A 72,089-nucleotide genomic window follows, 5' to 3' on the forward strand; every position below is an offset into this window, starting at 1 on the left:
ATTGGTGATGATTTTAGTTTAATCATGATTTATGATTTAATATTTTGGAAATTGATTGAGTAAAGGTATTAAGAAAATTTATTATGTTGATTTATGAGGGATATATATATATATATATATATATATATATATATATATATATTATATTATAAAATTATAATATTTTTAGTATCCATCAAGAGTAATCCGGATAGGTGGCTTTAATTAAAGTTCGTATTTAGTGAGAAATACGACCTGTGTACACAGTTAAAGACCCAATAGGGCATGACAAAGAAGTGTTGAGTAAGACCATGCAGGGTTAGGCAAATTATGAGATATCTCAATATATTGTGGGGATTGATATATACGGGGATTATCTCTCGGATGGATATGGTTTATGAAGTGTTTATTGAGATATGATTTATGAAGTATTTATTGATATACAATTATGAAGTATTTATTGATATACAGTTGATGATATATGATTTATGAAGTATTTATTGATTTGTGGGTGAGTTGAGTAAATGGTTAATTGCAAACCTATTTATTTTATATAGTTGAGATTTTAAACAAATAGATATATATAGCTATTTTCAACACAAGTTTTGTATTACGTACTTTGATACAGTGACCTTCGTTTTGGAAAATTGCGATAATTTTGAGAAATGATATTTGAGCACAAGCATATAATATTTTTATTATAAGTTTTTAGTAAAGGTAACATTTCAAGTGTTTTAATTGATAAATGGTTGAGTTTTAAGAATGTTACTTTTATATGTCAAGTTTTGGAAAATAATGATATATATATAATTAATTTGAGTATAAGTATTTTATGTAGTTGATAGTTGTTTACTGAGATTTTTGTCTCACATTTTAAAATGTTTTAATGTTTTAGGCGAGAAAGAGCAAGGTATAGGAGAAGTTACTGGTTGATAGACAAGGTTGAAGTATCAAGTCATCGGTTTTGTCTTTAATTGGGACATTTGCCTTTCATTTGGAGATTTGATTGTATTGGGTAATAATTTGGGATTTGAATGTAGTAGAAATATGGATTTATTTATAATATACGTAAGAGGAATTCTTGAAAAGTATGATATATATGATATTTGGATAATTTGGAGACTACTTAGTGTTGATTGTTATCTTTCTATTTTCACGCCCGATGCCGATTGAGGTCGGTCGGATGTGACACTATAATCAGATTTGGATTGAATGAAGCCCAACGACAGTAGAGTCGTAGAAAGTTTTGCAAACCACTGCCTAGGGGCCTGTTTAAGGCCATATATGGATTTTTTGAGTTTACAAGCAAAAGAAGTTTTGGTTTTTTGGAGAGATGTAGGGTCAGAGTGTTGTGTAATTCTGCAGCCAAAATGAGTGTATCCTGGGGGAAGCATCATATAAACAGTTTCTGATAAGTCTCCATGTAGAAAGACATTGGTGACATCCATTTGGAATGTATACCAATCCTCCACAGCTGCAACTGTAAGTAAGGTTCTTACTGTGGTCATTTTTGCCACAGGGGCAAAAGTTTCAGCATAGTCTTCTCCATACCTTTGTCTGCAACCCAATATGACAAGTCTAGATTTATGTCTCTCAATGGAACCATCTGGGTTAAATTTGGTTTTGAACAACTATTTACACCCTATTGCAACCTTTCCTGCAGGTAAAAGAATGACATCCTATGTATCATTGGACTCAAGAGCATCAAGCTCCAAGTTCATAGCTGCAACCCAATGAGCATGTTTCACTGCTTCTTTGTAATATATTGGATCAGGATTAGAAATGATAGCAGCAAGAAAACAATGAAATGCAGGTTCAGTTGTAGTATGATCTAGATTGGAGATATGAGGTGCATTGTAATCTTTAAGCCATACAGGGGGTATATGAGGTCTACTAGATTTTCTGAGAGGGATAAGAGAGGTAACTGAATCAGTTGTGGGGGAATTTGGAGCTGAAGTTTTCGTCGGTGAAGGTAAGAGCTCATTGGAGGTGGAATTGTCAATATAGATTTCATCAAAGGTTGGAACAATTGGTGTTGTAGAGGTTAAAGCAGGCACATGATGCATGTATGAAGTGGTAGATTTAGCATGGAAGGGGAAAACAAATTCATGAAAGATGACATCTCTAGACACAAAGGTTTGAGATGTAGTCAAGTTGAGAAGTCTGTAACCCTTTTGTGTGGGAGGATAGCCTAAGAAAACACAGGGTACCCCCCTTGGAGACATTTTATCAGATGGAAAAACAGGGTTATAAGCAAAGGCTAAGCACCCAAAGACCCTTAAATGAGCATATGAAGCAGGCATTTTGTGTAAGATTTCATAAGGAGTTTTGTTTTCCAGAACTGGAGTGGGCAGTCTATTGATGATGTGAACTGCATTCAAAACACAATCACCCCATTGAGAGAGAGGCAATCCTGATTGAAAACGAAGTGCCCTGCCTATTTCCAAGATGTGTCTGTGCTTCCTTTCCACTCTAGCATTCTGTTGTGGCCTTTTGACACAAGAAGTCTGGTGAACAATGCCATGTTTAGAGGAAAAAGCTATGCATTGAGTATCATCAAACTCAAGTGCATTATCAGACCTAATGTGCTTGATAGTCTTTTGAAAGGGATTTTTAATATAGTTGAGAAAGGTTTCTAGAAGATTTCCTAAGGGTCCTCGTATTATTCATGTGGTTTGGCAGCGTCCTCCGGTTGGTTAGATTAAGGTTAATACTGACGCTTCTGTTTTGGGTAGTCCGGGTGCTGTGGGTTGTGGTGGTAGTTACCGATCCTCAAATGGTACGTTTCTTGGTGCTTTTGTTTTTCCGTTTGATGTTTCTTTTGCATTTTTAGCTGAGTTGAAGGCTGCCATTCATCCCATTCATACGACTTTTGACGAGGGTTGACGTCACCTATGGTTAGAGAGTGACTCGACCTATGTGGTTCAGTTGTTGCTTAGTATGTGGTATAGTGTTCATTGGGTGGTTCAACGGAGTTGGATTGATTGTTTGTCAAAAATTGATTCAATGCAATTTGTCATTTCTCACATTTATCGTGCAGGAAATGCGGTTGTTGATTCTCTTGCCTCTTTTGGTCATATGGTTGATAATTTACATTGGTGAGATTTGATTCCAGATTTTTGTTGTTCGACTTTTTTGCATGATCTTGAGGGGCGTGGTTTTTACCGCTTCTCTTGACATGGTTTTGTTTTGAGCTTTTGTAGTTGGTTCTTTGTATCTTTTCTTTACTCTTTTAATAATATTGGTTCGGGTTTGCTGTGATTTTCAGAGGTGCCAGCATAGCTGGGATGTCTGTTTTTTTGCGCTTTCTCGTTAACCAGTCTTGAATAAAAAAAAAAACTAGAAATCCAAAGGAAATTGTTTTCTCAATCGTTGCATTTCCCGCCCACTCATTGTGATTCTTTAAAAATCAAGTTATTAGACGTATATTTTATTCGTTCTCATAAACATATTTTAAGAATTCATCTTTCTAACACGCTCGTATACATCTCATACAAACTAAAGTTGAAAACAGAATATTTCTTAAAAAAAAAAAAAATATCGCCAACAGTTTGTTAATTTAATTATCCTAAAAAGGAAAGACAAATCAAAACTCTTTTGTATGGTTTAATGATTATAGTTAAAGAGAATGAAAACAAGGGTCATCCTCATGTTTAGTGAAATTAGTACCACATTTACATGTCTTTATTTGCAATACAAAACAAAATGATATGTCCCAAATTATGAGACTATGTGCTTTATTCACTTCACCAAGTGGACAACTACCCTACCACTTCTAATTTCATGATAACCACATAAATGAATAATCATAATTTAAGAAATATAAAAGAATCAAAACTAAAAGAAATCTGAAAGCAACTTAAAGTGATGATAGACAAGTATACCAGAACATAACACATTATTATTAATTGACTATATAATATATGTTAGATATGGGTTTGGTTTAACATCACCAATCTATTCTCCATTAATCATGTCGGTTTAGTTCACTATCATCTTAAATTCCATGTATGGGTTTTATATAAAAATTATAGGTAAGTTATAAGATTTTGAGGTCTGAGTTAATTTACTCCTAACTATAAAATATTATAATTTCAGTTTCGATGCTTGTTAAATTTCGTAATTAAAAGATGCACTAATAGAAATTTATACATCATATGATTTTACTGTTATCTGCTATATAAAAGTTTAGAGTATCTTCAATGGATTCTATTTTCTAAAAATAATATAAAAATTGACTCATAGTGATTTGAGGAGTGACTAATATATATAGTCTCCAACAATACTCATCATATTCACTTTTTATTTATTATTATTTTTTTGAATAAAGGTTGGGACGATACAGACATGATTTCGACATCCCATCTATGCTGGCACCCCGAAGCATGAACTGTAAAACCCGAATATATATATATAAAAAATGAAAATAGAAAGTTAGAGAACAAATATAAAAGTAAAAGGTAAAAACAGAAAAGCTCTAAACAAACCGAGCATGACTAAGATTACAGAGATCATCAAAAATCAGCGGCTGACAGAAGTCAGGAGCCGATGGCCACCAAGTAATATCCGTCGAAGAGACGCCATGACGAGCAAGGGAGTCAGCAACACCATTACCTTCTCTATAGATATGGGTGATACAGACCTGCATCAAAGAACATTGCTCCAAACAGCGAAGCCAAGGTTGATGCACCGACCAAGGTACTAAGGTTGATTTCGTCTTCAACAGATTGACAGTGTATAGAGAATCAGATTCAAGCCATAGTTGATGCCATTCTTTTTTCTATGCAACATCAATGGCAAACATTACCGCCTTAATTTCCGCTAAATATGCATACGTGGAGGGAATTGGAAAAGCAACACAACCCCGAGGAAAGCCACGGACAGTTCTAAAGATCCCGCTAGCCCCCGCCAAACCCGGGACTTAGGCATTGTTCTTTTTTACTTAATTTCAGCATAAGTAACTACAGTTCAGTTAAGTTAAGTTCAGTTCAGTTTAACAGCATTCAGTTAAGTTCAGTTAATTTAATTTCAATAATTATCATTATTTATTATAATTGTAATTATTTATATATAATTTATTATTATTTTTTTGAAATCATATATAATTTTTTTTGACAAGATATAATTTATTATAATTTATAATTTAGTATTATTCCTATATAATTTATAATTTAGTATTATTTATATATAATTTATCATTATTTATTATAATTATAACTATTTATATATAATTTATAATTTAGTATTATAATTATATATAATTTATTATTTATATTCATCCTGATTTGTTATAATTATAATTATTTATATATAATTTATAATTTAGTATTATTTATTATAATTATAATTATTTATATATAATTTATTATAATTTATATATAATTTATAATTTAGTATTATTTATATATTCGTCATTATTTATTATAATTATAATTACTTAATATATAATTGATAATTTATTATATATATAATTTATCATTTATCATTTTTATTATAATTATAATTATAATTTTTTATATATATAATTTATCATTATATAATATAATTTACATATATTTTTTTTTATTGTAATTATAATTATTTGTATATAAAATATATCATTATATATATAATTTATTATAATTATTTGGTGCATTTAAGTTAAGTTCAGTTCAGTTTAGTAACATTCAGTTCAGTTCAATTAATTTTAGTTAAGTTAATTTAATTTCAGTCAAAAAGAAATGGGCTTTAGTGATTTGAGGAACCACTAAAAAGCTCTTGGAGTGATTTTTAACTCTCTTCTCAAATTTTAAATTTAAGAGTCAAATTAAGAGCTGTTGGAGATGTTCTAAGATACAATAATTTGATGTGTCAATTTCTACTACTACTAAACCTTTAATCATATCATTATTTGATAAATATTGAAATTAAAATTGTGTTAATTTATACATTAAGTCTAAATTAGTGTTTCCAAAAAGAAAATGTTTGAGGCTTTATGTTTGAGGCTTTATTACCTTATCTCTGTAAATTAATATTGTTCTATCATTTTCGTTTTTACAAGTGAATTCAGGTCTATATCCAATATGGATAATCCCAATTAATTATGATTACCCATATATATTATAGGGTGTGTATTGAACTATCAACATATAATTATATATATATAATAACAAATTCATCAATGTAATTGTGAAATAATTACTAGCCAATTTTGTTATATTTCATCATCTTAATTTGAAAGTTAAAAAAAAAATATGTATATTTGTATATACGAGGTTGTATAAAACTTTAGGCGCTAGTCGAGTGGATATCATCCTCAAAATTTAATCGGGTTTTTATTTTATATTTTCTTAGTTGTGAAGAGACAAATTATTATTTAAATACAATTAAAATATACATGATACTATTTAAAAATAATAATATAAAATGATTTAATATAGAAAAATATGTATATTTGTAATATATATATTTAAAAATGAGTCAAAAACAAGGTGTCCGCTATGGTTACTTTGTTTTTTACAAAGTACCGTTACTTGGTGCTCATTTTCACCATTGGATTAATTTTATACTCCATCATCCAATGGTGAAAACCACACCAAGTAACGGTACTTTGTAAAAAACAAAGTAACCATAGCGGGCACCCAGAAACAATATTTCAACGATAACATAATTGTTTTTCTAAAAATATAATAATACTATTAAAACAATTAAAAAATAATATAATTAGTTGCAAACTATAAAACAATATCCTTAAATCATATTATAAAAACAAGTAGATCACATTATAAATAAAAATATTAGAAAATAATAAATATAATTTACCAATAGTATACGATAATAATGTTGAAAAATGAATTATAATAAAACAAGCAAACAGTCGGAAACTTCCAAAACGCAGTCAAGAATCCAGAAAAGGTTCAAGAGATCTAAATGGGAAAAATCAAAACGTATTCTTTGAACATCTGAGCAAGATCTAAACGCTACATGCAACCTTATTCTTAAACATGGAGGGGGTCTCCGGCTGCCAGAACTACCATGATCACGAGTAGTTTTCGGTCCTACTGTCTCCACAAAATTTGAGGTTGTGGTGGTTCTAGCCCTCCCGTCTCCAAGAAATTTAGATGGCGTGCTGAATTAACACCTCTAAAATTGGCAGAAATCCTATCAGGCAATCTCTAAATCCAAAATTCTAATTTTTTTGGTCTATTAGACCCTCTCTAAATCCGATTTTTTCTATTAAACATAATTTTTCTTACATGTTAATTAAGAATATTAAATACAATGTAGCTTAATTTTGAGAAGTTTTACACTAGTATTTTTTTATGAAAAGTTTTACATTGGTATTTAAAAATTGGTTCTTAACTATTTAGATTATAACACTACATACGGAAAAATTTGAACAAGTTCGTATACACATGTACGTGCAAAACCCGCCCAACCAACCAATCATGTATATATATATATGTATATACATTCTTGTGTTATCAATGAATATAAACTTGTTTTTTCTTTTTGAAGAATAAACTTGTTTCTTCTTGAGTGGTAAAATTATTTTCATGTTTCTTTGTCTGAATTAAATTGGCAGCATATATCCCGGAGATGAAACCCTAAACCCTAGGACCCATGCCTCTCGACGCCGATCTCTTCCCGGAGATCTCCTCAACTGGAATTAATGGCAGCCGCCGCTCTCCCCGCCACCCACTGCACAAGCCGCCTAATCCTCCAGCCACAAAGGTTCAGAAACCATTGACATATGCAACTGCGCTCAATCAAAATACTTTTTCCAATGAAACAGTAAACCCAAACTTTACTGCACCAAAGGTCCAAGATATTGGGGGGATGAAAGCTATCAAAGTCTCACAAACAGCATATAACAACAGAGTTGAAGCTTGCCGTTTCTCGGTAATTGGACGAATCACCCTTGCTAAGGGGGAAACACCTTGAACTCAAAACTAAACTGAATCAGTTATGGGGACTGCAGTGCCAATGGAAACTAATTTCATTGGGAAAAGGATTTTTCCATATCAATCTCCCTTCCGAGACAGACCTAACATCAGTCTGGAGCAAAGGAGCGCTCACGCTAAAACCCGAATCCTACGACTCTCACCTTGGCAACCAGGTTTTGATCCGTCAAACCACAGAACTACAACAGCTCAAATATGGGTCCGAATGTATAACCTTCCATGGGAATTCTGGGATAAGGAGATAATAGCTGACATCGCTAGAGTAATGTGGGTGCGCCTACGTTTGGATAAAAACACAATTGATGGAGAGTTTGGGCATTTTGCGAGAATCTTAATTGACATCGATCTAGCAAAACCACTGCATCATGAGATTCGAGTAGACACTGATGATTTAATGGTCTGGGCCCAAATCATTTATGAGAAACTACCAGGATTCTGCTCAGAATGTAATTCGGTAGGTCATATAACAGCTAATTGCCGTAGAAATAATCCTGCAAAAGATGTCAAGAAACCTGACAAGCCTCATGGCGAGAAAGACAAAGGCAAGGGCCTTGTTACGGAGCGGCAAGCACCGCAAAAACAGTACTGGCAGCGTACGAATGGAGCTGCATTCTCCGAAAATTCTGCGCACTCTGTTGAACATGCTACGGCTGCTAATGCAAATGGGGAATCAGAGACTGCGACGGAACATGCCACTGAACTAGAGAAACCCGAAGGAAAAGTTGACAGCAGCAGCAATCATGAGGGGCAAATGGTGCTGTTTCAAGAGGTAATGCCAGTACAAACGCTACATGATACCAGCACAGACGCAGATTTACAAATGATGTCTGCAAGCCCCAAAAAAGTGTCCTGGGCAGAGGAATGTGAGATTAGCAGTGAAGATGAGAAATCCCCACAAGATAAGGATGACAGTGACTGGACCCCCGTAACATCTAAGAAGAAAAAGCTTAGGAAAAAGAGAGAGCAAACTGCTCCTCTTCGGATTTTAACCAGGGAAACCAAGATACCGCCGCGACTCAGATGATAGTGCTGTACTGGAACTGTCGTGGCATTGCCAACGCCCCCACGCAACGACGATTGAAAAACATCTGTAGGGACCACAAACCAGACGTTTTATGCATTGCAGAACCTATGGTTAGTTTCTCTTCTGTTATTCCTGCTTTTTGGATCAGTTTGGATATGGACTTAGTTTTTGTCAATAACCGCACCCCTACTTCACTTTGGGTCCTTGTCAAACGGGATCTTCCGGTGAATTTGGTTGACCGTAACGAACAACATATTACTTTCAGTTTACAGTTGGATGATGTTCAGTTCTGTTTATCTGTGGTTTATGCGGCTAACACCCCTATGGAACGTCGTATGCTTTGGGCCAGCCTCGAGTCCGTTTCAAATAGTTGCAATGGGCCTTGGGCAATGGTTGGTGATTTTAACGTCACTAGAGGCTCACATGAAAAAATGGGGCTGCCACCGCTCCGATCATCCTGTAAAGAGTTCAATGAATGTACGGATAACTGTGATATGTCAGATATTGTTACAAGGGGATCCTTCTACACATGGTCGAATGGGCGACGAGGGAAGCAGAGAGTTGAATGCAAAATTGATAGGGCTATGGGAAACCTAAATTTTTTCCAGGCTTAGAATGATATCAGCTGTCTAGCTCTCCCGAGACATTGCTCGGACCATTGCCCCCTGCTTCTAATGTGCACCACAGGCAGCCGCGCACCAGCCCGCTTCAGATTTCTGTCAATGTGGACCAGGGATCAGTCTCTTCGGGGGTTAATTGAACGGAATTGGGCAACCGATACACCTCCATTACATCCTATGCAACGTATAAGCTTTAAACTTAAGCGATTGAGATTTTCACTTAGGGATTGGAACAAAAATACTTTCGGGAATCTGAATCAAAATATAGAGCAGGCCAATTCGGTGCTTCAGACAGTGCAGAATCGGATTTCCAACGAGGGTTTCTCGGACGAGCTTCACCGAATGGAACTAAACGCTCACGAGGACCTTGAGAAATACTTACTGCAACAAGAAGTGTTTTACAAGGAGCAAAGTAGAACGAAATGGCTCAAGGAAGGGGATCGGAACACGGGTTTTTTCCATCAAAGAGTGGCTCGAAGAAAATCGAAGCTGGGAATTAAGCATATCAGAATTAACGAAGTGATCACTTCGAATACAGCTCAAATTGAGGAGCATGTGCTGAATTTCTACGAAAATCTCTTTAATACTCCAAACTTGGACAACAGAAATTTTGAGGAGGTAAGAGCTACGATTCCCAGTATGGTTTCAGAGGAAGAAAACAATGATCTAACCACAGCTCCCTCGTCAGATGAGATTCAAGCGGCTGTTTTCGACATGGATGACCAGAGCGCCCCGGGGCCTGATGGATACATGGGTATTTTCTATAAAACATTCTGGAACATTGTGGGCTCAGATGTGTGTCTTGCTGTGCGCAGCTTCTTCATCACTGGGATTATGTCGACGGGGTGGAACTCAAATCTAATGGTTTTGATCCCAAAGGTCTCGGATGCAATTACTATTGACCAATTTCATCCAATCATTCTCAGTAACTTCTGTTTCAAGATTGTCACTAAGATACTGGCTTCTCGATTAGCCATCATAACACAAAGAATCATCTCCCCGGAGCAGTTCGGCTTTATAAAAGGGCGTCTAATTTCTGACTGCATCGCAGGAGCTTCAGAGGGGGTTAATCTTTTGGCTAAAAAGGCAAGAGGTGGTAATATGGTTGTAAAGGTGGACATTAGAAAGGCCTTTGATACAGTGGACTGGCATTTTCTACTTGAAGTGTTGGGGTGCTTTGGCTTCTCAGATAAATTCAGAGATTGGGTGCACAATATTTTCACTTCGTCAAGAATCTCCATTTTGATTAACGGCAGCGCTAAAGGTTACTTCTCATGCTCTCGAGGGGTCAGGCAGGGTGATCCTCTGTCACCTTTGCTGTTCTGTATAACCGAAGATTTTCTTAGCAGACGGATCACCCAGCGTGTTGAAAATGGTGCTATTCAACCCTGTATTTACAATCGGAATGTGAATTTTCCCAGTCACTTAATGTACGCGGATGACGTGATTCTGTTCATCCGAGCTACTAAGCGCAATATCAGAGAATTCTCGGATATTTTCCATCAGTATTCGCAGCTCTCAGGTCAGCAGATTAACCTGGCTAAGTCCACTTTCTACGTAGGGCGACATGTATCGAACAGAAGGGTAGCAGATATAAAAAACTGGATGCGTATGCCTCAAGGAAACTTGCCTATTCAGTATTTGGGGGTTCCCCTGTTCATCGGTGCACCTAAAAAGGCCTGGCTTCAACCGGTAGCCGACAAGATTCTCGTCCGTTTTGCTAAGTGGAAAGGTAGCAGCCTCTCCATGGCAGGAAGATTGGTTCTTATAAACTCGGTGATTAGTAGCTCCCTCCTGCACTCTTTTGCTGTCTATCGATGGCCTAAGTCGCTTCTTGACCTCATTAATTGAGCTATGCGTAACTTTTTATGGACGGGTGATGTTAATACAAAGAAATTGGTCACTGTTTCTTGGAAAGTGGTTTGCACGCCATGCTCTGCAGGTGGTTTGGGAGTTCAAAATATTCAGAAAATGAATGCTGCTATGCTGATGAAGCTGGGGTGGAGAATTTATAACGAGAAGGGATTAATCACTAGGCTTCTCAGGACCCGGTTCGTAAAAAACAACAACTGTCCCTCCGTAATTTTTAGAAGCTCCTCATTGGGATCCATCCGAATCAGTCTGGAAATGATTCGTGCAAATACCTTTTGGATCATTGGAACCAGATCCAATCTCTGCTTCTGGACAGATAGCTGGATCTGTCCCAACACCGCAATACAAACTTTTGGTTCGGATAGAACAGACCTAACAGACAAAGTATCAATGTATATTAAGAATGGGAGCTGGGCTGATAATCTACCTGTTCCTGCGCTGGTTGAGAGTCGAATTAGAGCGGTTCAGATTGGCCCGTTTTTGGAGGACACCGGTTTCTGGAAGCCTAGTAATAAGAGTCTGTTCACAGTAAAGAATGCTCTTCAGTTGATGTCTCCGTATCGCTCAGTGAATTGGGCGAAGTTTATCTGGAAGGAATTCCTCCCACCCTCTCGGTCCTTGATCTGTTGGAAAGCGATGCTTGGCAAGCTCGCAACAACGGACAATTTAAGACGTCGAGGTTTTATTGGCCCGTCATGGTGCTCGCTTTGCGAAGCGAATGCGGAATCGATCGATCATATCTGTGTCTCTTGCAATTTCACCAAAGCAGTATGGAAAGGGGTTGGAGACGCATTTGGTATCAAAATGGATTGTAATTTGCAGTTGATACAGTTGCTTAAAGCAGCAAAAAATGCGAAGTTGAGCTTTCAAGTGTACCAACTTTGGCTGGTGGCGGTAGTATCAGTTTTTTGGGCTGTTTGGAGAGCGAGAAATGAATGTATTTTCAACGGGGTTCAACCTACTGTCAGCTCGGTTTTAAGGGTAATTTGGAAATGTATCAGAGAAGCAAGCACAAGGATAAATGGATATGCAAACAATTCAATGGAGGATAGAAATATTCTGGCAAATTTCGGTTTAAAAGGAAATACAAGACCGGTTCAGCGTCTGTTCTCTTTTCGATGGATACCCCCGCCGCCCGGATGGTTTAAAGTGAACACGGACGGTGCGGCAACTGCAACTCGCGCAGGCGCAGGAGGCGTTTTTCGCAACTGCAGAAACTTCCCCATTGGCTGCTTCGCTTACCCGCTCGGTAACAGAGAAGCGTTTTTTGCAGAAATCAAGGCAATCATCGTTGCTATTAAAAAAGCCATGGAACACAATTGGTTTCCCCTATGGCTTGAAAGTGATTCTCTTTATGCAGTGCAACTAATTAATAGAGGCTCGCACCACGTGCATTGGGAGTTGCTGGGAGAATGGTTATTTTTTTTAAACGTTTTCCGAACCAGAGAGATCAAAGTCACTCATGTTTACAGAGAGGCAAATGCGGTTGCGGATTGTCTGTCCAAACATGCCGTTTCAGCCACTACGGCCCGATGGTGGAACTCTTTTCCGGGCTTTTGCTCATTGCCAGTTTTTTTAGATGCCAATAGAACAGAACGTTTTAGATTTTGTAATCCGGCTACGGCCTAATTCTTGTATTCTTTATTCTTTTTTCCATTTTTAATAAATTCTTGGTTTCTTGGGTGCAGGCTCGGTTGCTTGGGTGGTGCCAACCTAGTTGGGATCACTCTCCCTCCGTCCCTCCCTTGAAACCCTCTTTTACTAAAAAAAAAAAAATTGGCAGCATATATTTTGTAAAATATTATTTAACTGATATTAGAGTGGGGGATATTTTTTATTTTTTAATACTATTTTGAGAGATAATCCAAAACTCTTTATATTAAGGTACATAATTAATCATATTCATTGCTGAAGTATCTAAAGAATAATATTTATTTGATTTTAATTATATAGAATCGACATTCATATTGAATTTGGAGTCCTTGAGTGTGATTGATTGATAGAGAGAAAAAAAAGTTAGATATCTATCACAAAAGAATCACAGAAACTTCTACTCAATTATTTTACTTATTTATTATATGATTTTCTTGCGTACATAATTAATTAGAAAACAATAATTGTCAATTTCTCACCACAAAAATTTCAACCAGAAACTCTCTTTTTATATAATTCATTAAATAAATAAGTAGGCCTAGTTAAAAATTATTTAATTCAATTACTCAATTCAATCTAATCCATAACTCAGTAATTTAATAATGTAGATTTTTTTTTCTTCAAAACAAAATAATTTATATTTTTATATCTTAAGCTAAATTATTCACTCGGAAATTATCCACTCCAAATTAGATAAAAATTTCGATGTAATTGTTGATAGAAACAGAACAGTGAAAGAGAGAGAGGGAAGTCGAAATGTAGAAAGAGAGAGAAGTCGGGTAGAGAGAGAGATTGTGATTGTGTAAATTCCCTTAATTAGGGTTTCTATTGATAATCAGTATTTATATGACAGGTATTGTAAACCTAATGTACTACTGATAAGGACAAGTATAATCCTAATATAGTTCTAAGAGTATGATACAAGTATAACTCTATAGGTATTAGGAGAGTAATTATCCTAAAGATAATTAGTAGATAATACAAAAGATTATATCTAACACCACCTGCAAGCCGATGCTGATCTTGAACTAATAGTCTGGAGTGAAGTCGTGCAAACCGTAGCTAGGGAGCGGCTTGGTCAGGATGTCAGCCACCTGATCATCAGTTGGAATGAAGCGAACGCTGAGAAATCCATTGGTGACTTGTTCACGAACAAAATGATAGTCAAGCTCGATATGCTTCGTACGAGCATGAAACACTGGATTGGATGTGAGATAAATAGCACCGACATTGTCGCACCATAGTTGCACAGGTTTTGGTATTTGAAAGCCCAACCCGAGTAAAAGTGATTGAATCCACAGAAGTCCGGCCGTAGCATTCGCAACTGCTTTGTATTCACTTTCAGTAGATGAGCGTGCTATCGTTGGTTGCTTGCGAGTTTGCCATGAGATGATACTCTTGCCAAGATAAATGCAGAAGGCACCCGTAGATCGTATATCATTAAGACATCCACCCCAACCGCTATCAGAATAACAATGTACATTGTCAATGTGTTTGGATGACATCGTAATGCCATAATGCAGAGTGCCTTGAAGATACCGAAGAACCCTTTTAACACTCTTCCAATGTTCGTCCGTCGGACAATGAAGAAATTGACATAATTTGTTAACAGCAAAGGCAATATCAGAGCGAGTGAGGAGGAGATACTGAAGTGCACCCACAATACTGCGATACTCATCCCCAGATGAGAGGCTAGTGCCTAGCGATTTTTGATAGCGTTGGTGTTGTCGCCATGTAGGGGCGTCTCCAGCATTTCGGAGGTCCTAGGCAAATATTGTACTTTTTCTATATCTAAATTTAATATTATTTTAGAAATAATAAATAGTAAATAGTAAAACTAATATAGGAGTATTAACTACAATTCAAATCATATAATAATAACCTAAAACTTAGAAATTCTTCTTCTTCTTACTTTTTGTATATATAAAATCAAGTTTGTTTGTATATATGTAAAATCAAGTTTCTTCTCACTAGAAAAGCAAGCAGACCACAAAATACTAATTCTTGAAAATTAATTTACGACGGTTGAACTATGACCTAATCGCAAGATTTTATGAAAAGAAAGAGAAGAATTTATCTTGGTGATTAGAGATCAGTTGAGTCGTACATTTATTATGAATTACAGGCTTAAACCTATTTGGCCATCAATTGATCCAAAATCTTGTCATCTGTCGCTCGATATTCAAAATTTTATTATTTGGCTACTGAACTATCCCAATTATTGAAATTTCACCCAATTTGAATTAAAACTTAATAGAACTATTGACATTTGACGATATTTTGACAATTATAGTTGATAAATTTTAGCTTATGGGGGTTGTTTTTCTTGTTTTAATCTAATTGATTATTTTTCTGCATAAAAAAATATGTGGTAAATAAACTTTAAAGCGTATGGCGTGTGAAGTCCATATATCAAAATATCACCATATATCAAAGGGATAACGATTTTGTCAAGACTTCATCAAAATTGAACGAAATTTTATCAATTTAGATAGTTTAGTGATCAAATGTAACCAAATAATAAATTAGTGGTCAAAAGGCAAAATTTTAAATAAATTAGAGGTGAATAACATTTTAAACCAAATGAGAAATTGTAATTTATAAATGAATTTCTTCTTATAATTTATAAAAGTTCAAGAGTTTGTAAATTACCACAGTAACAAAAGAATAGGTTCTACATTATCCTTTCCAAAGTGTTTAGTTTTTTTTTTTGTTTTTAGTACAAATGATGCATGAATACAAGTATAGGACAAATGTGAATATCAATACAAATACAAATGTGTTGTTAAAAAAAGAAAGGCAGGTTTAGAGATGAGCAAGTGTAGGAAAAAAAAAGAAGAGAAAGGCAGGTTCAGAGAATTTCTTAATTATAAAACAGTGTAAGAAAAAAAATGAAGTGAGGCCCTAGGCACCGGCCTAGGGGAACTCCCCTAGAGCCGGCCCTGTCGCCATGGGTGTGGAGATCGGTTTAGAATCAGCCATTTTGACCCTATCCAAAATGTCACATGCATATTTGGCTTGACATAGATGAATGCCTTATTTGGAATATTGGATTTTAATGCCTAGAAAGTACTCGGCCTTACCCAGATTGCGAATTGGAAACTCCTTTTCAATAGAGGCAATTATGTTAATAATGTGATCTAGAGTATTTCCTGTGATAAGAATATCATCCACATAACATAATATGTATGTTTATGATTGACCCTGCTTGTGAACAAAGAGAGAGTTATCTGCTAGAGACATTTTGAAGCCAAGAGAGACCAGGAAATTCCGTAAACGTGTCAACCACTCACGAGATGCTTGTTTCAGCCCATACAAGCTCTTACGGAGAAGGCACACAAAGTTAGGTTGTTCAGGATCCCTAAAACATTGATGTTGTTCCATGAAAATTGTTTCTGATAGGTTCCCATGAAGAAACACATTAGATACATCAAGTTGATTAATGAACCATCCATTTGCTGCAGCTATAGTAAAGACGGTTCGAATGGTGGTTGCTTTAACCACAGGTCTGAAAGTTTCTTTGTAATCAATTCCATATTTTTGAGTGAAGCCACGCGCCACAAGTCGAGCTTTATATCGATCAACAAAACCATCACTTTTCCTTTTTGTTCGAAATAGCCAATGAGAGGTGATAATATGTCGTCAAGGAGGTCTAGGGACAAGTTTCCAGGTTCCATTGTCAAAGAATGCTTTAATCTTCTCAGACATCGCCTGACGCCATTCTGGGGTTTTTTGTTCTTTACTAAAGCAAGTGGGATCAACAGTGCTGTCAATATGCGAGGAAAGAAGTGCTTCAAATCTACCACGAGAATTCAGAGTAGTGCAGCGCAATTGCATGCCATGCCGATGAGGAAGTACAGGTCTGTGGTATCGTCGTGTCACAAGTCGTGGAATGCGAGGCATCATACCCGAACAAGGCACTGATATGATCGCGGAGGCAAGCTGCGATGGTGCAGGAATTCGTTGAGTGCTTGATCGATTTTCAGAGGCTAGCGTCTGACGGGGATCCGTGGTGATGACGAGAGACGTGAGGATGCTGGATACGGCCGATGTCGATGCTGGGATTTTAGGGACAGACATGTTACTGTCGGCATCAATAACGACAGTAAGTTCAACGAGAATTTATGGAAGTGCAGCCACGGAAGATTCCGCGATACCAGCAACATCCCGACCATCAGTAGTTTCCGCAGTAGCCGTAATGCAGGGATCGTTGCACGGAGAATCAGCCACCACCAGTTCGAGAAGCAGCCGCGGGGCAGATTCGACGATACGAGAAGCATGAGGAGGCGAAGTTGTAGTGGGAGTAGTTGGGGAGTGAAAACGAGACACATGGAATATATTTGATGGATGAGAAGAAGAAGTGGATATAGGAGGTTGTAAAGGAATATTACTTGGATACGGTCCAAATAACGATGGGAGCTCAAGAGTTTCAACAGTAAATTCAGCGGTAGTAGGAGGTGACGATGATGTAGGTTGCACTGCTGGGAAGACGTCCTCCTGATGTCGAACGAATTTACATATGGAAATTCTTTTGGTTAATAGATCAAGACACAGTTCACGAGAATGATTAGATGATGAACCTAAGTAGACACATGATTTAGAGCGAGATTCAAACTTGTGTCGATTGTAAGGTCGAAGCAATGGAAAAATACCACTTCCAAAAATACGTAGAGATGAATAAGAAGCTTATTTTTTGTGAAAGAGAAAAAATGGTGATTTCTCATAAAGAACTTTGGTAGGAAGAATATTAATCATACGCATGCTATGAATCATGGCATAATTCAAAAACTAGAGAGGTAAGGAAGCACTGGCCAACAGAGTAAGACAGGTATCAACAACATGTCTGATTTTTCATTCAGCAATACCGTTTTGAGCATGAGTATGAGGACATACAATTTTATGAATAATACCATTTGTTTGTAGGAATGGTTGAAGTGCTTGAAATTCACCCCCAAGATCAGAATAGAAATTCTTAACTCTAGCATTGTACTGATTTCTAATCATGGCATAAAAATTTTGAAATGTAACAACAACTTCACTTTTATTTTTTTAAACAAAATAGCCATCCAAAACAAGTGAATTCATCAATGATAATAAAAAAATAACGATGTCCATTAAAAGAAAGAACAGGAGCATGGCCCCAAACATCCAAATGTAAATTTTCAAAGATAGAGGTGCTAGAACGCACAATTGAAGGTAAAGAAGTTTTGGCTAATTTTCCTAGAGGACAAAATAAATAACTACTAACTGGTGCTGTTGACACAAGCTTATTATTCTTCAGAATTTTGCTAAATGTTTGATTCTGACAATGCCCCAAACGTGCATGCCACCGTTCAAAAGACACCTTCTCCCCTACTAGAGCCTCATTTAAGCTTGGTGGAAGCACATAAAGCCCATCCTTACTCGGACCGCGTAACAAGATTTCCCCAGTTACTTGATCCTTTACAAGAAAATGGTTAGGCCAAAATTCAAAGAAGCAAGAGTTATCTCTAGAGAATTTTTGAACAGATAATAGTGATTTGGTTAGCTTAGGCACAAGTAAAATATCATTGATATTGAAATTATGAATTTTAGAGTGACCCAAATGAGAGATTTTCAAACCTTGTTCGTTGCCGAACTGAACTGTATCATAACCTGGGTATGGATGGATGAGCTGAAGTTGATGTGGATTAGCAGTCATATGGTTTGTGGCTCCAGTGTCCAGATACTAGGGCTGAAGCGGACCACTGAAGGGATCCGCGAAAGTTTGCCATGCTGCATAGGCTTGTGGTCCAGAACGATGATGTGTTGCATACCCCTTTGGACGTTTGCATTTGTCTGCCCAATGATCAAGATCACCACAATTGAAACATTTTCCACCCCTCCTCTTTTTATTTATTTTTGTAGCAACATTAGGTAAAACAGTCGATACATTTGCTTCAAGAGAATTGGCGCTGGGGGTGGGTAATAGGAATTCAGACTTTTTTATTGTTGACTGAATCAACCCCTCAACTGTTTTCAAATTGCTCAATAATTCATAAAAACCAATATGCATGCCCTTTTGAGTGATGAGATTCTTAATAGATGATTTGATTGCCTCACCAACATTGTTGTATAGTAAAGAAGGCAAGAGATGCATGTGATATGGGTTGCTTGAGGCAGCAAGGTCATCCAGAATGGTTTTTAATTTTTTGCATATATTCACTGATAGACATGTCATTTTGCTCAAGTTCTTGTAATTCCAGACTTAATTGAAATTGCCTAGAATCGGTGATAATACAATAGGCTTGCTGAAGAGCCACCTGTTAAGCCCAAAATATCATCAATAATTACATCAATATTGCTACGAATTTATGATATTTATAACCATTTAGAAAGCTTTTACTCTCGAATATGTTTCTTTCATGCAAGGTACATAAATATTTGGTAAAATCGAAATAGGAGTAAAAAGAGCTCAAAAATAGAAGAAAAGCCCTACAAAAGGAGTCGAAGACGACGAAAATTAATAACGCCAAGTCGAGGACACGAACGAGAGCGAAGAAGTGAAAAATACTCCGTGCCGCGATCGCGGCCCCCACTATTCACGGTCGCGACACGCGTCCCTCAGCCTCTCCTTCCCTTCGTCTGAAGTACAATTGATGCTCCCCCATTCTCGGTAAAGAATTTAATATTCTCGGTACGAGCAGGAGATTTTAGAGGCCTAGTTACACACTTTCATTTTCGACGAAACGCGATCGTTCGGGTGGATAAAGACGTCCTTTCGCAGCGGACACGATCCTTCACAACGGACACGACACTTCAATCAAGACTCTTCAACATCTATAAATAAAGAGTTGATGGAGAGTTGAAATATAGTGTGTTATACGTGTAGAAGAAAGAGATTAGTGTAGAATTTATGCAGAAATTCCGAATCAAATGATTCAGAAGTTAGATTTCAATTCTGATCAAAAGCAATATGATGTACACACATTGTTTACAAAATAATAACAAATGCAGTAGCTGTAGACACCGAGTCGGAGGACCCGTGACGAAAACCTGTAAACAAGACGGTTGAAACGGTTGATTCCGGAAGTTTTAAAAACAAAAAATAATATATAATAAGGAAGGAGAAGTTGCGATGGTGCGCGGTCGTCGATTGGGAGGCTCGCGAGTGATCAGCGGTGCGGTGCGAGCGCCTAACGGCAGCTGACGCGCGTCCAACGATGGTCGGATGCCCGCCCGACAGCACGGGGCACGCGCTCGACGTCCGCTGGATGCACGCGTCCGACTGCGAGTGGCGCGCGCTCGACGTCCGTTGGACGCACGAGCCCGGCGGCGCGGAGCGCGCGCTCGACAGCCACGGGGCGTGTGCGCCCGACGGCGCGAGACGCGCCCCGGCAGGCGTCGGGCGAGCGTGCCCGGCAGCCGTTGGGCGAGCGCCCAACGTCGGTTGGGCGCGCGCCCAACGATTGTTGGACACTCGCCCAACTCTGTTGGGCGCTCGCCCAACAATTGTTGGGCGGCCGCCCAACAATCTTGGGCGATCGCCCAACAATCTTGGGCGATCGCCTAACAATGTTGGGCGATAGCCCAACAGAGGTTGGGCGGCCGCCCAACATGGCTTGGGCGGCCGCCTAACCCCTTTGGGCGTCGCCCGATCTTGCTCGGGCGTCGCCCATTCCGTCCGGGGATCCAATGCCTATAAAAGACACGGATCCCCATGCATTTAAGAAAGGAGGAGGCTTTTTGGGAATGATTTTCTCACTCTAAACATTTTTAGAGAGAGAAAATTGATTTTTTGGGAAAAAAATTTTTTTTCCTAAAGATTCCAAATCTCCTAAGAGTTAAAATTTTACCAAAAACAACGGGAAGCACGATTCGTGGAATCAGCCGACGTCAACCGTCAATACCGAACTTAAGGTATTATTTGAGGACTAGACTCGGTTTTATTTTTATTTAATTTATTTCTTTCCTTTATTTATTTTTATAGTTTTTATTTATTTAGTTGTTCATTTATTTTATCACTTTTTATTTAATTTGGTGTATTTATTTAATTTCCATTTCGGGTTGAATAAAATTTGGTTTTATTTTAAAATAAAAAAAAACCTCGTTTTGATATCCCAATACGAACCGTGATCCGATAAAAAGGGTAGTTCGGGTATTAAAAGACGTAATTATAAGCTCTTTTTTAGAAAAAGAAATTTCCAAATAACGTTTTAAAATAAAAACGTCGTTTTAGGAACTTCCGTTATTAACTATGATCCATTTTTGGTAGTTCGGAAATCCAAAACGATTGAATTAGACTTAATTTAAAGCTTTTGAATAAATCTGGAAATAAATGGAGTGCTGCTGTAATTTACCGTTTCTGTCACTAATTGCTGTTTACCGACGGATTTTCCGTCGGTAAATCTGCCAGAATGTAAATAATGCTGTTTTAGTCCCTCTTTCTCAACTTTTAAGCTTCTAATCCTTTGTATATATATATGTAGTTATGTAATAAATATTTTCAAACTATTTTTGGATAGTTGGTACATATAGTTATTTAGGGTATTTATATATCATTTTTTGATTTAATCTAATATAAGTATATGTATATATATATTTTCTTTTTCCTTCATTTAAATGATAATGGATCTTATTTTAGAATGTTATTTATTTGGGTGTTTTGGAAGTAATTAATTAGTAGATATTTTGTGGATAATGGGTATTATTTTGATATTTAAACTACATTATATATATATATATATATATATATATATATATATATATATATATATATATATATATATATAGTTTTTGGGCTATTCGGGTTATATTAGTTATTATTAGGTGAAACTATTTTGGGGATAAATGTTATTTTCTTATTTAGGAGCTTTACTATTATTTTCACATGTTTAAAGTAAAAATGTATTATATTTAGTATCTTTATTATCATTTCTTATATGTTTATTACATAGTATCTTTTCACTTATCCTTATTTTCTCTATAAATATTTCATGGGTTTTTGGCTTATAATATGTCTATATTATTTTCTTTATTCTTTGGACATTTATGAGTCCATATTTCAAATGGGCTTTATTTGGAGTGAATTTTGATTTAATATGTTTATTGTTGTAATTATGACAAGTAAAGAGTCCATTGAGTCAAAAGGGGGAAATAAATCACCAAAAAGAGTTTTCAATTTGATTATTTAAACTAAAAGCTTTTCTAGAGGTTCTCAAAGTGCAAATAATATTTTCTTGACATCTTTAGATCATTTCCAAAACATCACGTTTTAAAACCTTAGTCCGTTCCAACGACGGATTAAGCGAACCTTGTAATTAAAATCGTTTTCATTATAAATAATAGAGTTTTTGAATCGTTTTCTTAAATGATTTATACAAAATAAATTGACTTGTATGCTTAACCACGTTTTCTTATTAAAGGTTTTTACCTTAATGTTTTCAAACACTTGAGACGTTCCAACGGCGATTCAGGCGGACTTCATCAAACGGGGTTTTGAAACGTACCTAAATCGTTCCAACGGCGATTAAGGTGCGAACCATGTAAATGAACTCGTTTTGGGGAAATGAGTTAGTATAGAATTAACACGCAACACGAAATGTAAATCACGTTGTAAATAAATCAATTCTTCCTTCTTCCCCTCTCTTTTATATGTATATTGAACTGATGTAAATGGGTGATTCTTTACTAAAATGGCTTTTCAATAATGTATGCTCAAAACAGTTTTCAAAACGAGAAAGAAAAGGTTTCAAATGAATTTTAAACTTAAAGAAATATACGATTAGTCCGTTATCGCCTAACATGCTGAGTAGGAGGCTAGTGGTTCATAACCGGGCGATGTCGGGGTGCCTAGTAGCCTTTCTCCGGAAAGGAGCTAGCCTTCTCGGCTCGTACCTAAGTTTCCCGAACCCACACCGGTCTCCCGCAAGGGATCGATGTTCATTTTCCCATTCGTGGGTGGCGACTCTTCCATATCTCCGAGCTTCGGTCCTGCCGAGCAGCTTGATTCCACGATTGGTTGCTTTCGGCGCCAATCACCGCTTACGCCGCCATGAGGTGTCCACCCCCCGGTCCGCCCGGGAGATTAGGCCGCGGCACCTCGTCTAACAAGTGGCGACTCTGCTGGGGAAGCGAGAAATTTGATTCCGGAAGGCGTGTATTAAGCCCTTAACGGGGACGGATCGTATTATTTCTTTTCGTATGCATTCATAAGCATTATTGCAAACCTTTTGGGTAATTTCCGCGAAACCTCTAGCGAGAGTCCATTCGTCGCTCGAAAGAGGCTAGCGTAAGTTCCCCCTTACAGTAAGGCGCCAAAGGGTTCCCATCCATTCGTTAGGGGCGAATTTGTGCGGTCATGTGAGGTCCCGCGATCAGCCGTGTCAGCATATAGTAGCCTTAGAAGTTGCCATAGGATTACCCGTTACCATTTTTGATGTGATAAATGAATCAGTTCGTGTTTTCAAATTGCCATGATACGTGTCTAATCCTAAAATATGTAAAGAAAATGAAACGATACGTTGATATATACTCTTAAACCGATATACAAACTACCCCAAAACATCGAAACGATTCGAACTAAAGACGACTTAGTCATCTCATATGAATGAACTTGTGCGACCCGCCTGGTCCCTTTCCGTGTCCCGAAGAAGGCACATGTTCAGGAAATGCGCTATGACGTAAGCACGTATTAGTATGAATTGGTTTGGTATTAAGGATAGTTATATCTCGATTCAAAAGACTATATTAACAGTAGCCGTTATTCACATTCTTTAAATAGGTTGGGATAAAGCGAGATTATGACAAAACGAAAACGAAGAACATTTCTGCTTCGAACGACCGTGTGGTAACGTGAAAAGTTTCGCAAACGTGGCCCGTCCCTTCCGAATAAAAGACGAGCTTTTACGTTATGCCTCGTGTCGTTCTTAAGAGAAATGGACGTATCCGCAGAAGTGACTAAGAAAAGAAAAGCAAAAAATGAACTAAACGACCAAAATCATTCCGAATCTACGATATATGTTAATCCCGAGAGTAGTTAAAGAAAATAAACCAATGTCGTTGAATGCGTGCCTCGAACGAGTGTATACCCCATTTAAAATCATGAAGCCGAATTAAGCCAAACCATATAATTGCGCCATATGGACGAGACTGCGGGTTTTGACTAACGACTCGATCATTTCGACCATTACCAAAACTGCAAGAAATATGGTCCGATGTACGTGTTTGCTTAATTCGTGCCTAAAGGAAAGAGAACGGTGATATCCTCGCTTCGAATAAGCATGCGATTCAACGAAACGTTGATTTTCTATAACCACACTAAGATGATATATCCCGTGAATTGGGAAGAACAACGAACTGTTGCGAGCCGAAAGGTTACCGTGCGCTCAAAATAAGACTCGCCGTCTTTTCACGTAGCTAAAATGAGCAAACGGATCCTCGACGCTAAGAACAAACGCGTTACGCGATGAGTCCGTTCCCTGAAATAAAATCCAAAAATGATTCCATCACTAAATAAACACGTGGTTACGTCTCTCGATAGATCCAAAAGATCCCGTTGTAATCCAAAAATCGAGACACGAACTCGCGCGAACAAAAGGGAACGAGTAATTGTCAATAACGAACGATTGGACTGAAAGAATAACTTGTACCGCGTCTAAAAACCGAGATACGCTCAAAGGGAGTCAAAACCCGAACTAATGCATCTCGCAAAATGACAAAAGATGAGTTATTCTGAAAGGACAATCCAACTTGGTCGATATCTTAGTCACTGAACGTTCATATGTCAAAACGAACTGTGTTGTATGGTGAATGATTTATTTTTCCGCAATAATCGACGACATCATGCGTCCCCTGGACCGCAATGTGAGCCCCAAACCAAAATCCTAGGAAAGAGACTTGGACCATCGAGTGTGTGGAGGAATAAGGGTGGAAGAGAGATGTTGTGATACGTGTAATTAGACTAACGTTTGTTCTTCTTATCTTATATATCCGTAAATAAATAAACGCACACACCACGAATCATGCATATAAAATCATGCATACATACTAATGGATACCGTTCGCACAGACGTCATCATTAAGCGATTGTGGTACCGAGAGAGCAGTCGGCTAGTTAGGCAGTTTGACCAGTTACAGATTGACTGTTCTGAATCGGCAGTTGTGGCTTCGGAATCATCTTCGTCCGAGTATACTCAGTCTTCAGCCAGTATATTTGCGACCGACGAAAAAGTGGCCGGATTGGAAAACTCTGTGAACAACATTAATGAGCAGTTAGCGGTGATAGCGGCCCAGTTGGCTAAGCTGGCCATGAGGGATGACAAAAGTGGCAGTAAACACGCTGAGAATGAGGTGAACGATGGACCTCGCTTTGGGAATGAGGATGACTATCAGGATTATATCCGGAAGCAGCTTGAGAAAGAGAAAGCTAAGGAGGAGGAGTGGAAGCAGCATATCACTCAGGAGGTGCAGGATCTACGTGGGGGAAGTTCCGAGAATCAGGACTTTTATAACTTGAAGAATTGTTTATCGGCAACGGCTTTGCCTTTGAAATTCCGGCTCCCTGACATGAAAAAGTTCGATGGAACTGGGGATCCCACTGCCCACATGAATCAGTATGTTGCTGTGATGAAGCACACGATCCTGACTGAGGATCAAGTCATGGGGCTGTTTAACACCTATCTTGAGGGGGCTGCCCTCACATGGTTTCATGCATTGCCGATGGTGACGAAGAGGGATTGGAAAGAGTTAGCGAAGTCATTCATCGCTTAGTATAGCTTCAACACCATGCTTGAGGTCACTTTGAAGGAGCTTGAGAACACTAAGCAGCAGACTGGGGAATCTTTCTCCGATTTTGTGAAAAGGTGGAGGGCCAAGGCCGCGGTCATGAAACAGAAGCCGCTTGAGCAAGACCAGATCCGAATGGTAGTGGGCAACACATTGCCGTATATTAAGAATGAGTTGCGGTACTTTATGCCTTTTACCGATTTCAATCAGATGTATAGCTGTGCCTTGACCGTTGAGGGGGATGGAGAACCAAGGAAAGCCTATACCAAGTGGACGAAGTCTGGATATAGTGCCGGAGGGCCGAGTGCGAGTGCAGAATCTGCAGCAGTGAAAGTGCTTGATCTTAATGCTATCGAAAAGAGGCGGTTCGCCAAATTTGATCAGACTTACGCAAAGGTTTTCGAACGTTTGCAAAAAAAAAGGACTATTGAAAGCCCTTACCCCTTATAACAAGGCTCCGCCCACTCCGCAGATACAGGCTAAAGGGTATTGCGAGTTCCACAGCAGTTATGGGCATACTACTGAGAACTGTGAGAGGTTGAAGCATGAGATCCAAGATTTGATCGAGGAAAAGAAGATAGCTGATCCTTCGTCAGCGAACCCTTCCACTAGGCGTAATCCATTGCCTAATCATAGGGTGAGCATGATCGGATTCGGTCTAAAAGAAAGTGTAGTGATGAAATCCTTCGAGGAAAATGAAGAGGAGTTGTTGGACTCCGAGGAAAAGAGCAATGTAGGAAATGGTCTATATGTGTCCTTCCTTGGCGAAGAACCGGAAGGCGAACCGATGGATGAAGGGTTGGACGGTGGAGCACCGTATGATGAAGATAGTGCTGAAGAGACCGGGGAAGGGTCGTCTCGGACTATTGTGCCAGAATTGGGTCTGTTTAGTGGTGGAGAGAATTCCGATGTGCACCTGCGTGAATATATGCGCAATATGTTTGTTGAATCCTTCGGGGTGGACGAGATTGCTCAGTGGTTCCACCATTCGTTGATAGGCGAACCTTTGGGATGGTTCCACTCATTACCCGACTCTTGCAAGCATGATTGGGATCGATTATCAGATTTATTTATAGAAAGGTACCAAAGGACTGAGGACAGGATTGCAGAGCGCTTCGCGATGCAGATCGGACCTATCAAGCGTCCGCTACCGAGGGTTAGTAAGTATAATGGCAACAAAGATCCGATGGAACATCTTCACATTTACTTGTCGGCCATGGGGCCTTTGGGTTTTAAGGAAGAAGAGATCACCAGCTTGTTCTGTAACTCATTGATGGGTGAGCTGTTGATGTGGTATATGTCATTTCCTATATATGTCAAGATCGATTGGGCGGCAATGACAAAGAGGTTTATCAAAGAATACACGGTATGGATGCTGGCAGAGCAAACCCCGGACTCTCCCTCTTATCAAACACCCGAGGCGGTGTTGGCAATGCCTAGGTATGGTGGATACCAGGATCCTGTTGAGCATGCAAAGTTATTCTGCAACCACATGTATGACGCGGGGTTCCCGCAATGTGAATTACATGAACATTTCCCGGAAACCCTAATGGGAGAAGCCTTGTTGTGGCACCAGGGCCTATCAGAAGAAGAAATGGGTCATTGGATACCTCTTAGGAATGCTTTTGTGGCGAGATATGAGATGTATATTCCATGGATGGGATCCCTGGAAGATCTGGATAGGATCAGGCAATTCCCCGAGGAACCATTCGTGGATTATGCTAGGAGGTGGAGGCACCGGTATGAGCAGTGTCACGAAACAATGAGTGATAAGGTGCAGCTTATGTGCATACAGAGAGGAGCTATTCCACTGGCAGCAAGGAGAATGAGTAGAGTGTCCCTCCGGGATTATGATGATCTGATAGGCTGGGCATTGTATGGATCGGCGGATCCTTTTTATTTGAATCCGAACGTTCCTCACGTTATGGATCTAATGATTGTAGACATTTGGGAAAGTTCCTCGGACGAGGAAGATGCTAATCGGTGGATTCCTATCAATATTTGGGATGAATCTGATGAAGAACCGAAAATTGCTGTCATGACAAGATCAGGTCGAGTGGCCGAGGGAAAGGCACCTGTGGTTGAGACTGAGATAGGGGAAGGATCGGCTTCCAAGCCAGATGACCAAGTCCTCGAGCAGTTGAAGAAAACACAAGCTAAGTCTACGATGTGGGAAGTCCTATGCCATTCCAAATACCATCGTGAAAATCTGATGAAAGAGCTGCAGAATTTGGTTATTTCTACCGATACCGAGCCGGCAGCGTTGGTAGGGGCGATTATGGCCCGGAAGAAAACCGAAATCACATTTACTGACGAGGATCTCCCAGAAGAGGGGAAGGCTCACAACAAGCCTTTATACATCCGAGCTGAAATTAACGGGAAGAAAACTAGATGTGTGATGGTCGATGATGGATCGACCATTAATGTTTGCCCGCTGAAACTCTTATCTAAGTTGGGAGTAGAAAGAGGGGACCTGACGGCCTCAGAAACTTTGATCAGGGCTTATAATGATAGCCGTAGGCATATTGAAGGAGTCTTTAAGGCCAAGTTGAAAGTGGGGCCGCATGAAGAAGAAACTGAGTTCACGGTGCTGGATATCCCGGTAACCTTTGCTGTATTATTGGGACGCCCATGGTTCCACAAGTTGGGAGGTGTGCCCTCCACGCTCCACCAAATGATCAAATTCCCCTTCCGGGAGGAGATAGTGACGATCAAAGCAGAAAAATTGAGCTCGGTGGCGGCATTGGGAATTGAGCCTCAGCTTTTCTCCGGATTCCAAGTTTCTGGGATTTACGAGTCTAGCATGACCTCCGATGTGGTGAAAATGATGAAAGGGGGTTTCATCCCCGGTATGGGTTTGGGAGCACACCATCAAGGGTTGCCAGAATTTCCGGACTTCAAGAGTCAGAAAACCCGGAGGGGTTTAGGATATGAGCAGGGAAGTCCGTCCAACACAAGTAGTGAAGGAAAGGTGGGCCTAAGGAAGTATTTCGTGAATGAGGGGCATGGAAAGGTTTATTCAGGGACCCCCGAGTCATGGACTAGCACCGAAGGAAAGATTCTGCCAGGTTTTGAGATCTTCAATGATGTGACTGACTGGGGCAAAGGAAAGGCAAGTTGCTTCGTCGAGGAGATTATGATGTTAGATTTGAATGCCGAGGAGCAGGTCGTTACTATTGAGGCCACTGTGGGAGCGGTGGACGAGCCCAGTACCTCCAAAGTTCATGAGAAACCCGAGAACCCTGATGATGAAATTTGTATTACTGCTTTATTTGAATCTGATGATGTACTCGCCAACACTATCAATGAAATGAATTCCGATTTTGCTTACTTGCTTGATGTTGATCGTGATCATTCCATGCATTCTCATTCATATAACATGCCTACATTTGAAATCAATACAATAGAAATGTCAACTTTCAATCTTGGCACGGATGAAAATCCTAAACTTATACAAATTGCTCAAGAATTAACTATTGAAGAGAGGAAAGAATTTGAGAGAATAATTAAAAAATACGAAATAGTGTTTGCTTGGACGTACGAAGACATGCTAGGAATCGATCAATCAATCGTAACTCACCGTATTCCGACATACCCCGATGCTAAGCCCGTGAAATAGAAACTCCGACGCATAAGATCGGAATGGGCAGATAAGATCAGAGAAGAAATGAAGAAGCAGTTAGAAGCAGGGTTCATCGAAGTAATCGACTATCCCCCTTGGGTCGCAAATGTAGTGCCTATCGCGAAGAAGGACGGCAAAGTGAGAATGTGCGTCGATTATAGAGATCTTAATAAAGCATGCCCGAAAGATGAGTTCGCATTGCCTCATATTGACTTATTGATCGATAGTGCAGCATCGAGCATCTTACACACGAATGTGGACGATTTCATGGGCTACATGCAAGTTCGGATGGTCAAGAAACACAAAGCAAAAACCTCGTTCACAACTGAGTGGGGAACATACTGCTACAGGGTGATGTCGTTTGGTTTGAAGAATGCCGGGGCAACTTACCAGCGAATGGCTACAGCACTGTTCCATGATATGATACACAAGGAGGTAGAAGTTTATGTGGATGACATGATGGTCAAGTCGGAGACAAGAGAAGGGCATTTCGCTGCACTCGAGAAGTTTTTGGCCCGAATTGCCGAATTCAAGCTGAGGTTAAACCCTTAGAAGTGCTTCTTTGGCGTTTCATCGGGGAAAATCTTAGGCTATGTGATTAGTAACAAGGGAATTGAGGTAGATCCCAACAAAGTGAAGGCCATACGAGAAATGCCGGTACCAAAGAATGAGAAAGAAGTGAGAGGGTTTCTGGGGCAGGTTCAGTATATCAGCCGGTTCATAGTAAGACTCATTGCAATCTGCGAGCCGATCTTTAAGTTGCTACAGAAAGATCAACCCACGATTTGGAATGATAAGTGTCAGCATGCCTTAGAGAAGGTCCGGGATTACTTGTCTAATCCGCCAATTCTGAGACCGCCTAAACTGGGAAAACCGCTGCTCCTCTATGTGGCAATCGAGGAGCGATCCATTGGGGCAATGCTGGCCCAGGAAGGGGACACGGGCGTGGAGCACGCGGTATATTATCTTAGTAAGAAGTTCCTGGAGTACGAGCTTAAGTATAACATGATCGAAAAGACGTGCGTAGCAGTAGTATAGCTAACAAAGAAACTACGGCACTATTTTCAATCTTACAAAGTGATCATTATTTCCCGGATGGACTCCGTGAAGTATCTGTACCGCACTCCATCTCTAACAGGGAAGCTAGCCCGATGGTTGTTGCTTTTGTCCGAGTTTGATATTGAATACGTAACGAAGAAGGTTATCAAGGGGAGGGCCGTAGCAGAATTTCTGGCCAACCAACCCCTGAGCGCAGAAGAAGAAGAGATAAACTATGATTTCCCCGATGAGCACTTGAACGCAATAGAAGTTATACCATGGAAAATGTTCTTTGATGGAGCAGTTAATTCGAATGGAGCCGGAGTAGGGGTTATCTCACCAGAGGGAGAAAGGATCCCGATGGCAAAGAAGCTATCCTTCCCTCTCACTAATAATATGGCCGAATATGAAGCGTGCATCTATGGGTTGGAGTCATTAGCAGCACTGGGAGCATCATATATTGAAATTTGGGGCGACTCAAAACTGATTATCGAACAAGCGCAGGGAAACTGGGAAGTGAGGGAAGAAAGGTTGCGTCCATACCTAGACCAGCTAGAAGGGTTGGCACAAAGATTCAAGGAATGTCGTTTTTATCATCTCCCCCGAGCACAGAACCAGGCTGCGGACGCTTTGGCCACTTTAGTGTCTGTTTGGGACAACCCCCGGAACTTTGCCTCGAAACCGTTGGTATTGAGGAGATCTCACAAACCATGCTACGAAGACGTAATGCTGTTAGGGGCAGATGAAAAGCCGTGGTATTTCGATATCGTGACCTTTATGAAAAGTGGAACATACCCGGCAGAGTCAGAACTTAGGGATCAAGCTGTGATTAGAAGGTTAGCTCAGCAATTCGTCATCCACAATGACTTGCTTTACAAAAGGCACATCGATGGGTTACAACTGAGATGCTTGGATGCGGGAGAAGCCCGCGAGGCAATGGAATCGGTACACTCGGAAATTTGTGGGGCCCATATGGGAGGAGCGGTGTTAGCAAAGAAAATCATAAGGCAAGGCTTCTACTGGCTCACCATGGAAAGAGATTGTAACGAATATGCGAAGAAATGTCACGATTGTCAAATCCACGGGGATTATAGTCATCTACCGGCCATGGAATTGCATGTGTTGGCACCTATTTGGCCATTTGCGGCTTGGGGCATTGATATCATCGGGGAGGTGAGGCCTAATGCTTCGAATGGGCACAAATTTATTGCAGTCGCCATTGATTACTTCAGCAAGTGGGTAGAGGCAGAGTCGTTTGGCAAGTTGGGGTCTAAACAGATGAGGAAGTTTATCGAAAAACACTTAATCACCAGATTCGGAGTGCCTCATCACATAATCACAGATAATGGGGTCTAGTTTCAAGGATAAGTGAGAGGTCTCTTCCGAGAACATGGTATTGAACATCACAGGTCTTCTCCGTATCGTCCGCAAGCTAATGGCACCGTAGAAGCAGCTAATAAGAACCTTAAGAGAATTCTCATAAAAACGGTGGAATCACATCGGAATTGGCACGAGCAGCTCCCACTCGCGTTATGGGCTTATCGCACGACGGTTAGGACGTCAACGGGGGCAACGCCGTTCTCCTTAGTGTATGGGGCATAAGCAGTCCTGCCGATTGAGATCGAAAAGCGATCGTTGAGAATCGCAGTGGAAGTAGAGATTCCCGAGACGGAATGGGTGAAGAAGCGATATGAGCAGTTGGCTTTGGTTGACGAGAAAAGGATGGAAGCCCTTTACCATGTGCAGCTATATCAGAGAAAGATGGCCCGAGCCTTCAACAAAAAGGTCAAGGCTAGCCCTATCAAAGAGGGGGACATGGTGCTGAAACAGATCCGTGTGACGCACACCAACCCTAGGGGCAAGTTTAAGCCTAACTGGGAAGGGCCATTCTTCGTGAAGAAGATACTAAGCAAAGGAGCGGTGAAGTTAACTACTATGGACGGCATGGAATTCTCCGAACCTACCAACCTGGATAGGCTTAAGAAATACTTTTCGTAAAAAAAAAAGAAAGAAAAATCCCCGATAGGTTGAAAACCCGTAAAGGGCGGCCTATGCAACAATAAGGGACATCCCAGTGGGTGAAAACCCGAAAGGGCACTCATTTGAAAATTCCGGGATAGTTAAAGGAGAGGAGAAAAATCGCCGGGATCCGAAAACCAAAAGGCGGGTCCTGGTAACAGTAGTTATAACTTGAGCAATTACAAAAACAATGTATAAGAGGCTAAATATTTCTGTTGTTTGTAAATAAATAAAGGCATGAATATATTTGACGAGAATGATTGGAATCATCATAATCTACTAAATGCATGGTAATATGAATCATGAGTTATACATTTCCTACCTTACTTTTCACAATAAAAAGCCTACATGCTATCCACCCCGCTCCCTATACATCAGATATACATCGGGGTAATCCTAATAAAAAACTACCACAAAGCCATAAAGCCTAATAAGGAGGGATATCCCAGTAGTCCTCAAAATCCCTCAAGCGTGACGCCCGCTCTGCAGATAAGGCCTCCTCGGCAACTCGGAGTCTCTCCTCGGCGATTCGTGCTCTCTCCTCGACAGCAAGGCGACCCTCAGTCTCCCTCCGCATCACCTCCGACCAGTGGTCGTTCCGCTCTTGGTACACCTGGCCAACCCTGGCATCGGCCTCCCGCACCGACTCACTCCGTCTCCGCTCATGGAAGTGAAGATCGCTCTAAAAAAAGGAACAAAAAAAGAATAAAAAACAGATGTGAAAAAAAAAGAAGCAGCATAGGCAAGAACAGAAATCATACATACATGCATGCATTCCACTACACTAAAATAAGGCAAGGATACATACCAGGTGGTCGGCACAGCGCAAGCTGAGACGGTCTCTGAGGTAACCGGACAGCCCCACGTAGTCAGTACAAGTCTCTCTCGTAGTCTGAGAAGCATCGGAAGGGTCAAATGGTACCCTCGATGTGAAGACGGGAGGAGCCATCTCGACACCCGCGTAGGCTACCCCGGACTCATCATAACAAAGGGTCGCGAAATCTCTCCCGTAGTCCGGAACGAGCACACCCAAAGAGGATCTCTCCGGTCGGGCAGCGCTGGAGGACTCGCCGACATAGTAGAGGGGCTCGCTCGCAGATGTCTAAGCCCGAGCACCATCGAAGAAGTCTGACAAATGAGCACTCCTCCAGGACCCCTCCTGCAAATGAAAACACAATAAATACCGCTAGCTATCTCGTGAATAAAGGTAAATAGACTGAACCACTCACCGGGACCTCCTCCTGACCAAAGACGGCCGCGACAGCCTCCCACGAAAACACGTCTGCCACGGGATCCACATCCATCGCCACCGCTGGGGCATCCCTCGTGCTCAACAAAGTCGATAGGTAAAGATCACGGCCCCCGGCGTGAACCCACACCTCTCTACCCACGAACCGACGGGTCAAGTCCTGACGGATAACCGACAAGGGCATAGTCCGCACCGCGAACATGGAAACGGGGATCTCGCCCGGGGACCAGTGCGACGCTCTAATCCCGGTGATGCCCCGGTCGCCTAAGTACCAGGCCCGCACGCAAGGGCCGGTGAGCACGCACTCCTGCTCCTGGATCAAAGTCACGTACGCATAGTCGGGACCGAAGTCAAGGTCGTCCCACCTAAACTTGATCTAAAAACACAAAGAAAAAGTCAGATCAAATCAAACAAGAATCTAGCACGACTAGAAGATATCTACCTGTCCCAAGGTCCGCGAGTCAATCCAGTCTAGGAGCCGCGCCACCGTCCGTCTCTTCTCTGTGCCTAAATCGAACTCTCTCCACCGAGTCATGAGAGGGAGCCTCGGTACTCGTGACCGATGCCGAGACTGGCTAGGAAGAATCCGCCTCTCGTACGCCCAAACCTGCATGAAGAAGATAGAAAGGACGAGTCCAGGGTGCACACATACCAGAAGAGCGAAAGTGTAACCACCGAAGTCCTTGCGCTTCCAGCAAGTCAAATCCAAAAACTTATATATGAAGGCTAGGCCCGCCCCCGCCCAATCATAAGACGCCGCCGCATCCAAATCGCTAAAAGCCTGAATAAGACCAGCATGTACCTTCCCGCTCTTGGCGCGGAAAATCATCTCACTCAAAGTGTACACTAGGAAGCTACGGACAGCCAAGTCAGCGTCATCCGTCTCACAAAAATCTCTGCGACTCAAGAGGCTCGCGGTAGAAATGAACTTCGCTGGAGAGGATTTGGCACCTGGGTAAACTCCTGGCCCAATCAAAGCGGCTAGCCTAGCGCGATCGACCCGCGGACGTATCATGTCAAAGCAGAAGGGAACTGGAGTGCTACTCCCCCGCAGCCCTGTCAGCAAAGAGAAATCTCGGGACGAGATGGTCATCTCCCCGAAAGAAAGGTGGAAGGTATGGGTCGAGTCAACCCACCTCTCGCATAGGGCCCGCAGGCCAAAGCGATCGCACACCCCATTGGTGCGGGGCAGCGCTGAAATAAAGGGCTCAAAGCCCAACTCACAGACACGGGCTTTCGCTGCGGCGCCTAACATAGAATACCACACGTGGATCTCGGCCGTGGTCCCGGAAATCTCGAGGAACTAGAAAGAACAATACAAGAAAGTTTAAATATGGTTCCTAAGCTTGCATTTGATGAAAACACGTTAAGACTAGTTATTCATTCGGTCAGAATCTAACCTAGAGACGTCTGGTCAATTGGGACCAATTTTCTGTAAAATCTCTCCTTAGGGTCATTTATGTAGGATTTAGTTAATTCTTTATTCTTTAATCCACTCTCGTCTGCACTGACAAGGAGCATTGGTCAAATTTTTACTATTCGCGTGCATTAGTTAAGGTTTTTACTATTCACGTGCATTAGTTAGGTTTTTACGATTCACGTGCACTATTCACATTTTTACTATTCACGGGCATTAGTTAAGTTTTTACTATTCACGTGCACCATTCACGCTTTTAGTATTCACGTGCACTATTCACGTTTTCGCTATCCGCGTGCACTATTCACGTTTTTTACTATTCACGTTCATTATTCATGTTATTTTTACTGTTAGAATGCATAAAGTCATAGTTTTACTATTCACAATACATATAGCGCACATTCTTACACAAAAGTAAACAAGTGTTACTTGTAAGTAAAGAAATTCATATTTTCTAACTAGAGTCCTCTAAGGCAATCTAAAGGTTAGCATGCAAATCATGTTCGGATAAGGATACTAAAGCCTGGAATTTGAACCAAATAACGAAAAAGTGAGAAAGTACTTACCTCGTTACAGCGTGTCCGGCTCAGATGCGTCGTAGGGTCGTGGAAAGGGTCCACCCTAGCAAGGTTCACGTAAACCTTCTCCATGCCTTTCATGCCATCGCATTCATCCAAATCCATCCCGAGAATAATCCAAATCAAAATCTAGAGAGAGAGAGAAGAAAGAGAAGGTGTGGGGTTGAAATGGAACCCCACCACCTTATATAGGAAAGAGGAATGTCATTCCCGTAAATAGCGAAAAAAGTACGATGTGACATAAAGGTAAAAAGTAAATAATTGATTACCAGGAGCACAGACCTCCGATTTGCACTCCGTTTCAGCATGCGCTTCTCCCAGACAGTGGCCAATACTGTCAAGATAAGAACTCCTGACGACAGCCTATTTTTACAAAACAGTGGCACCAGTCAAAATACAGACGACAGTCAATAGAAAAATAATCGACAATGTGAATCATTCCGAACCAAAAAGACATTCCTACCAAACCATTCGAACCTCCAGGACACTAGCTCCAGTGAGAAAATACAGACAACGGTGTTTTAAAAGAATTCAGAATCGTTAGAAAGAACCTTTTTGTCCTTGAGCCACCTTACCTACGGTTCACGACCGAGGTAGCTTTTTTACGGTTCACGGCCGAGGTAGCTTTTTAGCCATCTTACCTACGGTTCACGACCGAGGTAGCTTTTCAGCCATCTTACCTACGGTTCACGACCGAGGTAGCTTTTTAGCCATCTTACCTACGGTTCACGACCGAGGTAGCTTTTTAGCCATCTTACCTACGGTTCACGACCGAGGTAGCTTTTTAGCCATCTTACCTACGGTCCACGTCCGAGGTTGCTTTCGAGCCTATTTTACCCACAGTCAACGTACGCTAGGGTCCGTAAGAAGAACATCCGCCGGCAGCCGATTCAAAGGCAAGGACAGAAAGAATCGAGAACGACGCCTGAACGCGCAGAGCGAAGGTCAGGTATTCTTCCTCCTACTCTTTACGTGTCTTTTACTTTTATATGTTTTACATTGCATGTGTTGCGTTAGCAAAAAATGTTTTCAAAACACACACATCACTGTCAAAATAGGAAAGTATGGGCAATTGTAGACACCGAGTCGGAGGACCTGTGACGAAAACCTGTAAACAAGACAGTTGAAACGGTTGATTTCGGAAGTTTTAAAAACAAAAAATAATATATAATAAGGAAGGAGAAGTTGCGATGGTGCGCGGTCGTCGATTGGGCGGCTCGCGAGTGCTCAGCGGCGCGGTGCGAGCGCATAGCGGCAGCTGACGCGCGTCCAACGATGGTCGGATGCCCGCCCGACAGCACGGGGCGCGCGCTCGACGTCCGCTGGACGCACGCGTCCGACTGCGAGTGGCGCGCGCTCGACGTCCGTTGGACGCACGAGCCCGGCGGTGCGGAGCGCGCGCTCGACAGCCACGGGGCGTGTGCGCCCGACGGCACGAGACGCGCCCCGGTAGGCGTCGGGCGAGCGCGCCCGGCAGCCGTTGGGCGAGCGCCCAACGATTGTTGGGTGGCCGCCCAACAATGTTGGGCGGCCGCCCAACTATTGTTGGGCGATCGCCCAACAATGTTGGGCGATAGCCCAACAAAGGTTGGGCGGCCGCCCAACATGGCTTGGGCGGCCGCCCAACCCCTTTGGGCGACGCCCGATCTTGCTCGCCTTTTTCCTTTTACTTTGAAGGATCGAGCCAAAGAGTGGTTAACTTCTATGCCAGCCGCATCAATTGAGACTTAGGAGCAATTAGCCCAAGCATTTTTATCAAAAAAATTTCCTTTAGCAAAAACCGCAAGAGTCATTAAAGAGTTAACATCTTTTTCTCAAAATGATAGTGAAACTCTTTATGAGGCTTGGGAACGTTTTAAAGAACTTCAACGTTTATGCCCGCACCACCAATTGCCCGCTGAAATTTTAATGCAAACATTTTATAATGGACTAAATCCTACAACTAGAGGTTCATTGGACGCTATGTCCGGAGTGTTATTCATGAAGAAAACATCTGCCCAAGTAAGAGAACTTTTGGAGGAGATGGCAATCAACAGCAGTATGTGGCCCGCGGAACGTGGACACCTACCATCAGCGAAACCATCATCCTCAACAACATCATCAGTTAAAGGTATAGTGATCCTTGATCCAGTAGCGATGTTGCAAGCCCAATTTTCTGCCTTATCGCACAAAATTGATAGGTTTATGGCACCGTGTGATTCTAATGGTAAGCCAATCCAAACAGATGTGGATTACGAAGGTATGAGTGAAATTGAACAGGTAAATTTTGTCCAAGGGCAAAACCAAAATAATAACCCTTATTCCAATACATATAATCCTGGATGGAGAAATTATCCTAACTTGAACTGGAGAGATAATAATAATGCTAATACTAATCAAAATCGTACTACCAATTATCAAAATCAATCAAGAGATTCGATTAGCACTTTATCTTCTAAAATCGACAAATTCATTGATGCTATGAGCGGAAAAATAAGTAATCACGACGATGGTTTTAAACGGATCGAGAATAAATTCGATCAGCTTATTAAAAACCAATCATCTAGCATCCATAATTTGGAGATTCAAATTGGACAACTCGCTAAATCAATTCCATCCCGCAAAGAGGGAAGTCTTCCAAGCCATACGGAAGAAAATCCAAAAGAGCATGTTAAGGCTATCACTCTTCGTTCAGGGAAAAACTACTTAGGCCCGGAAATTCGACTTTACCTGGAACTGATTTATCAAAGCCCAAAGAGGATACATTAAAACAAAAAGATGCACCAATTGACTCTAGTACAAAAACTTTTGTACCCAAACCACCTTTTCCACACAAAGTCCGCAACAAGGACTATGATAAACAAATTTTAACATTTTTAGACAAACTTAAAATGTTGCATATTAATTTGACATTTATGGATGCAATTACGCAAATTCCCAATTATGGTAAATTCCTTAAAGATTTAATTTCAAAGAAAATCAGTTGGGAAGGAATTTCATTCATTTCACTAACTGAAGATTGCAGTTCGATTGTGTCAAGCAATTTGCCCACAAAACACAAAGATCCCGGATGTTTTACCATTCCATGTAAATTGGGCGATATAGAATTCCCAAGTTGTCTTTGTGATTTAGGAGCAAGCATTAACTTGATGCCATTATCTATTTTTAATAAGTTAGGCTTAGAAGAAGACATCAAACGTACCAATATGGTTTTGCAATTAGCGGATCAAACCACTAAAAGACCATACGGTATAATTGAGGATGTTTTAGTTAAAGTTGACAAATTTATTTTTCCTACCGATTTCGTTATTTTAGATTTTGCTTATGATGTAAATTGTCCGCTAATCTTTGGTAGACCGTTCATGAACACGGGACGTGCTCTAGTTGATGTGTCGGAAGGGAAAGTAGTTTTACGAATAGGAGATGATAAGATTGAGTTTGATATGAACCAAGTGATGAAATATCCTATGGAAGATTTCGCTTGTATGAAACTTGATTTAATTGAAGAATGTGTAAATGACATTGTTCAAAAAGAAGAAATAATAGAACCTATAATGAGTGAGGAACTAGAAGATAAGGACCCAGAACCTTTGATTCGAGAAGATGGACCAGTTTCGCCTTCAATTGTAGTTCCACCTAAATTAGAACTTAAAGAATTACCAAGTCATTTGAGGTACGCTTTCTTAGGCGAAGGAGATTCTCTACCTATTATTATCTCTAACAAATTAACACAAGTCCAAAAAGAGAAATTGAAAGAAGTTGTTAGAAATAGGATAGGAAGTATGGGTTGGCAAATTTCAGACTTAAAAGGTATTAATCCAAGTATTGTAATGCATAGAATTCATTTAGAAGAAGATAAGCCACCTAAAGCGGATAGGAAAAGACGCCTAAATCCGAACATGAAAGAAGTAGTAAAAAATGAAATTACTAAACTTCTGGACAATGGAACCATTTACCCTATCTCGGATAGTGAATGGGTTAGTCCAATCCATTGTGTACCTAAAAAGGGAGGCATAACAGTTGTAAGGAATGAAGAAGGTGAATTAATACCTACGCGAACCACCACTGGTTGGAGGGTTTATATAGATTATAGAAATTTAAATAAAGCAACTAGGAAAGATCATTTTCCTCTTCCTTTCATTGATCAAATGATCGAAAGGATAGTTGGTCATGCTTTCTACTGTTTTCTTGATGGTTATTCCGGATTCTTTCAAATATACATTTACCCGGATGACCAAGATAAAACAACCTTCACATGTCCTTACGGAACATTTGCATATAGAAGAATGCCCTTTGGTCTATGTAACGCACCTGCAACATTTCAATGTTGTATGACTGCAATTTTTAATGATTTCATTGAAGACATCATGGAAGTTTTTATGGACGATTTTTCAGTTTATGGAGATTCTTTTGATTCGTGCCTAGAAAATTTGGATAAAGTTTTGTCTAGGTGTGAAGAAACAAATTTGGTATTAAACTGGGAAAAATGTCATTTCATGGTTGACGAATGAATTGTTTTAGGTCACAAAATATCTGAAAAAGGATTAGAAGTAGATAGAGCAAAAACCTCAGTAATAGAGAAATTACCCCCTCCAACTACTGTTAAGGGAGTAAGATCATTCTTAGGACATGCTGGTTTTTACAGAAGATTTATTAAAAAAATTTCTGTACTTTCCAAACCACTTACTAATTTACTCATGAAAGATTCACCCTTTGATTTTAATGAAGAATGCGTTAAAGCGTTCGAAACATTGAAAACAGCTTTAGTCAGTGCACCTGTTATTGCTAAACCCGATTGGGATCTACCATTTGAAATTATGTGTGATGCAAGTGATTTAGCTGTCGGATGTGTTTTAGGTCAAAGGAAAGATAAGAAACTTCATGTCATTTACTATGCAAGTCACACACTGTCTGGTGCACAATTAAACTACACCACAACTGAGAAAGAAATGTTAGCCGTAGTTTTTGCATGTGACAAGTTTAGGTCATATTTATTAGGTTCAAAAGTTATTATTTATACTGATCATGCAGCATTAAGATATTTATTTGCTAAGAAGGATGCAAAACCACGTCTAATTAGATGGGTTTTATTGTTGCAAGAATTTGATATAGAAATAAAAGACAAAAAGGGAGTTGAAAACCTTGTCGCCGATCATCTATCGAGACTTGAAGATGAAAACGGTCCTATAGGTGAAACTACCGGTATACGAGATGATTTCCCTGATGAACACCTCTATCAAATAAAAAGTGCCATGTCACCATGGTATGCAGATATTGCTAATTATCTTGCAGCCAATATTGTTCCGGAATGATTAGATTTCCAACAAAAGAAGAAATTTTTTTTCGATATTAAACAATATTTTTGGGAAGATCCCTTTTTGTTCAAGACTTGTGGTGACGGGATAATTAGGAGATGCGTTGGTGAAAATGAATACAAATCCATAATGTCGGAATGCCATTCTAGTTCTTATGGAGGACATAATGGAGTTAACAAGACAGCTGCTAGAATATTTGAAAGCGGTTTCTTTTGGCCTACGATGTTTAAGGATGTCCGTTCATTTATTACTCGTTGTGATAAGTGCTAAAGAACAGGAAATCTAGGAAGGAAAGATGAGATGCCCCTCACAACCATATTAGAAGTTGAAGTCTTTGATATGTGGGGAATAGATTTCATGGGACCTTTTCCCCCTTCCAATGGTAAAACTTACATATTAGTTGCCGTCGATTATGTTTCGAAGTGGGTTGAAGCAATTGCAACCCCGACGAACGAATCTAAAGTTGTCGTTAATTTTCTTAACGATATATTCTGTAGATTTGGTTGTCCAAGAGTTATCGTTAGTGACGGTGGTACTCATTTTATAAACAAGAGTTTTGAAACGCTTATGAAAAAATATGGAGTACGCCACCGCGTATCAACGCCGTACCATCCTCAGTCAAATGGTCAGGCGGAGATATCAAACAGAGAACTCAAATGGATTCTCGAAAAAACAGTTTCATCTTCTAGAAAAGATTGGTCTTCTAAACTCAATAATGCGCTATGGACATACCGTACTGCATTTAAAACACCAATAGGAATGACTCCGTACCGCTTAGTGTATGGGAAGGCATGTCATTTGCCAGTCGAATTAGAACACAAAGCCTATTGGGCTATTAGAGAACTAAACTTTGATTTACGACAAGCAGGTAAGAAACGTTTGCTCAATTTGAATGAGTTAAATGAGTTACGTCATCTATCTTACGAAAATGCAAAGATTTATAAAGAAAAAGTGAAAAAATGGCACGATGCCAAAATTAAAGTCAAACACTTTAATGTTGGAGATAAAGTGCTGTTATTTAATTCACGACTTCGTTTATTTCCAGGAAAACTTAAGTCCAGATGGATAGGACCATATTTAGTCGTCAAAACATTCGATTATGGTTCTTTAGAACTGGAAGGTCCTATCGGAGTTCGATTCAAAGTTAATGGTAATCGATGTAAAATCTATTACGAAAATATTTCCCAACTAGGAATTGAGTTCGTAATAAGATTGTCTGACGTATAAATTACTCAGTTTTTCTTACACAGTTTATTTTGTTTTATTGTTTTTATATTTTTGTTCATTTATTTTATTTTATTATATTTTATTTTATTTTATTTTTTCAAAATGCCATTTTTATGATTAGGTGACTTTATGTTATGGATAGGTCCCTTGATTGGAATTCTGAAATCCGGGTGGTCCCAAGGCTGCTTGGTTGTTGGACCAACTGAATCCCGGGTGATTTTGTCTCCAAGCGGGGTTGTAATTATTCTGATAAGGTCCATTATGCTTCATATAATTGACTTGCTTTAGCACTATGGGGCATTCTGTGCTTCTGTGCTTTCCCACACAGATTTCGCATTTGAAGACTGGCACGGGCGTTGGTTCGGACTTTTTCATCTCAACCAAGACAAGATCAAGCTTTTCTGCCAAAGTTGTTACCTGAGAGTTTGACTCTGATGTCCCTACCGACTTTGATGACGGGGCCTCCACAGCAAATACACCACGTCTTGGGGTCGGCTTCTCTATCTGCCAGTGCGCACTACGCTCTGCTAGCTCCTTCACAAGGCTATAAGCAACTGCCGCTGTCTTACTGAATAAATTACCACCTGCAGCTGTGTCCAAAGAAGCTCTGTTAGCAGAAGAAATACCAGAGTAAAAGAGTTGTACCAAACGGTGCTTTTCAAACCCATGATGTGGGCACTTTCGCATGAGCTTTTGGAATCGTTCCCAAGCCAAGTGTAGATTTTCACTCTCAAACTGTTTGAAACAGTTAATATCGCTCCTTAACTGTGCCGTCTTGGACGGCGGGAAATACTTGGCTAGAAATTCACTGACTGTGCTATCCCAATCTGCTAGGGATCCTGGTTCCAATGAGGCTAGCCAATCTGCTGCTTCATCCTTCAAAGAAAAACGAAATAATGTCATGTATACATCTTCAGTAGTAACATTATTATATTTGAAAGTGCTGCAATAAAGGGTGAATTTATTCAAGTGGGCATTGGGATCCTCATGGTATTCTCCACCGAATTGTCCCGAATTTTGGATCATTTGGATCATCGCTGGTTTGATCTCAAAAGAAGCTGCTGCAATGGCAGGCTGCACTAAGCTAGAGGTAGCTGTAGGCCTCGTGGCCTTGAGAAGCTCCATGATAGAAGGTGGATTGGCCATCTCTTCCGGTTGAGGGATTTCCTCTTCAGGGGGGATGTCGATTTCTTCCACCCTAACCTGCTGTCTGCGTTCTTTCCTTAACCTGCGCGTAGTTTTATCAATGTCAGGGTCAAAACACAAAGGTGAATAACTTCGAGAACGTCGGTGCATAAACTAAAAATAAAACAAAACAAAATAGCGTCAAGATCAAATTTCGATTTTTTTGACTTAATGTGCACTCGCGTGCCTCCCCGGCAACGGCGCCAAAAACTTGATGCTTTTTGGATATATAGCAAAATTAAGGTCAAGTATAAACCTATCGCAACAAGTAGTAAAGTGTGCAAGCACAGGTCGAACCCACAGGGAGACAGGATTGCAGAGCCACTAAGTCTAATCAAACGTCCAAATGTCAAGACAAATAGAATTGGGATAGAATTGGCATTAACTAAATATGCAATTGATTATAAAGAACTGAAAATTAATGCTAGGGATAACAATTGGTGAGATTAATGGATGAGAAATCTGGGATTTCGGATCCTTTGGTTGAATCATATATCTAGGTCGAGAGTTAAGAGTTGTTAAATCATGTCAGAATATAACGGCAACCATTCTAGAGAAGGTATGAATGTGATCAGTATTCTAAAACCCATATTCACATGTGTTCAAACAATAGCTTGGTTAGGCAATATGTTCTACAACATCTAAAGCATTACTAAGTCCTGTTTGGTTGAACTCTAAGCCGTAGCCCGAGTAAGAACCGCACTCCTAGTGTCCTAGCGAGGTCTGACTGTATGGGTTCAGTATAGATTCTCTCCTCTCGGTCTCGAATCTATCTAAAATTCTATTTCCTTTCGGATCAAGACATTAAGTACAGACAATCAGATTACAGTTGACAATCAAATCATACCCTAACTCTAAACCCAAATATAATCATTCACACCAAATTCACCTCCATCCCAGATCGGATGGAGATTAGCTCATAGATATGTAAATCAACACAATCATAATGATAAAGACGAAATCCATAAATATATATTGAAAATCAATAGAAGAGTACAAAGGAGAAGAAAACTAGACTGTCACTCTAGTGATCGTCGATGAATCCTCGATTGAAAGTCGCCAGAAAATGGAATGAGAGTAATTGAAAATCCCAATTGTTATAAATGAGCCAAAGCCTAGCTTCTAAAATGTGGTTTGCTATAACAATGGCTGCCCAAAATGTTTCAGAATCAGAAGATCATCTTTGAAGAAGATAACCTAATTCCCTTTTATAGTCACAACAAAAGCTAAAAGGGCAAAAAAGGTAAATTACATGAATAAAAATGGGCATTTCCAGGTCTTCATAGGGCCAATTTAGCAAAAAGAGTCGTACTTGCGTTGCTGATTCGCATTCTGTCTCGGTGAGACAGTAGTTGTCTCGGCGAGACAGTGGCTGTCTCGGCGAGACAGTAGTTGTCTCGGCGAGACAGCATGTGGCCGGGTCCGCTTCAGCTCCTCGTTCTCTCGGTTGATGTCTGATTGCTTCCTAAAGCTTCGAGGAGGTCCAAAAAGTCCTGAAAGACACTAATCATGCCATAAGGTAAAGGAAACATAAAACCGACCTAAAACACGAAAACAATAAACAAAACAGTTGAAAATAACTAATAACAGTGAATGAAATGCACCTAAACATCTATGAAATATGGAAATATCACCTACACCAATATTGAACACAATTATACCATGATACTGACTCCTGAAATTGTTGAAATGAAGGCATTTTGCTCCAATGGTTCTATAGTAGAACACCATTTGTGTACCCTTTCCGTTAAGAGACTAAACTCAAAGCAAATATACTATTTTCCGCAAGGATACAATTTGGTACCTCAGCAATCAGGTATGAAATATAAGCCATGAGCATCATAAGTGCAACTTCCCGATCAGTGGAATGCCTGTTAATCAGAGAGCAACAATATCAGGATGCAATATGGAAGGCTAACATGAACACAACTAAATGTTACACTACACCCTCGCTATAGTTGAGGTTCTATATCATTAACAGCGTGATCTAGAGAGTACCTAATGTTTTTCAATTTCAACAGGTAAATTTCCATAAGAAAATAGAACTATTCATAGCTGTTTAATCAAACTTTGAACCCTGTTTTCTGCAAAATCTTTCTTCAACTATGGACATGATTAGTTCCAAGAAATTGTCTAAGCTAAACAAATTCATGAACTCACTAGGATACAAGCCAGATACAAGCCAAAGGTGCAACAGCAATTATAAACCAACCTTGGTTCCATATAATTTAATCTTAAGCACGTAATTCTTCCAGCTCTACTTATTTTGACTTCATTTATCTAAATCTTCATTGCTTCTAATCTATTGTATTTGGAACTCGACTAAGGACAATTGACCCAACAAAAAATCTATTGGTTTTTCAAAAAAGTTAAAATAATAAGAAAATAGTTAGAAGGAAATAAACACCTAGAACTTAACCAAAAACGATAGAACTTCGAGCAATCAGACATAATTGATTAAAGCATACGGATAATAAAGAAAGTATTCATCTCACTAATTCTAGGTTGGCCCTATGAACTCTTCTTTTTATTTATTTATTTTGGTAAACTGAACTCTCCTTTTAGATTACAATAATAGAAGTTACATAAATAACGAAGGAAAAACAGATACCTTCTTGGCTAATTTCAGTATCTTGAGTTTGAACTGGAAGAACCATAAAATAAGCATCAGTAACTTCAAATTTCAGAAGGCAAAAAAAAATTATATAAAAAAATTTGAAGAACACCATGCTAACCTGCTTCCCATTTATCCTCAGCATCATGTTTGAACTGGCGGATCTGAAAACCAAAATCAAATGGACCGATTATATCCAAATGTCAAACATACTAAAATGAAAAATACCACCATGTCTCTACTGCAAAATAGCAACTGTCAATCAGCACTGTCTAGGCTAAAATTAATCAACAGAACACAGGAGCATCTACTTTACTCATTTGCAATGCAATCTAATATGCTTCTAACAACCATATAACATTAATAAAATTACTATAATAAAAATGAATTTTGAACTACACTACACTAACATTACATAATCAAATCAGAAGTATTACCTGCTAGCTATTTAGTTTATAAATGAACTTAACTGCTGCCACATGATATGTTGCCATAAGAATCATGTTGGCTTAGATGACTTAATTAAAAAATGAACTAAAAGACATAAAATAGCCAACAAGCATTAAACCATTAAAATATATAAAAGTTACAGACACGAAGATGATGAATTTAGACAAGCATTAAACCATTAAACCATACCCACAAGTTTAATTACATCTCTAGAGAAATTAGACAAATAAATAAATAAATCTGCACACTTCCTTTGTAAATGTATAACAACTGATAAGAAGCTACTAGTGTTGAAAACCATGCTCGATAGCTAGATGAATAGCCTTTGCTAAATACAATTAATCAAGGCTTTTCCTCATTATTAAGTGGCACATATTGTTAATAATATATTCAAAATTACCCAGAAATCTTTACCTATCAGATCATTTGCATCTCAGACAACTTGGACTATCAGATTTTCACGCCTAGGTCTATATGTGCTACACTAGTCATACAATTTTACTTATTGGATAAACTGTTTTATCTAATGATCTTGAAAATATCCATATACCCATAATGTTTTTGAATTGGTAATTCTTTCTATTAAAGTTTTCGGTGCATATTACGAACCCAACTCGAGACTAGGCATGGCAATGTAAATCCATTAAAGTTTTCGGTGCATACCTTACACGATGAGTCGAAGCAAGTAACGGTCATCAAGCCGAGGGCCTCCGACGACGAGATGGTGGCGGCACGGTGTTGACGGCGCCGGCAGTGAGAAAATCAATGGAGAAGAGTGGAGGAGAGGCGGTGAGGGAGGGAGAAGAGCAATGGAGAAGTGGAGGAGAGGCTCAGAGGCGGAAGAAGTTTGAGAGTTTGAGGAGAGAATAGAAGAGAACAAACGATGTGGTGGCTGTAATTTTAGGGTTTTATTTTATATAAATAATAATGAAATTAATATAATATAATAATTACGGTTTGTATGTAAACAAAAACAGCAAGTAGCGAAGTGGTAATACTCATTTCTTACAATTAGAAGAGTATGGGTTTGAGTCCCATGTATCTATATTGAAATTTTTTTTATTATATAAAGGAAATGAGTACCCGTTACCCGCTAGATATATACCGTGTACCGAGGGGTATTCATACCCATGACGAGTATGGGTTCGAGTCTCATGTTATGTATATTGAATTTTTTTTATATAAAGGAAATGAGTACCCGTTACCCGCTAGATATATACCGTGTATCCGAGGGTATTCCCATACCCGTGACGGGTAGTATTTTTAATCTCATACACGTCCCATGTATATTGAAATTTTTTTTTATATAAAGGAAATGAGTACCTGTTACCCGCTAGATATATACCGTGTACCCAGGGGTATTTCCATACCCATGACGAGTATGGGTTCGAGTCCCATGTATGTATATTGAAATTTTTTTATTTAAAGGAAATGAGTACCCGTTACCCGCTAGATATATACCGTGTATCCGGGGGTATTCCCATACCCGTGACGGGTAGTATTTTTAATCTCATACTCGTCTCATACCCTCTAAACCAGGGTTCAGGTAGTTCTATTAGGGTCGGGTAGTGTCGGGTACTCGCGGGTACACTACCCGTTGCCATCCCTAAGTACGGGGATACCATTTCCTGGTCCCGTCCCGTCCCGTACCTGCCTACGGGGACCAATCCCGTCCCTGCCAAAAACCGAAGCAGGGCCCCAACGGGTGCGGCTATTCCCTGTCCCAGTTACATCCCTAGTTCTTCTCGACTAATTTTCCCCAGAATGAACGGTGATATTGTCAAGTCCGGCCCGGCCTAAGCCCGCCAAAAACAAGATGGGCTTGGGCTTTACGAATTTTACATCGGCCCGGTCCGATATATATATATATATATATATATATATATATATATATATATATATAACTTAAGTTTTAACTGTGATATTTATATAAATTATAATATAAATATTTATTTTAATTATAATATATAAATATAAATGGGCTTGGATGGGTGGGCTTGGGATTCATATCTTAGGCCTGAGCCCAGTCCGAGCCCGAACCCGATTAAATTTCTTACGGATTGGGCTGGACTTGGGCTTGTCGGGCTTTATTAAAAGCTCGACAGGTCTGGCCCGAGGCCGGCCCATGCTAAGGTCTAATAAAAAGTAGAAAGTTTCTTTTACAAGTTTATATATTAATAAAAAGATCAATATTTAATATTATATAATTGTTTCCAAAAATTAATATTATATAATTGTTCTCAAAAATTAATATTTATATATATATATTAATAAAATAATAAATTATTTTAATTGCAACATTATATATTTGTTAGTGTTTCTTTATTTTTGTTGCATTGGATTACTTAAATGTCAATGCAACAATTATAATTTTGTTGCTTTCTTGATTTTACCTTATTTTTTTTGTAACAATTTAAACAAATTGTTGGATTAACTTGCTTAAAAGCAACATGTCAAGCAACAATTAATATTTTTGTTGTATAATTTTTTATAATTTTGCTAATTTGAAGATTATTGCAACAAAAATGCAACATTATTGAAATACAACAAAATAAACTCATTTAATGCATCAATTTTGTAGCAACAAATTCAAATTTGGTTGCATTAGGGGTTTTATGGTATAGTGAAGACTCATACCCATGGATGATTTTACCCTATTTTTGCTTCTCTAGGTTTGATCATAATAGCATCACTCATGAAGGCCACATGCTTTGTGATGCGGCAATTTTATGTGGGCTTGAACTACAATTGATAAAGCTAAGGTCTTTTTTGCTCCAAACTCGGGGGTAAACATTGGGCTACAAAGATGGATTCCATCACATGTCGATATCGTCAAATTAAACTGTGATGCGGCTTTCTCTAATAGGAGTAATATGGGTACAACAGGGTTCATTGCTCGGAATTTCAAAGGAGAGGTGCTTATGACCGGTGGGAGGTGCTGGTTAGTCCTTCATGCTGAACTACTTGCAATCCTAAATGGGGTGGTTTTTACAAAGAATTGTGGTTTTGTGCGGCTCCTCGTTTCTTCAGATTGTAAAGATACTGTTGACGTTATCATAGGTGCCAAGGATATGAGTTACATGGATATTGTGGCTCTTCTATCCGTAGGGCATCCAATTTTTTTCTTCTCTCGAGCTTCATTTTCGAAGGGTGTTCTCGTAATTCAGCTGCTCACGAACTTGCTAAATGGAGTATTAGTCTACCCTCCCCTCAAATCTTAATTAATTATTTTCATTCTTTTCTTTCATCATGTACTGACTTTGTTTCTTCTAATTAATGCAATATAATGTTGCTGTCAAAAAAAAAAAATTAAATAAATCTTTTTTATTTTTTATTTTTATTTTTTGTCAACTTTCTTTTATGTTTTTCTCAAATTTTATGGTTTTCTTTCATGATTTGTTCCTTTGTTTTCCACATTTTTTTCTCTGTTTCTAATTTTTCTTTTATGTAATTTTCTCTTATTTCTTTCATTTTTTCATTTTTCCATGTTTTTTCTCCACTTTTCTCGTATTTCCTTTGTTTTCTCCCCTTTTTTCGTTTTCTCAAATTTTCATATTGTTTTTCTCTATATTTCTTTATTTTTTCATTTTCTTTATTTTTTTTATAATTTACACTTATCATTTTATTGTTTTTCTAAAAAATTCAAACTTTTTTATTTAATTTTCCCTTTTGTCTGTTCTCTCTGCGTTTATGGTCTATTTAATTGAGTAATTTAGTTTAATTTTAATATTTGCTGATTTATTTTAAGGCATAATAAATAATTTGAAAAAAAAATCAGTTCAGTTTTTAAGCTCTTAGTTTATAAAAAAAAATTGGATACAGTTTAGTATTTCATAAAAATAATTAATTTGATTTCTTTTAAAATAAAAAGATAATTTAACATAAAATTCAAATGAGTAAGATTACTTTAAAAATTGATATATTGTTTTAAATTCATGGTTTATAATGTGATTACAACAATATATACATATAATATGAGAATTAATATCAGTACACGTATCACCATCCTAGATAGCCAAGAACATCCGGAAAATTGGAGGCCACCGAATTCAACTAATACATGTAAGGGTGCACGTGGTCGGTTAACCAGTCTATTAAGGTTAATTCGGTCGGTTAACCATTTAATCGGTTTTTAAAAAATACTAATCATACACTAGTCCATCAAATTCGGTTAACCACTAATCGGTTAACCAATTATTTCGGTCGGTTAATCTTTTATTTCGGTTTCTAACCATTAGTAAATAAAAATAAAAATAATAAAAGAATTCTAATTTTTATTGTGAGAGAGACGGCGGGTCAATGGCGAGTTGAGGAGATTAACTGCGGAGAGAGAGATATACGTGCATTATGATCTCACGGTTTTGATTCCGTTAAATTTTTTAGTCTCTATATCAAATCTCCGTCTAAAAATATGTTAAAGAACAATTAAACGGATAAAAAAAAAAGGGTCAAATACATAAATATCATAATTAAGTACAAAATTACAACTAAGTCATATCACCAAACTTAATTTTTAATATGTCATATATTCTCTATATATTATGATTTTATACCCTAATTTAAAAATCTAGACTCCAATTCATAAATCATAAACTCTAGAAAATATATTCTAGACTTCTAATTTATAAATTCTAATCCTTAAAATATATTAAAAGTACTGATTTTACTAGTTTGACATAATCCAAAATTATGACTTGACATAGTTGTAAATAGTTTTTAAAAGATGAATTTTTGTGTAATTTTTCCTAAAAAAAGGCAAAATACCCCTAATAAAACTTCTGGCTATAAAGTTTTGGAAAACAAGTAATAAAATTTTATCATTGTTTCTTCATTCAGAAACATAAAAGAAAAAAAAAGCCGCATAAACTGAAATTAGAAAGACAGTAACAAATTAACTGAGAGTTATTTACATATTTTCATCTCATTTGATGTTAATATTTGATAGAAGGACTAAACCATTAAAAGTGAAAAAAATTAGAGACCTTATAATTAAATAGTGGATTATTTAATGAGTTATGAAAAACTATAGGGACTAAATAATTGTTTATCCATATATATAAATTTACTTTTATATTTTTTAATATTTAATTGAGATTCGGTCGGTTTCGGTTAACTGCGGTTTTTGGAATAAAGAAACCGTAACTGTAACCATTAACCATTATTTCTAAAAAATTAAAAATCATACAGTAGTCCACCAGTTTTGGTTAATCTTATTTTGGTTTGGTTTCAGTTTGGTTTTTTGGTTTTTCAGTTTTCCGGATTTTTGTGTTCACCCATATATAGGGATACCACTTACGTTGGGACATAGACCAATAGAAAGATCTTCGCATCCAACTCGGACTATATGTCACGTCTGTGACCTTCATTATCAGTATATTTCAATATTACAGTATATTCATGTCTTTTAGATAATTAATGAATTAATTGGGTATGATAAATATATTTTGAGGCTAATTTCATGATTTAGAAGTAATTAAAAGTTTAATGTAAGTTTTAAAACACATTAGATTTTGGAGAGATCAAAATGGATTTTATTATGATTAGGATGATAAATGTCATAATTAAGACTGTATTTTCGTGGTTGCTCTTCCACAACAACAACATACCTAAATTTTTAGGTCATCTATTAATCCACAATAAAGCTTCGGAATACCTGAAAATGGAGTAGTAAAAACTCATTAACTTTTTGGGAAGAGTATATACAAAGCTTGGAATGGTGAGAATAAAATAACAAACACGAGCAACAACATTAATTTCATATCTAAGAGATCCTAACGGAGGAGACCAATTCAAATAACAATGTTAATCTCCAAAAAAATGGAGCATATGTAGATAACGATAACAATGGGTACAAGTTTAATGGAGATTTGATACTATTCAACTCTAATATGAACATTCAAGCTCTGTATAAAGGAGTTTGGATGAGAATTAAATTAAAAAAAATACCTATAATGAATATGTAATGAGAATAGAATATACGCTATCCGCCATATATATGGATTTTTTTTTTAAAGTCCACCATATATATAGATAAAACATATTGATGAATGCGGATAAAAAAAATGGAGGGAAAGATGAAACGTGTGAGTTTTTTAGTTTTTGAATGTCTTTTAGTTATCTTTTAATTTTAATGGAGGGAAAAAAATAGAAAGAAAAATGAATGCGGATAAAATATATTTATTTTAAATGTCTTTCAATTTTTTACTAGTTTGAGTTTTTTTAGAACTTCAAATATTTGAATTTTAACTTTGTTTAAATAATTTTTGAAATATTTATTTATTTGATTATTTTTAATGGATACGGTATCGTTGGTATTTGAAAATTTAATAAAAATAGTGACAAGAAATGATTAGTTAATTAATTTATTTTTTCAAATTTTATCCCAAATAACCAAGAAAGGTGTGTAAAATTCACATCTTCCTCAAATTTATTCAAAATAACTAAGAAATAGTAAACTATGTTTTCTAAATCAACTCAAACTATAAAGAAATACAGTATATAGTCTTCAATAAAGTTACTATACGAAGCGAAAAGCGATTTTAGTGAAAGGAATACCAAATCAAATTTAAACCCATTCTCGTATTTAAGTGAAAAATATTTTATTTTTTGCACAATGTTTCTTTTAAAGAATGTGTGTAGCAAGATGAAGCCGAACAGTCAATGCCCATTAAAAGCATCTCTAATAGAATGTGTTTAAAAGTGTGTCAGTTAATATAACATTGGGTTTGACGATTTTCAAAAGGTGTCTACTATTATAGTGATGGTGGATGCCTCAATCATTCATTGGAATACCTTGAAGTTAATTAATTAAAGTCCTCATTATTTATCATGTAAAGAAACTAGACATTAAATCCTTGTAAGGCCTTATTTAATATATTAATCAAAGTGATTATATATATATGGAAAAAAAGAGTAATAATCAAACTTTAAATATGTAAAATTATGAATAATTAAGGTTGAATGTATTGATTTATAAAATAGTATTTAAAATGATCGATTGTGTAAATTTCAAAACAATCAAAGATTAAACAAGTACTATAAAAAAAAACAACAAATTCGAGATACCTAATCCTTCTTTAAAAATAATAAAGGTTAACTCAATATATATATATATATATATATATATATATATATATATATATATATATTGACTTATTGGTGATTATTAATACAACCCAACCCGATGAATTTGGCCTTCAAGTTAACAAATTTGGTCCCTCTAAAAGGTAGGCATAACACTTGAATCTCCAATCTATTTTAAAATGATGAATTGAACTCAAACTATAAAGATGAATTGATGTATTTTATGCATGCATGTGAGTGATAATGTTAGGTGAGACATAAAGGCATGATCACATGTGGATGTGACAAGTCTTAGGTAAGTGGAATAAGTGGGTTTTAGATTCTTGTATTCCACCGTCTTTTTTATTTTTTAACAATAAAAAAAGTAGTATTATGCTTACAATTTTAGGTAGTCGTGAACAAATGTCAACCTTATAATTCAACTATCAAACTATATATTATATCACATAAATAAATAATAAGGTAACCAAACCATCAATCATCCAAAAACTAAAATTAATAACATTGAGAGAGATAATTGTTTTTGAGTAAATTATGTCTATCAAAGGTTCACTGTTGGTGGTAATACCCAAAAACCACTTACAAGTGTATATATGGCATAGACACACAATTTATTTTTGAACTTATTTTTACAAGGCATACCTCTATATCGTAATATTCCAAGAAAGGTGAGGTATGGAAAAGACATTTCCTAAAAGTATTTAGTTACAACGATTTTATGCATATTCCAACGTAATAAAGGTCCAAGTTTGATGTCAAGACAGTTTTTTTTGTTATTGCCAAGATGAAGTTGGCTAACAAAGTTAATTAAAAATCATGGTGAAACTTCATTGAAAATTAAATAATTCAAGACATTGAGAAGTTTGGGTGGGAGAAAGTTATAAGAATATTACTTTCAATTATATAAAAAAAAAAAATATAAAAGAAAATATAAAATGGAAAATAAAACTATTACATTTAAGGATAATCCAATCAGCCATCTTTAACATATTTTTTGATGTACAAGATGATAGAATTTTAAATCTTGGAAAAGGAATTTTGAAAATACAAGTTACAAGGTTTCAAGCAAATATCATCTCAATCTATTCCTTAATATCCAATCTTCAAATCCTAGCTTTTGTTTCGATCAAAATGTTCCTTTAGAGACTTTGCTTTAACTCGATTGGAAACTCCTTCACTCAAGTTTTCAATAGTTGTTCTTGCACAATTTGGTAAAATGCCATTACACTCTTTCGAGTATTAATATTCACACTTCTGTCCATTTATGCGCACATCAACAACATCTGACATCTCCATTTCACGTCTTAACAATAAGTTTGTTAATTTCCATTCAATTAGGTACATATTTTTCAATTCGTGCAATTTACATTTTGTATGTTTAAATTTTTTATGTAATTGAGTTATCAATGTGTAATTTACTGCTTATTTCCTTTTATTTGTAATCAAGAACTTCATAATAAATCAATAAAAAGAAAAAAAATTAAAGAATTGCTTTGTGTTGATTTTCCTTTTTATTAGAAACTTTGTTATGCTAATTAACCTTTTTAAAAAGGTAAAACTTTGTTAAGTATTTAGTGAGGTTTTTTTTTTTCAGTTAAATTTTTTTGCTCAATTCCTTTATTTTTAGAATTAAGTTTTATAACACGACCGCATTCAATTCCACATGTGTCAAGATTGGGAATTAGTTAACAAAACGTAACAGTTTAATATACTTTGATGGATCAAGAGGACGCACGGAAGGTTTCGGATTTCAAACACACGTTTGATTCTGCTTTACTGTAGAATTATAGGGTTCGAAACCTATGAGGAGCTGACACGTGTATATCATACAAGCTCACTTGTAAGTAGTTGCCTACAAATAGCTCAGAATTGGGAAATACACGTACGTAATCCCATATTCATTCTCTTCTTAATAAATTGCTTTCAAGTTGGTATTACTCTTAATATTTCACTGACTTAAGCATCAGAGAGAGAGTTCGCCGGATTCCGATCTCTGTCTGACTGCTTATTATGTTCTCAAATCACCGGAGGTGGTTTACAAGGAAGATTATGATATCCCGATACCCATGTATATATACTTGATTGAAATCAAAATGAAAAAGAAAAGCTCAAAATGTAGAAGTTGGTTATTTCTCACGTCGAAAAGTCCCAAACAAAATCATCCTAAGTTGAACACAATTAAAGATACTACAGACAAGGAAAATTTATGAATAATGGATAAAAGAAAAATGAATTTTGAAAGAAGCCATGAAATATAATAATATCCACTTGTTATTGAGATGGTTATTTATAGCTTCAGATGGTATGGGTTTGCAGTTTTGGAGTTTTGTTGTGTGCATGCATCATATCAAACAGATTATGATAATGCTTACGAACATCATAACACAAAGGGCGGTTGCTGAAATTAACTAAACAACTTGCCCAATATATTTTATTAGAAAGGTCAAGTATGGAAGAAAATTTTCTTATTACCTGTTTTTCATTATTTTCTAATACTTGGTATAATTATTTTATTTTAACGAAATTTAATCAGAATTAAAATAAGTTAATTATGACAGAAATTGGATGAGAAAAAATTAATGAGTGTAGGAAAATGAAGACATAAAATTTTATTCTAGTATCCAAGTAACTTTTTATTTTTTTTTTACCAAAATAGATATTTATGTTTAATTTTAGGGTGTCATTCAGTAAATAATGTAATTAAAAACCTTGTATTATTTTTTAATACCAAATTCTTTCTGGTATCGAATTCATTAACGTAATAGGGTGTTTGTTAGAAGGGATATAGAAGGTGGGATAGGGATAAAAAAAACACGAGATAAGTTATCCCGTGTTTGTTTGGGAGATAGAAGAGTGAGACGGATGAGGGATAAGCTTCTTATCCCTCAAATCCTATACCCAGGAGGGGGTGGTATAAAGAGATGGGATAAGTTCTTGCGATTTTAATAGGATGGAAAAGTCCATCTTATCCCTCAAATTAATGTTATGTAGTTTAAATATGGTTAAAATAGTATAATGTATCATTTTATCCCTATCTCTATCCCACGTACCAAACATTGAATAATAATTCTCGACTATCATATTTTTATCCCTATCCCAACCTTTATCCTTATCTCTATCTCAATCTTTATCCATATCCATATCCCAATAGAATACCAAACATCTCGTAAGTGTTTCGATGTATAAGGGTATTTAATTGAATACTTAAGATGTTTTTACTAAATTTCCTAAAAAAAAAAAGGCGTTTTTACTAAAAAAAAGTAAAAATTAAAATTCTGTTTATCGAGAAATTTTTTATGGTACATCAATAAAAATTATATGTATATTATATAAAAGATAATTGGTGTAAAATAAAATATATTCAATTATTTGTCTGAATACTTTGCTTCAAAAAAAAAAATGTCGGAATACTCAAAAATAAATTTATAGAGTGATTGAATAAAGTTTCCCGTGGTCTCTTGACCCCTAGATCTATCCCAACTTTCTAGAATCCGAATAAGCCATAGTTTTATTTAAAAATCGACCTACTTCTCTGCCTTTGTTATTTAATACTATTTGTTATGAATGATTATTTTTAATGACCAGTTGATTGGACAAAAGTTAAATAATAAATTATCAACTGCTAATAATAATACAATATATTCTCTTTTTTTGTGGTTTTTTTTAATAATAATAAAGTAGTTATAATACAATGAACTATGTCGAGATTATAGAGTGAGTCTGACGATTCCTGCGTACAGATCCATAACATTGTTAATTTACTACTTCTTTTCTCTTTTTTCATCTATTATTATATTTTACTTTTTATATCATTTTAAGAGGCTTAATTTGGGGAAATTTTTATCATATATGATAACAATCACTTCATCTCTATATCAAATTATCACTTAACTTTTTTTTAATCAATCAGTTAACTAATAAAATATTATTATCTAAATTATAAATTTTAAAACTTAAAAGATATATTGTAACATAAAATTATTTCGATTGGGTAGGGAAAGTAAAAGTAAAGTATTATAAAACGGTCAATGAGTAATTGTTCTACTAATTGAAGACTTTTTCATACACTAATATATAAAACCAGTGCAGTGCAGGAGATTGAATATGAGTAGATTAGATTAGGTTACTAGTGGATGGGTTGAATAAAATAAGTTTGGAGTTGGCATTTTGTAGATAAGCTTACAAAAGTCAATGGTACAAGTTTTGTACGATGAAAGTGCCATAAAATAAAACCGTAACCTCCACAACTACGTAAACCTTGGCCTGTCGGTTTGACGGTGGGTATGGCCAGTTTTTCGTCTTCTTCTAGACGTACTTATCTCATCTCCGACTTGGATCCACCGTCAACATTAATTCTTTCATGGACTACTTCCAATTTATACCTAACCTAATAGATATCACCAAATAAATTTACACATTACCAAGAATAAAAAACTGTGGGAGTTATATATAGTATTTGAATGTGGTATATATATTTTAGGAGTAATATGGGGGCGGATTTAGTTTAATTTGGAATATGAAGTTTAATTTTTGAGCGTAACAATTTCAATAAAATAATTTATAAACTTTAAAGTATTATCTGTTAATATCCTGAATGGGTCATTGAATATAATAGAATTAGTACAAATAGCGTAGCTACAACTCCACATCAAATTAGGATAATACTTATAAATATTAGTAATTTTTTTTTATGGAAAACAAATTATAGGTTAAGGTGGAGTTAGCGTGAATTGAACCCAAATCCCACACAAAAAAGTAGAAATTCCAACGTATGTTTGGATAATCTCTGACTCGGACCATTATCATCATCATTAATGCTTGTAATTTCATTTTCTTAATATGAAAATTTATATAATTACATATACTGCAGTAAAATGTAAAAAGTCATACAATCTCCTATCCTAAACCATCGGTTTGCCCATTGGAAATTAAAACCATTAATATATCTATCTTCTAGAAACTTCTATTCATTACTACTAACAATATCGCACCTACATTTTAAGCCCTTCTTTCGTAACTATTTACTTTTCATTATGGTTATGGAAATTTATCTACTCATAATAAATTATTATTTCGTGCTTCATTTTTTTTATAAGAGCTTTTGTTCATAATATACATAAATTAGAGATTTAATGAAATAGGGATCGCACTGCATGTCAAACATCAACATGTCGTGTGATTTCAAAAACATCTATGAATAAAAGGAAGAAAGGCGTGTGAGTTGGCCACACGTTATGTGGTAAAAAGATTTGAGGTTCTATTTCTTTTTATTTAATTCACACAACGTGTGGAAATTGCAACACGTCGTGTGTAAATCTTTAAGGGCCCAATGAAAATATAAATTAATAATTATTGAATTTTATATATATATATATATATATATATATATATATAACCTTTCAATCAATCAACTAGAAGTCATTCTTCTGAAAAAATGCATCTATAGTTGATTGTTTTTTCTCCTAAACCAAAATGAACACATTCTTAATTTTTTGTAGTGCAAACATAACTTCTGACACATTTTGCTCATGTTGTAGCAAATAGTTGTTTAAGGTGACCATTGCTTGAAAGGCCTCTTTTAACGATACATTTGCGACAACACAACTATCATCTGGCTCTAGATCATTTCCATCATCATTGTTCATTATTGATGTCTTTTGATTTTTCTTACTTTTTACAGTATATGTATTTTACAATGAAAAATTATCTATAAAATAATAAATATTGATTTATCGATAAATAATTAATTAATTCATTTATCAATAAATAAATAATCTCGCTTAATGAATTTTTTTTTCCGATCCCAAAGATATGCATTTATATATGTTAATTTCATTTAGAAATATATCTGTAAACCAATCAGCAACAACGAAGAAGTTTTAAATTTTCCTATTTAGATTAGATTAGATGACATGAAAATATAATGGAAGAATATGATTCTACTAATTTTACATAAAATACAGTAATTTTCTTTGTTCACTACACTACTAATAAGAAAAAGAAACTTCTATGTATAAATTAATAAAAAGAGGAAAAAACTAGTAGTAAAAATAAATATGTGGATTTTTTTCTTTGAAGAAAAAAGTGGATTTAGGTAATAAAAGACGTGTGGAATATTCATATTCCACCTGTCACTGACTTGTCATTTTGCTGGCCCTTCTCCCTCTCCTTGTATAAATAGCAACCCTGCCTTCTTCTCCTCCTCCACCAAAAAAAACCAGAGCTTTTAAACTTTATAGAAAACAACAACATATCGTTCGAAAATGGCTTCCGCTGCAATCTCATCATCTGCATCCACCAACTACACTAAACTCAATCTTTCAACTCCGAAATCTTGTCTCCAATTATCTTCTCAATCTCAGATTTCCTTCAATTCCAATTTCTCAAAATCGAGTTTTCCCCTCAAGAAAACTCTCCCCAAATCTGCTCCGATCAAGGCAGTCTTATCCGACGCCGTTTATGTTAACACCCAGAGCTACTACGAGCTGCTAGGCATATCGGAGAGTGATTCAATACAAGAGATAAAGAAGGCATACAGGCAACTAGCAAGGAAATACCATCCCGATGTATCGCCGGCGGAGAAAAAAGAGGAGCACACGAAGATGTTCCTTCAGGTTCAGGAAGCTTACGAAACTCTATCTGATCCTAAAAGCAGAGCTTGTTATGACAGAGACATGGCGAGCGGTCTGGGTTTGCACGCTAATTTCACGGCGAGATCGCGGCGATGCGAACCGGGAATGGGTGATATGAACAACTGGGAACAGAGATGGCAATCTCAGCTTTCTGATTTGATTAGAAAAAGCAATTCAAAAGATTTGGAGAATTCAACTACTTGGGGAGCTAGAATGCGTAGAGAAAGAACAAACTACAGCAATTAATTATCTAATCAGCAGATTGATTATTATGAGTAATCAACACAGACACAGTCAGTTGGCACTGGCAGAGTTAGATCAGGAACACATAGCATTGTATATAATATAATTTCTGTTACCAAGAAATATAATTTATTTTGTCTACTTCTCTTAAATTTGGTGCAAATGAGGCCTTTGTTTATTGTTTATTTGGTTGTGATTCCCGTATAACAGGAGTTAAAGTACGTAGTTCAGATTCAAGCTCCACTACTTTTGCTTTATAATATCGAACAGAATTCAATAAAAATTGAAAATAAAAAGCGCAACTCCAAGCAGAAGGGCTGAGGGAAAGAAAGCATGTCCATTAAATTAAATTAAATTAAATTGGCACTATGCTTAAACATCTGACGACAATTTTTCAGTAGCAGGCCAAGCCCCAAACACTCATGCACCACTTCACACGAATTGCCCAGCACCGGTTCCCAGAACTGTCTTCATTAGTTTTAGTAACACATCAGAAAATATTTTATCGGATAAAGTTTGATCAGGATAATTCTAAATACTTGATTCCACACTTAATTTGCTATGAATTATAAATGTTTATGGTGTGATTTTATTTAGATATACATAGGTTTATGTTTCTAATTTCTAAAGGGTTGTAATTTTGTTTAAAATACTGTCTGGGAATCGTTTTGATTTCTTGTAATATTTTTAGATTAGTTTTATTCCTAATATACTTGGAAGCTCATGTATAATCTTTTGTAGTATATTTCTGTAAAAAAAAAAGTAATTAATTTATTAGTCCTAATATTTTGACAAAACACACTGTTTAGTCCCTGTATTTTCAAAAACACACAGTAAACTCCCTAACGTTTTTCTCGGTAAACTGTTTAGTCTCTAACGTTTTTCTCGGTGAACTGTTTAGTCTCTGCCGTTAGACTCTTATGAAGATCAATTTGGATTTGCGTTTTTCTTTTCCTTTATTTTTCTTTCCTTTAAACTCTAATGCATCTGAAATCAACTTTGAGTGTTATTCTTCTTGATTTTTTTCTTAATCGTTCAAATTCGTAAACATTGGGTCTGTTCTTTTTCTTGTTCTCCATACAAATAGCTTCTTCTTCTAAATTGGATTTCCTCTTCTGAAGTTTGAAGGTAAATAGTAAAGGGTAATTTAGTCATTTCCGAAGTCATAAACGGTAAAAAATCTAACAAACAGACGGAAGGACTAAACAGTTCACTGAGAAAAAGGTTAGGGACATTACCATGTGTTTTTGAAAATATAAAGACTAAACAATGTCTTTTGTCAAAATATAGGGACTAAGAGCATCTCCAAGAGACTCTTAGTGCACTCCCTAAAAATAGTATAAATAATTGACTCTTAGTGATTTAAGAGTGACTAAGACATATCATCTCCAACAATACTGCTTATATTCACACCTTATTTATTATTTTATTATTAAAATTATTAATTGTTGTGATATTTACCAATAGTGAAAGGAGAGAGAATCTTCAATAATAAATTATTAATAAAAAATGAGTTAGGAGGTACGAAGAGGTGGAGAGAGGTTCTCTATTAATAGAGAGGATGGAGAGGCTCTTAGTGATTTGAGGGGCCACTAAGAGGCTGTTGGAGCTGATTTTTTTATTCTCCCTCCTTAAATTTTAACTTAAGAGCCAACTTAGGAAGCTGTTGGAGATGCTCTAATAAATTAATTACCCTAAAAAAAATAATGATAGTCCTAATATTTTAAGAGAAATGCAGATTTAGTATTAATATATAAAATGATACAAATTTAATCTTAATGTTTTCAAGCAAAATTAGATAAAATTGGTTTGGTTAGTATTTAACTTCACTTCAGATATTCCAAATATTAATTATATCTAAAATATTTAACGTATTATAAAAAAATTACAAAAATTCTATTAAAAAATGCAAAAAAAAAAAATTAAATATACTACATATAAATTAATCACAATTTCTTTTAATAAACTATATAGATTATTTAGTGTTTGATTAATATATTTATAAGAAATTAATAACAAAAAAAAATAGGCATCATTCCATATCTGTGTAGATTTTTTTGTTGTGTTTTGGTTCTAGAAGTTGAAATAATGTGAAATGGTGATGTGGACATTTGAAGGAATAGTTAAGTAATTAAAAAAGTAGATCCAAATAATGTCCATTAAGATAAGCGTAAAGACAGTAGATGGATGGATGTAGGCGTGGGGTCAATATTAAAAATTGAAAATAATACGGTAAGAGAAGAGATCCCATCTGAATTCATCATCTGGATAAGAAGAACTGCCTAATCAAATTCATTATGCTTATTCTTATGCTTATGCTTATGCATGCACTACTACCACGACCCAACCTAATAATTTAGGGACTCCGAATGAAATAATAAAGGGATTAGGTATCTATGGCTTTTAATGAAATATTAATTTAGATTCAATGTACAAAATAATGTCAATATAGGTTTAATGTTTAAAAAAGAGTATCAATTTAAACATCAATAATAGAACGAGACATGTGTAGGAATGACGTGTCCAATCTGCTACCGAAGCCTAAATTAATGCTCTTTTTTAAACATTAAGCCTATATTGGTGCTATTTTGTACGTGAAACTTAAATTGATACTTACTCAAAAACTATAGACCTATTTTGGTACTTTATCCCAATAATAAATAAAGATACTTTTAATAAAAAAAAATTATTTAAAAAATTTAAAATATATTTCAATACATGATAAATAAAACAATATTTTATTAATAATTATATTGTATGCATTATTATGTTCACTAAATACAATTGCTTATCCAAAATCAAAAACATGTTTCTCAATTCTTTAAATCATGGATTAAACTCTTATTTGGCTCATATGATATCTAAATTTTTTATCATTTAACTAATGTGTTATTATTTGATAACATTTGCCGCTTCAAGTATTTCCATAAGTGATATTTAACTCATTTTGCATAAAAAAAACTAACTGATTTGTTAAAAAATTTATCAATAATTTTTTTTATATATATAGACTTAATATGTTGATAAATAAGAAAAAAAATTCATTCCTTATTTATCTACGTATTAAATCTATACAACAACAACAACAAAGCCTTAGTCTCGAAATGATTCGGGGTCGGCTAACATGAACCATCATATAAAACCGTGAAATCAAGTCGTGTCAGCAACACAAATTCTCTCCCTCCACTCTGTTCTATCCACTACCATATTTTACTCAATTTCCAATAAACTCATATCACTCTCGCTCTATATGGTAATAAATTAAATCAATTACCATGTGTATATATCACGTGTCAAAAATAGTGTCATGTGACAAAAAAATTAACAAATCTATTAATTTTCCATCCAAAATGGATTAAATGTCACTTATAGAAATATTTCAAGGAAAAATGTTACCAAATTATATGACAAAATTTTGATCCAACTAACTGGTTTTGGCAAAAATGCTAACTGGTTCATAAAGGTAAGCACTAGAGGATCTCTTGTTTGTTTGATCCACCTATTAGCTGATAACTGTTGTTGCTACTTATTGTTGTTAACTGTTGTAGTAAACTATTTGTTGTTATCTAGTGGTCGTTAGTTGTTAGTTGGTTGATAATTAGTGTTCAGTAAACTTATAAAAAGTTGTTGTTTTTAATATGTGAAAATATTAATATAGATACTCCCTCCGTCCCATAATATAAGTCGTTTTAGAAAGTGAATTTTTTTCCAAAATATAAGTCGTTTTGGTTTTCCAAGAACTTTTAGTTTAGTTTTTTGATCCAAACATCAATTATTTTGTATTGATCTATGTGTTTTTGAACATTCCAATATTTATTGCCCAATAGTGACATGAGAGAGAATTTTTTTTAAGTTAACCAATGCAAATTTATTAACTTTATTCAATATTAATTGTATTTCTTAATTTGTGTGAAAACCTCTAAAACGACTTATATTATGGGACGGAGGTAGTATGTTATTTATCAATATAAATAAATATGTTATATGGACATTGATAAAAAAAAGTCTAAATAATTATATCATTTAAAATAATACAATATAAATTTAAAAAATTTATAAATAATAACTATATAAATATCTATATTATTATTATTCAAAACTAACATAGATATATAAATAAAAATAGAGTATATAGAACTGAATTTAGGGTGAAAATGGAAAATATATCCTTGTTAACTTAGGAATTACTTATTTGGTATGTTTTTAGGAGAAACAAAACGTTTACTTGTAGAAGAAAAAAAAGATGGGGTAGTTTTGTCAAAAAATTTGTGAAAAGCTCTATTGGTTCATTAAAAGCTCTAACTCGGGGCATTTCGTGAACTGTTGTTGTTTGCTCCAAAACAGCTAACATCAATAGCTTTAAAAACATAACCGAACACTTTATTTCTAGCGTTTTGGAATAAAATCGTTAAGGCCCTGTTTGGTTCAGCTGTTAGCTAATAGCTGTTGCGGTTGCTGTTTGCTGTTTGCAGTTGCAGTAAGCTGTTAGCTGTTGCTGTTAGCTGTTTGTTATCAGCTGTTTAATTACTAGTGTTTGGTAAAATTATATTGAGCTGTTGCTGTTCGGATTTAAAATGTCTAAAATGGGCATGTTTTAAATTAATCAACAATGAAATTATAAAAGGAAAAATGTGAAAAAATGTCCATAACGTTTACAACTAGGAATAATTTTACTCTAAATGTCTAAAATGGTGCAATTTTACCCATAACGCTGGCAGCTAAGAACAATTTACCCCTAATATTGGTAAGTTGAGTCGATTTCAAATATTATTAGAAAATATAGATATTTTATTTCTTATTATACACCAATTGCACATACCAGTAGTTCTAAAAAAGATATTTCATGTTTTTTTGTGATTTAATAACAAAATTGAAAATTAATATTTAGAAATTCGATGAAATATTAGAATTTTTTTTGTCCAACTCGTATAAAAGGCAATATGTTATTTTTATTTTCTTAAAAAAAATTCACGTCTAATCATATGTTTGTGATCTGTTACTAACCATGATAAAATGGTGCACATGTGAAGTGTAGATGACAATATTCATGACCAAGAAGACAGTTTAATAAATTATTTCTCAAATTCACCAAACTTGTTAATGTTATGGGTAAAATTGCTTTTGGCTGCCAAAATTAAGGGTATAATTGTACCATTTTAGACGTTAAGGGTAAAATTACTCATAACTATAAATATTGGGGGTATTTTTGCATATTATCCTATTATAAAATAAAAAATGTGTTACACAAATTAATAAAAATAATCTATATAAAAAATAAAAAATTTATTGAACGCAATAAAACATTGTTCTTCCAGTAATTATGTTGTAGAAATATAAATAATGTCAAAGAATAAATATATTTTGTGTAAATAAGAAGGATAATTATGTCAATAACAACTAACTACAAACAACTGTTTATGAAAAGCTCCAAATAGGAGCTTTTCGTGAAACACTCCAAAACGCTGCAGTTTCCAGAGAAAATGCTAAACGCTGCGGTTATATAAACCTAACCAAACGCTATATTTCCTACGGTTTGGAGTGAAACGCTAAACGCTGCTCCGAAAAGCTGAAACAAACACCCTCTAAATGCTGCTACAAAAAAGCTAAACTAAACACCATCTCAATCTTCGGATTGTAATCACAGAGCTTTCCCGTTGTCGTGATACCTTATCATTTGGTGAGATCCTACATGACATGCCATTTTCACTCATTTTATCTAGGTATGTGTCTAGTTATTAACAGTCATGTGTATAAATTTTCTCTCTTCTCTCTCTCTTGTCTCTCTTCTAGGGTTTATGGTGAAAAAGATTAGGGAAAGATTTAGGGAGAGGGGGGAGCCGGGTGGAGGAATAGGGGTGGTGTCGGCTTTGTCTTGGGCAGATCAAGAGGAGGAGGGCGCCGGGGATAGGGTGGGAAGGCTGGATAGTTGGGGCGTTGGGTTGGATGGGGGCAAGGAGGTGCGGGGCCGAGAGGATGCAAGGGGATCGGGGGATGGTGTTGGCGGCGCGGCAGGATCGTTGGGATCCGATGGCCAGGGGACCGTGCACGGGCGAGCGGCTGGGGCAGGGGTTATCTCCGATGTGGGGGGGAAGGCGCCTCCTGGGCAGGCTGGATCTGCTACGGATGAGGCGGGGCGGGCTTTTGAGGGTGCCGGCAATGTCACCAGCAGTGGGCAGGCGGGATCTGCTGCGGAAGGGGTGGGGCGGCTTTGTGTGAGTGCCGGCGCTGTCGCAGGCAGTGGAGTTAGGGTTGGCATTGGGAGCGCCGGAGCTCCTGCTGGGCTGTGTGCAGGGGATGCCGGCGATACGGCTAGGCTCTGCGCTGGGAGTGTCGGCGCTTCTGCAGGGCCATACGCAGGGGTTGTCGGCAATCCTGCTGGGCAGTCAAGGGAGGGGGCTGGCGCGAGGTCGAGCAAGATGGGGTTTGGTCAGTTTGGGGCGGCGACTCTTGTGCAGGCTGCCTTAGGTCATATCAAGGAAATAAATGGATTGTCGGACAGGGTTGGTGAGGAGTGCGGGATTCAGAGTCAGGGTAACTCGGTTTCTCCCAAATCAAGGGTGGTGAATAATGGCATAGGGCAACTCTCGTGGAAAGATACAGTTATGGGGGTGGTGGAGGAGGAACTTTGTATGGAGGAGGTTAGGATGGAAGGGGATTATGAAGAGGTGTTCTCCGACTCAGATGTTGAAGATGGTGAACATGATGACCCGCTTTGTCCGGTGATTAGACTTTCGTCAGCAGAAAAGTGCGATCTCAGAAAGAAGTGGAAACTCTCCCTAATAGTTACACTTCGTGGGAAGAGAATTAGTTTTCACTATTTCGCCCAGAGGATACAAGCACAGTCGGCTAAGAAAGGTAAAGTTACGATTACCGATTTAGAGAATGATTACTATGTCGTTAAATTTACTCGTGTGGAAGATTATAATGTTGTGGTCAATGGAGGGCCATATATTATCTCCAACCAGGTTCTGGCTTTGAGGCCTTGGGTTCCTAATTTTAACCCTCATGATTGCTCGGTAAGCAGAATTTTGACTTGGGTTAAGTTTCCGGGCCTGCCTATTGAGTATTATAGTGAAAGTTTCCTCAACAAAATAGGAAGTCTGGTTGGGAAGGTGCATCATGTGGATAAAACTACGGTGGGAGCAATTAGAGGTAAATTTGCTAGGGTTTGTATTGATGTTGATCTTGCTAAACCCCTGTTATCAAAATTCTGTGTTCGAGACAAGGTCTTCTGTTAAGCCCAAAATATACCTAAAATATCATTAACATTTACATCATTTTTATTACAAATTCGTGTTATTTATATCTGTTTAGATTACTTTTACTCTCGAATATCTTTCTTTCTTGCAAGGTACCTAAATATTTGGTAAAATCCAAATAGGAACGAAAAAGGATCTAAAACAGAAGAAAAACCCTACAAAAGGAGTCAAAGACGACGTAAATCGAAAGCGCCAAGTCGAAGACACGAATGAAAGCTAAAAAGTGAGAAAAATCACCGGGCCGCGACAGTGGATCCTCAACCCGCGGCCGCGACACGCGTGGTATAGCTATTTCTCCCCTTCGTCCGAAGCTCAACTCAATGCTACGTCATTCACGGCCGCGGATTACCATCCTCGGTAAGTGCAGAAAATTTACAAAGAGCATTTAACACATGCTGAAAATCCAAGAAACGCGTTCGTTCAAGTGGATAAAGACGTCCTTTCACAACGGGCACGACTCTTAACCAACGGATACATCACTTCAAACACAACCCTTCAACATCTATAAATAAAGAGTTGATGTTGAGAAAAAGGGCATTGAAATGTTATAATATAGATATAGAATCAGAGCGTAGAACTTATGTCGAAGTTCTAAATAAACACATTTCGAGAGTTAGAAATTAGATTCTGTACAAAACAAGATGAGGTACACATATTGTTTATAGTTTAATTACAACTCAGTAGCGTTTAGACATTGTTCCAGTTTTAGTTTGCATCATGGTAGTGGCCGACCGAATCCCTATTACGAAGTTACAGCGAGAAGATTGAGTAGAGTGTTCGCCCCTGAGCCTGACAACCTCTTAGGAAACCCAAGGAAGCGGAACTGATCAAGCCCTTCACTTGCACGCCCTCGAAGAACTCGATGCTCCTTGTTCTCTGTAAACTTGTATCAATTTATATTTCATCTAATAAAGTCCGTTCTATTCGACAAATCGTTATGCAGCACTTATGGTAACCAATCCAATATAAGTGAGGCTGGTGTTTTCATTAATATGCACTTGAATTCAAAATCATTACAAGGAAACTTTGTTGAACACTTAGGCAAATTATCATCTCGAAAGAGTTTTAATTTGAGTAAGGGCAACTATCCCGAAAGGGTTTTGTCGCGTTCAAAGCCAATTAATTAGAGGTTCCGTCATTTATTTCATCATCATAATTGATACAAAGTTTAAGTTGTTTTCTTTGCTTAATGCAAATGAATAAATTCATTCGTTTTTCTAAAAAGTTCTAAATGTTCCTGTTTTGTAAAATTCATCCTTAAAATCAGAAGACATTTCTAACAATCGATTTATTCTAAATATAAAATCTTATTCCAGCATTTTCAAATACTCAAAGTTCACAAATTCAATTAAACAAATTTCCTAAATTCAATTAAACCAATTTTCACTTTTCATTTACATTTAATAGTAAATCTAACTAGTTCGAAATTAACAGATTCAAAAAATAAGTTTTTTCGTTAACAATTTCAAGTTCATGCGCAGTTTGCGAAATTCGGGCACGCCACCAGATCCTTTTGATCCAGAAATTGAAAGAACACTTAAGAAAAACAACAAAAACAACAAAAACAAAGACAAAACACCCTTAAAAACCAAAGTAGACCAGCCAGAGATTATGGCCGATCCACCGACACTTATGGATTATGCTAGGCCAGGAATGGCCGGTGTAACTAATAGTGTAGTTAGACCCCGTATAAACGCAAATCAATTTGAAATTAAGCCTGCTTTGCTTAATATGTTGCAAAACAACGTAACGTTTTATGGACTACCTAACGAAAACCCTAATGCACATTTGACAAATTTCTTAGAAATTTGTGACACTTTTAAAATTACTGATGTAACAGCCGAAGCAATCAAACTTCGCCTCTTTCCTTTCACTTTGAAGGATAAGGCAAAAATTTGGTTAACTTCTATGCCTGCTGCAACATTTGAAACTTGGGACCAATTAGCCCAAGCATTTTTACAAAAATATTTTCCCTTAGCAAAAACCGCAAGAGTCATCAAAGAGTTGACATCTTTTACACAAAATGATAATGAAACTCTTTATGAAGCTTGGAAACGTTTTAAAGAACTTCAACGTTTATGCCCACACCACCAACTGCCAGATGCACTTTTAATGCAGACATTCTATAATGGATTAAATCCTACAACTAGAGGTTCATTAGATGCTATGTCTGGAGGGTTATTTATGAAGAAGACGTCCGCCCAAGCAATAGAACTTTTGGAAGAAATGGCAATCAACAGCAGTATGTGGCCCGCCGAGCGTGGCCATATACCGACGGCGAAACCATCATCCTCAGGTACATCATCGGTTAAAGGTATAATGAATCTTGATCCTGTAGCAATGTTACAAGCCCAATTTTCTGCCTTATCGCACAAAATTGATAAATTTATGGCACCATGCGATCATAATGATCCAATCCAGAGAGACATTGATTACGAAGGTATGAATGAGATAGAGGTAAATTTTGTCCAATGACAAAACCAAACTACTAATCCTTATTCTAATACTTATAATCCTGGATGGAGAAATCATCCTAACTTTAACTGGAAAGATGGTAATAATAATAATAATGCAAATACTAATCAATATCGGATAAATAATTATCAAAATCAAACAAGAGATACGATTAGCACTTTATCTTCAAAAATCGACAAGTTTATAGATGCTATGAATGGAAAGGTAAGTAATCAAGACGATGGTTTTAAACGGATCGAAAATAAATTCGATCAGCTTATCAAAAACCAATCATCTAGCATCCATAATTTGGAGGTTCAAATTGGACAACTTGCTAAATCAATTCCATCCCGCAAAGAAGGAAGTCTTCCCAGCCAAACGGAAGAAAATCCGAAAGAGCATGTTAAGGCTATCACTCTTCGCTCAGGAAAAAACTACTTAGGTCCGGAAATGCCCGGAAATTCAACTTTACCTGGAAATGATTTACCAAAATCCAAAGAAGATACATTAAAACAAAAAGATACGCCAATTGACTCTAATCCGAAACCTTTTGTACCAAAACCACCTTTTCCACACAGGGTCCGAAATAAGGACCATGATAAACAACTTTTATCATTTTTAGATAAACTTAAAAATTTGCATATAAATTTAACATTCATGGATGCAATTACGCAAATTCCTAACTATGGAAAATGCTTGAAAGATTTAATCTCAAAAAAGATTAGTTGGGAAGGAATTTCATCCATTTCACTTTCTGAAGAATGTAGTTCGATAGTATCAAGCAAATTACCTACTAAACTCAAAGATCCCGGATGCTTTACCATTCCGTGTACTTTGGGAAATATGGAATTCCCAAGTTGTCTTTGTGATTTAGGAGCTAGTATAAACTTGATGCCATTGTCTATTTTTGAGAAATTAGGTTTAGAAGAAGACATCAAGCGTACCAATATGGTTTTGCAATTAGCGGATCAATCCACTAAAAGACCATATGGTATAATTGAAGTCGTTTTAGTGAAAGTTGACAAATTTATTTTTCCTACTGACTTTGTTATCTTAGATTTTGCTTATGATGCTAATTGTCCGCTAATCTTTGGTAGACCATTCATAAACACGGGACGTGCTCTAGTTGATGTGTCGGAAGGAAAAGTAGTTTTAAGAATAGGTGACGATAAGATCGAGTTCGATATGAATCAAGCAATGAAATATCCTATGGAGGATTTCGCTTGTATGAAGCTTGATTTAGTTGAAGAATGTGTTAATGACATTGTTCAAAGAGAAGAAATAATGGAACCTATAATGGGTGAAGAATTAGAAGATAAGGACCCAGAGCCTTTGATTCGAGAAGATGGACCAGTTCCGCCTTCAGTAATAGTTCCACCTAAATTAGAACTTAAAGAATTACCAAACCATCTGAGATACACTTTCCTAGGCGGAAGTGATACTCTACCTATAATCATCTCTAACAAATTAACAGAAAATCAAGAAGAAATAATGGAACCTATAATGGGTGAAGAATTAGAAGATAAGGACCCAGAGCCTTTGATTCGAGAAGATGGACCAGTTCCGCCTTCAGTAATAGTTCCACCTAAATTAGAACTTAAAGAATTACCAAACCATCTGAGATACACTTTCCTAGGCGGAAGTGATACTCTACCTATAATCATCTCTAACAAATTAACAGAAAATCAAGAAGAAAAATTGAAAGAAGTTGTTAGAAATAGAATAGGAAGTATGGGATGGCAGATTTTAGATTTAAAAGGAATTAATCCTAGTATTGTAATGCATAGGATTCACTTAGAAGAAGATAAGCCACCTAAAGCGGATAGACAAAGACGTTTAAATCCGAACATGAAAGAAGTAGTCAAAAATGAGATTACTAAACTTTTAGAC

General features: G+C 37.0%; 2 protein-coding genes and 2 non-coding genes across 11 annotated transcripts; 1 reads left to right on the forward strand and 3 right to left on the reverse strand.

Moving 5' to 3' along the window:
* Nucleotides 1–32,789: 32,789 nt before the first annotated feature.
* LOC136231037 (uncharacterized) lies at nt 32,790–47,414 on the reverse strand. Of its 8 annotated transcripts, none has more exons than XM_066020269.1 (12): nt 47,192–47,414; nt 46,200–46,242; nt 46,076–46,108; nt 45,269–45,335; nt 44,717–44,957; nt 42,697–43,507; nt 36,041–36,121; nt 35,747–35,887; nt 34,206–35,066; nt 33,744–34,139; nt 33,323–33,673; nt 32,790–33,196 (listed from the first exon to the last, which is right to left on the reverse strand). In XM_066020269.1, exons 5-11 carry the CDS (start codon nt 44,746–44,748, stop codon nt 33,617–33,619), a joined length of 2,379 nt encoding a protein of 792 aa, XP_065876341.1. In that variant the 5' UTR covers nt 44,749–44,957; nt 45,269–45,335; nt 46,076–46,108; nt 46,200–46,242; nt 47,192–47,414; the 3' UTR covers nt 32,790–33,196; nt 33,323–33,616. The 8 variants fall into 8 exon arrangements, 7 of the variants coding, with proteins under 7 accessions (XP_065876341.1, XP_065876337.1, XP_065876342.1 ...); XM_066020265.1 differs by having other exon boundaries at nt 44,777–44,967; XM_066020270.1 differs by having other exon boundaries at nt 34,206–34,370; nt 44,777–44,957; nt 45,126–45,335.
* LOC136231497 (small nucleolar RNA R71) lies at nt 37,544–37,650 on the reverse strand. Its single transcript, XR_010689875.1, has one exon. It is a non-coding gene; the product is annotated as a small nucleolar RNA R71 (small nucleolar RNA).
* Nucleotides 47,415–59,802: 12,388 nt separating the features above from the next.
* On the forward strand, nt 59,803–60,638 carry LOC136228684 (chaperone protein dnaJ 20, chloroplastic-like). Its single transcript, XM_066017133.1, has one exon. The coding sequence runs from the start codon at nt 59,875–59,877 to the stop codon at nt 60,487–60,489; it is 615 nt and encodes a 204-aa protein (XP_065873205.1). The 5' UTR covers nt 59,803–59,874; the 3' UTR covers nt 60,490–60,638.
* A 9,096-nt stretch (nt 60,639–69,734) lies between these two features.
* Nucleotides 69,735–69,841, reverse strand: LOC136231571 (small nucleolar RNA R71). Its single transcript, XR_010689944.1, has one exon. It is a non-coding gene; the product is annotated as a small nucleolar RNA R71 (small nucleolar RNA).
* Between the last annotated feature and the right edge of the window lie 2,248 nt (nt 69,842–72,089).

Source organism: Euphorbia lathyris, chromosome 5 (assembly GCF_963576675.1).
Source record: "Euphorbia lathyris chromosome 5, ddEupLath1.1, whole genome shotgun sequence".
Taxonomy (NCBI): domain Eukaryota; kingdom Viridiplantae; phylum Streptophyta; class Magnoliopsida; order Malpighiales; family Euphorbiaceae; genus Euphorbia; species Euphorbia lathyris.

Coding starts and splice junctions, on each gene's coding strand:
- LOC136228684 (XM_066017133.1), top strand. CDS start 59,875: ATGGCTTCCGCTGCAATCTCATCATCTGCATCCACCAACTACACTAAA.
- LOC136231037 (XM_066020264.1), bottom strand. CDS start 45,195: ATGGTGTTCTACTATAGAACCATTGGAGCAAAATGCCTTCATTTCAAC. Junction 36,122..42,696: donor CATCAGAGTCAAACTCTCAG/GTAACAACTTTG, acceptor TTGTAAAAATAG/GCTGTCGTCAGGAGTTCTTA. Junction 33,674..33,743: donor TTGGTCAGGAGGAGGTCCCG/GTGAGTGGTTCA, acceptor TTTCATTTGCAG/GAGGGGTCCTGGAGGAGTGC.